Below are 72,089 nucleotides of genomic sequence, written 5' to 3'. Positions count from 1 at the left end.
CGCAATGGATACAAGTACATACTAAATTCTACACTGAGTTTGAACCGAAAATCCCTTAGCTTTGGTAACTAGTAACTGCCAGTTATAAGAACTGGTGGGCACGAGTAGTTGTATATGGATCCATAGGGCTTGACATCCCCGTCTGTTCCAGGTATAGAAACCCTAGCCTGAACTATAAAACGGACGTATGCTATTTGAGTTTAGTACATATTGGTTTGCGTGTATTGTACATGTTGGTTGCATGTATGTTAAAACAGGGGTACTTATTATAACGTTAAAGTTTAGTTACCAGGGTGCTCTGTTACGTAGAATCATTTGATAAATGTTTCTGGAAGAAACAACTGAAATCTTGTGATCCACCTTTACATACGATTTATGTGCAACATTAAAACTATGAACTCACCAACCTTTGTGTTGACACTTTTAAGCATGTTTATTCTCAGGTTTCTAGAAGTCTTCCGCTGTTCGCTTATACGTTATACAAGCTATGTGCATGGAGTCATACATGCTTTATTCAAGAAAACTTTGCATTCACAAAATCATCACCGTGTATCTTATTTTGACTGCATTGTCAACGGATGTAGTATTGTAAACTATTATATACGATAATTGTCTATACGTAGAAATCATCAGACGTCGAAAACCTTGGATTTATATATTCATTTATGGTGTGCCTTTTTAAAAGAATGCAATGTTTACAAAACGTATCATATAGAGGTCAAAATCTCACTATGAAATCAATGAATGATGTATTCGTCCAAAGTGGATTTGGAGCGATCGTCACAGTTGGTATCAGAGCATTGGTCCTAGTGAACCAGGTCTTGCATAAGTGTGTCTAACTGATAGTTGTTAGGATGCATTAGTAAGTCTGGACTTCGACTGTGTTTGCATGTCAAAAGTTTTGCTTATCATTTCTTGTCGGAAATTATATGCTTATCATTCTTAAGTCTAGACACGTTTTCCTGCATTTATTGTATAAATAGTGTATAGACAAAAATTCATATCTTAGCGTATCTGTTACTGTAAACTTTTCCTGACACCTTCCGAAAATTTCTCCGTGATTTATGGAATTTGATATTATATATACATATGTAAATTATGTATTGAAGAATACCAAACTAAATTCTATAATCTAATTCATATCAAAAATTATCTCTCTAATTATACAAGATGGATCCCATATCTAGTTCAAATTCCTTAAACTCCGACAGCTATTCCGATATGGATATTCACCTGAATTCCGAAGACAGTGTTACCAGAATGGATCAACCAATCAGCCATCACCTATTCTGGATGAATTGAGGATGAGTTCATAGCCTGCTTAGTCATTGGAGACATGAAGAAGGTGATCCCTTCCATCCACCACATTGCCCTCTTGGCGAAGAACCTGAAGCACTTACGTGCAAACCTATTCGAGACACCATTTTCTCTCTCATTTCCAGAGTGTCTCGTCACGATTATATATTATCTAAAATTCTAGATCTTATTCGTCCACTCGTTCGAACCGACAATAACCCCGGTGTAATAGAAGAAGTCAACGAGCTTCGCGCTCGGGTAGTGGCTTTGGAGAATGTGGTGCAAAGGTTACAAGCACCAGCAGCAGCACCGACAGCAACAGTACCACCATCAGCAACACCAACCGTACCATCACCACCACCAACAACAACATCCACATCCCACACCTCAATATCACAATCTGTACCTCGAACATCACCGTCATACGCACCATAGATACCAAGGAATACCAACAACAACAAACGATGAAGTATTGATTCATAACTTCATCGAAGAAATATTTTGCAGAGAATATGTAGTTTCTAAAAGTTTTAGAGATTATATATTCTAGTCCTAGTCGAAAACCATATGAGATTAATATTATGTTAACTCATTAAATCCATGATTACATCTAAGGAAAATATATATGTAGGTATATTTTCATAAAGATTGTAATCAAGAAAATTCTTTTGTACAAACTGTTAATGGTGAGAATATTTTAACGGGTAGGTAATACCCGAGAGATATATAAATTCACAATTAATATGTTACATTCTTCGATTCTGATTCAACAAATCATCAACTATACTCACTACTTTCACAACAATATATATTCTTTTATAAAAATCAAAGCAACCATCCTCATCCAAATTTAATTACATATTTTGATTTTGAGAAATCAAAATCCAAGTCAAGATTTAACAAAAGACATCATTCTTAGATTCCTACATCTTTCGAAGCTATACTTTGACTTCAAAACTGTGCTAGAACATCATAGAACCCAGAAAAGTATTTGTATCATTCAAATTCCTAGAACATCATATGAATATTAATGATTACCCCTTCATCATTGTTACCGGGGAACCTTTCATATTTCACCACATTAGCAGTAAACTTATCAACAACTGCATTGATCATTAAGCCTCTCCGAAAAATCACGATAATTATTCATTGAAACTCTATCAAGTACCCATATACAACTTGTAACAACAATTGTCATACCAACTACTGGGAATTAGCAAATCAGTATTTTGAATTTCGTAGCAATTTTTCGCCAACAGTTATATATATATACATATAACGTTTACCTTCAAGACTTACAGACTTCGAATGTGAAGTTTCTGAAAAACACCCTAAACTACGAACTAGTTCTCGAAATCTTGAAAAATACTGATGAAGCAGCAAAAAATGTAAACGACTTTAACAGTCGAAAGTTTGATGATAAAGAGTAATGTGTTGAAAAAGCACAGAAAAAGAGAAAATTTGGTACTGGAAAACGAATTGAGCAAACCATGAAGGAGGCTGTGGACAAATCACAAAGACTAAACTTGCCTTCAAAGAATCTAAATGATTCAGTGTCTGCTGAAGTCATTAACGAATACCTTGCTCCTGACTCTAAACCTTTATGAACAAGTCTTCTTCATCATCCTTCAATAATAGAAATTCTAAGATATCATCGTATCTTTCATTATAAATATCTTCGATATTCCTGAAGATATTTTCACAACTATTCTTATCTGAAATCATTTATCTCTTTGCGCTATCTGTATTACATCATGAAAGAAACTATTTTAGTTTCAAAAATCTGAAAAATTCAAAACAATGGATGTTTGAAGTAATGTTGGGAATTGAAGCATGAGTTAGTATAATATAATGACACTTGATCAACGTGATTATATTACAGTAAGTCATGCTGAGTTTCTAATGGAACGTGATAAAGGTTCACAGATCCCACCCTTATCATGAACCATGTTACATAACTCTTTCATTCTATATAATCTCTAAATATATCAAGAAAATATATTTCTTGATGATTCGGTCTTTTTCGGATATTCTAGTAATTTGACAAATCAAGATCGTGCCATTACAATTCCCTTCTTAGAACATTAACTATGTTCATTTTAAAATCCATACCTACGAATTCTGGACCATTATTCGCTTGACTTGAAGGCGGGAAGAGAGAACGAAAGCATGAAGCTTCGAAATATAACGGAGAATATAAAGCCCGATAAAAACACATAAATTACAAACCATGAATATCAATAAGTATTGCAACGTAAAGACACGGGAGAACTAAAAACACTATAAAGCCAAGAGTATAGTAAAAGTGAATAGATTCCTCCGGCGGCAGATGAAAAAGAAGAATGATAGATATGAAAGTTAGGAGTATATCAAGAATCAGAACTGGATGAAGCATTTACACAATCTATTAAGAAGTATTAAATAAGGAAGAAGATTATAGGAGTGGTGAAAATAAATGAAACGGAAGAGGTCAATTTATAGTAAAATATCATACATAGCAATCGAGGCAGATTACGCATTTAATCAAAGAAAATCTTAATTTTTGCAAATTTCGAAGAATCAAATCTTATTTAGATTATGAAGATTTTCTATTATTTAAATTCTGAAAATCAATCGTTACTACGTCAAGAGATAAGACGCATCTCTATTCTTCATTTCACTCTTTTACGATAACTTCCCTCATACGCTTCGAGTAATTCGATTGTTTTATCCATATTATTCAACGGTGATAGAAATTCTATTTATCAACTCATATTCGTCATAAAAACATTTTTATTGTTAACCATGATGACCTCACTTAAATTTCGGGACAAAATTTCTTTAACGGGGAGGTACTGTGATGACCCGAAAAATTTCGACTTATTTAAACCAAATCTCTATATGATTTAATATTTTCGACATGATAAGCAATGAATTTTGACAAGTTTTAAAACTTTTGAAAATGATTTTTTATATAACGGTTGACCACCCTGTTTGTCCAACGATTCACGAACGTCATAACATGTATTATATACATATTTTAATAGATATAAGAGTTTTTGATATATACGAAATCACACGAATAATATTTATATACGAAATGATGAAAAATTTACTATTAAACGATGCTATTTCAAATTAAAAATTTTACGTATTAAGTCATTTTATTTTTATGATATAATTTTTGTATTTTTTTTTAGAAACGAAGTTAAATTAATAATGTAAAATTTGTAAAGCACAACGTACAACGTGTAGCTTAAATAGTTGAATTTAAATTAATTCATTTAGTATTTACATGAAAACGAAATAATAGAAATTATTAATTATAAGTTACATAGAATACCCCTGAAGTATTTAATAAATACGACTTTTTAAAATTTTAAATTCGATTTACGTATTATATTATTATGTCGACATACTACAAAACAAGACAATATGAGCTGGAAAATCATTCCATGCGATCGCATGGTAAATGGCTAGGGAAGCCATGCGATCGCATGGCACCCTTGGGCTGGCCAACATTATAAAGCTCGACGAATTTGGTTTACAGCACACACACTTATCTATATCCATCTCTACTCTCTCTATATTTATATATATTATAATTATATTATTATTATTTATTATTATTATTATTATTATTATTATTATTATTATTATTATTATTATTAAGATTAATATTATTATTATTAATCTTATTATTATTAGTAGTATATATACATAAAATACTACGACGAGGTCATGAGCGTGTCACTTTCAAAACGGGTTTTGAACGGGTTAAAGCTAATAAAATTATGGGTTATAGCTATGGAGGTTATGGGTATTGTTTGGGAGTATTGCTTCAAAGTCAAACCTAGTGTTTATCATCTCCGTTGCGTCTACGTACTTTCCTGCAATATTGAATCACAATATTGATACGTGAGCATTCATATCTTATCTTTTATATATTAATAGTGTATACATGACTAGTGCTCGAGTATATAGGATTATGCATGCTAGTACGATTAATTGTGTCATTAAATAGTTTATAATAGATCACGAATTTAATACATATATTACTGATATAAGGTATATGATATGCATGTTTTTGGAAAGCTGGCGAAAAATCAATAACTTTTCATTTAGAGATCGCGTAATTTCGATGAACGAATTAAAAGATATGGACAACTGAATTATGATTAACATTAATTGAAATTGCTTTTGAATCTGCAATTGATATTTAAACAACTTGTTTATAAGATTGATAATTTAGATTTTCAAATATTACTAATCGAGTAAATGAATTTCTATATAAGGCACGTCTCGATTTGTTGAACAATTGTCAAAATTTACTATTTTATCATATTTTAAAGCTTTATAAAACTATAGTCTAATTATTCAAGAATTGGAAAACCATGTGAAATGTTAAACTATTTTCGATTACCATGATCATTCAAACTATAGTATAGATTTTAAAAGATCATATTGGGTCAGGTTGACTTTTTGAAATGACTTTTGATAACTTTTGTATGTCAATCTCGAGTATTAGGATTGTGATACACTATGACCCAACCTAGCTTATTAGACATGTATTGATCAACATATGTTCTATAGGTTGAGATCTACGATTAATTTTGCATTCCGAGTTTCGGTCACTTTTTGGTAAATGACCTTATGTGCTGCTAAGGTGAGTTTCATTTGCTCCCTTTTTAATTGCTTTTGCAATCTATATTTTTAGGCTGAGAATACATGCACTTTATTTTAAACGCAATGGATACAAGTACATACTAAATTCTACACTGAGTTTGAACCAAAAATCCCTTAGCTTTGGTAACTAGTAACTGCCAGTTATAAGAACTGGTGGGCGCGAGTAGTTGTATATGGATCCATAGGGCTTGACATCCCCGTCTGTTCCAGGTATAGAAACCATAGCCTGAACTATAAAACAGACGTATGCTATTTGAGTTTAGTACATGTTGGTTTGCGTGTATTGTACATGTTGGTTGCATGTATATTAAAACAGGGGTACTTATTATAACGTTAAAGTTTAGTTACCAGGGTGCTCTGTTACGTAAAATCATTTGATAAACGTTTCTGGAAGAAACAACTGAAATCTTACGATTCACCTTTAAATACGATTTATGTGCAACATTAAAACTATGAACTCACCAACCTTTGTGTTGACACTTTTAAGCATGTTTATTCTCAGGTTTCTAAAGTCTTCCGCTGTTTGCTTATACGTTATACAAGCTATGTGCATGGAGTCATACATGTTTTATTCAAGAAAACTTTGCATTCACAAAATCATCACCGTGTATCTTATTTTGACTGCATTGTCAACGGATGTAGTATTGTAAACTATTATATACGGTAATTGTCTATACGTAGAAATCATCAGACGTCGAAAACCTTGGATTTATATATTCATTTATGGTGTGCCTTTTTAAAAGAATGCAATGTTTACAAAACGTATCATATAGAGGTCAAAACCTCACTATGAAATCAATGAATGATGTATTCGTCCAAAGTGGATTTGGAGCGATCATCACAGATGGTAATCATCCACAGGTAGAGAGAGGTTCAGATGAGGAAATGGAGGAAGCAGATGACATTAGGGATGTCATTAGGGAGGCTATGACTGACGTCTACCAGCGTATAGATGAGGTAGAAATGACAAACCAGGATAGACATAATCGGTACGAGCAGTGGCAAGCCGCGAATGTGTACGAGCATTCTAGGCAACGACAGCATGGTAGATGTCACTATCATCAGTATCAGATCATGAGCCAGCTATCACCTCAGGATAACTACGTACCGACCCGACCTGCTTACTATCCTCCACACCAGCCCGATATGCGACCACCATTTACTCTCTACGACCCTAATCAGGCCTATCAGTACACCTATAACCAACCATGGAACCCGCTCGACGGCATGAACTGGAACCCCTATCCAGATTGATATAGTTCCCGTTGGTGATTTCTATGATTTTTATCTTTTATTATTTTTATTTTATGTTTAAAACATATAATATTGTGATATTTTTAATGTAATATTTAATATTTTTATTATGTTGTACTAATATTTCATATTTGATTTGAAAGTGGGATGTCAAGTCCCATTTCAAATTACCATGCATGTTATTATTTGTATGTATGTATATTGTCAATTGTACACAACAGGGTAAAACAGCGCATTTTCAAAGACTGGCATTAAGTTCAGCAAAAGCTATTAATTTTGACGATAAAACGAAAAACAAATGTGATGTAACAACAAGACGGAATGAACAAATGATGTGCACCATTTATCATTCAGCAAACAAACGCCAATATGTTTGGAAACTTCGGTAAAATTTAATCATTTTTTTACGCTAATTACCCTCAATAATTTAAATTGTACTGATTTCTTGCAAATGAGGGCATTGCAAGATCTTAAGTGTGGGAAGAGGTTAAATTCTTTCAGATTTTTAAATTTTTTGACTTATACGCTTGGTTACCATTAAAAATACTAGTAACGCAGTAGTTGTATTAGAATCTAGTGCTCTCTGATAATAACGAACAGCCCTAGTCTTATATACTGACTACCCAATTCTAGTAAAAATTTTCAAAATTTTCAATTAAATGAACTCAAAATCATGTTTACACATATTTATGAGCGATAAAACTAGGTGTTAACACCGAAATTATTGTTACCTCGGAAAGGACATAAATTGAAAAACAACCCAAAATGTTAAAATTCATTTAAAATGGAATAGAGGACAATAAAAAGGCAAAGAAAGGAAATAAAAGCCAAGTGTGGGAAAAATTTACCAAGTTATTTAAAACATATATCACATATTTTTGTACAAATAATTGAAGATACTTTTGTTTCGGACAAAATTAACCGTTTTACCCGGTAAATTGTAATATATTTGAAAGAAAGATGGATCTACACGATGAATCAATTCCATCATTAAAAGGAAGTAAAGTCTTCCGAAAAATACACGCGCTTCTTGATTTAGGTCAGGAAGTTGTCGTACAGACCAGTTGTAGAGTCTACGAAAAACCTTGAAAAGTTTTCTCGAAAATCAGCTGGAAATCCACAGACCTCAGCATCAAATAGGGTCGCCAAGTGGTCAGACTTATCCTAACCATGAGAGGATCTGTCTCGTACAATGGGGGGCACCGTGCAAATTAGCTTATAAGACTAATGAATCAGATCCCCAGAAAGGATAATCTCCTTAAAGATCAAAAATTAGCTTTTAAGACTGATATTACTCAATCCTTGAGATTGACCTTAAAGATTGAGAATTACAAACTCATGAAATTCCATAATATCTAAACTCGAGCTTGAACGAGAAAATATTTTGATCAAATTACAAACCGATTTGTTTTATGAAAACCCATTTTTAATGCGTTCATTACCATTGAATGTAAAATCCTAGGAATTCACCTGGAATTCATTAGGTCACCTGAACCAAATCGGGTGTCAACCGTAAGAACGGTGGTTGCATAGCATGGTCGAAGACAGGACCTTGTGCCAGACCGAAAAAACTATAGGGTGATCTTTACTATTGCTCCTACTAAGGATAGTAATTGCATCCGACACGTTATAGACCATAATTAAAAGCATGTCATGGGACATTGCCTTAACAGTTGCTTGTTCAACGCTTTCCTTTACAACCGGACGGTAGTTTACCGAAAGGTAATATACGGAGCAAGTATACTGGACGTGTTGCTTTCCCAATACAAGGTTAGCAAGTGGGTGACACAAAATCGCAAGTTTTGAGCTAAAATTTTCAAATCTGAAACCCACCAAACCCACAAAAACAATTTGTAAACACCGGTGAAGGGTTATTCCGGAAAACTTATCTAGGGTAAAAGCTAGATTTAATTTTCAAAAGATCAAATGTTTTCATAAAGATCCAATTTCCTTAAGGATCTAAATTTTCATAGTCATGTGGGACTGTAAACCACATCGTTACTACCATTGTTCATACCGCCATATAGAAATCACTGATGTACAAAGTGTGAAGAATAAAGAATTGATTCTAGTATTTTTATTTCAAGACTATATTGCTTGAGGACAAGCAACGCTCAAGTGTGGGAATATTTGATAATGCTAAAAACGAACATATATTTCATAGCATTATCCCTCAAGAAAGACAAGCTTTTAGTTGCAATTGTTATATTTACAAGTGATATTCGTTTAAATAATAAAAGGTGAAGACAAAAGACAGATTCGATGATTTGAAGACGCAAATGACCAAAAAGCTAAAAAGAACAAAGTACAATCAAAGTGGTTCAAATTATTGATGAGAAACGTCTAAAAGTTACAAGAGTACGAGCCGCAAAACGCAAAGTACAAAATATTAAATAGTACGAAAGGACGTTCGAAAATTCGGAACCGGGACCAGAGTCAACTCTCAACGCTCGACGCAACGGACTAAAAATTACAAGTCAACTATGCACATGAATATAATATAATATATAATTAATTCTTAAAATTATATATATATTATATTATTTAATAAAACCGTCGGCAAACAAGAAAACAAATCTTTGTGAGCTGGAAAAGCAGGCCATGCGATCGCATGGCCTGGAAGTGAAAAATCCATACAAGGACTGGCCACATCTATAAATTTCAGCATTTTCGGTCGAATGTTTACACCTTTTTCTCTCTATCTCTCAACGTAATATATATATATATATATATATATATATATATATATATATATATATATATATATATATATATATATATTTATAATTATAATTTTAATTTTAATTTAAATTTAATAATAAGGGTATGTTAGCGAATGTTGTAAAGGCGTAAGTCAAAATTCTGTCTGTGTAACGCTACGCTATTATTAATCATTGTAAGTTATGTTCAACCTTTTTTAAATTAATGTCTCGTAGCTAAGTTATTATTATTCTTATTTAAGCCAAAGTAATCATGATGTTGGGCTAAATATTAAAATTGGATAATTGGGCTTTATACCATAATTGGGGTTTGGACAAAAGAACGACACTTGTGGAAATTAGACTATGGGCTATTAATGATCTTTATATTTGTTTAATTGAATGATAGTTCATTAATTTAATATAAAAATTACAATTGGACGTACCTATAAATAACCACATACACTCGATCGGACACGATGGGCGGGATATTTATAAGTACTAATAATCGTTCATTTAACCGGACACGGGAATAGATTAATAGTTAATGGACTTATTAAAATAGGGGTGAATTACATACAAGGAAAATTGGTGTAATTATAGTTTAAGTCTCCAATTAGTTGGAATATTTGACTTCGGATATAAGAATAATTTGACGAGGACACTCGCACTTTATATTTATGACTGATGGACATATTGAATAATCCAGGACAAAGGACAATTAACCCATGGTAATAAACTAAAATCAACACGTCAAACATCATGATTACAGAAGTTTAAATAAGCATAATTCCTTTATTTCATATTTCATCGCACTTTTATTTACCGTCATTTTATTTAATTGCACTTTTAATTATCGTACTTTTTAATTATCGCAATTTTATTTATTGTCATTTTATCGCATTTTAATTTATCGCACTTTATTTATCGTCATTTACTTTACGCTTTAAATTAAGTTATTTTTCTTTTACATTAGGTTTTAACTGCGACTAAAGTTTTAAAATCGACAAACCGGTCCTTAAACAGTAAAAACCCCCTTTTATAATAATAATAATACTACTTATATTTATATATATTTATACAAATATAGTTTTAAAAATATAACGTTAAACTTGGCTAGTTCCCTGTGGACGAACCGGACTTACTAAAAACTACACTACTGTACGATTAGGTACACTGCCTATAAGTGTTGTAGCAAGATTTAGGTATTTCCACTCTATAAATAAATAACTTGTGTAAAATTGTATCGTATTTAATAGTATTTCCTAGTAAAATATAAGCTATTTCATATACACCTCTACGCACATCAAACCGTAGCCAACCCGAGAACATATTTCCAACAGACTCCCACTTGCACTGACAATAATAATATTGGCCTGTCTTAAAAAACACACCATGTGTAACAACTAGTCCGCTATGTTACACTCCTATATTTTGATTTATATCAATCATCCTTTTGTTCAAGATATCTATATGAACGTGTGACATGGTTAAGTGTCAATCATCATCGTTCAAGATTATGTTTCCCGATGGAGATTTGTGGTGATCAAATAGACTGCAATTGCATTAATTCAGTCGTAGCATGGCCATGCATTTAATTTAGCTCAAATCAACGAGGGGCTCAGAGATATCGCTTAAACTCGCTTAAAGAAGAAGGAACAAATTGCTTCAACTGTATAGACATCCACCACATTTCATGATATACCCAATCTGCTCCCTTATGACCGGCATTTACGCACAGCGTTAGAAACATGTCAAAGTATAACATAGTTTGTGTCAGGATTTCTCATACATATCCACTCTAGGATAAATGATGTTGCCATCTTAGAGCTTACCTTTTGACTTAAAACCATGAAGTAATGTCTAAGTGTGGTCATTCCAGAATCTTGAATCAACGATCAAGTTCCTCATGAATGTAGTTTCATATAAGCCTATATTACTACACTTCATAGCAGCCTTAATTCAATTCTCTCTTCCTTAGAGAATGACCGACTGTGGAAGTTTATGAAATAATATTCATTGGAAGTTAAAACATGCAAAATGAAACATGGCAATATACAATGAAATGACTGCATCGTGCGTATAATATAATCTCAATATATTAATCATCAGATCAATTGCAATATATATTATTACCCAATGTTTAAAGTTTCAAACTTAACATAAAAAATACAATCAAACTTTATCATCAATGACATGAATGCCAATAGACATGCTATGAGCATCATGCTTAGTCTGTGGCAAAGGCTTGGTGAAAGGATCAGCCAAGTTCTTAGTCATGTCTACTCTACTTAATAATATGTCATTTTCTGCTACAAGTTGACGGATGTAACACATGACTGCTCCACCGTTCAACATAAATACAAATCTTGATTGTGAAGAGTAATCACCTCTATCTGATTGGAAACTAGCGTTAGAGTATCCTTTGACGCTCAGCTCGTCATTCCCACCATAGACCAAGAACATCTCTTTAGTCCTCCTAAGATACTTTAGAATGTTCTTGACTGTAATCCAATGTGCTTCACCAGGATTGGCCTGATAACGACTAGTCATGCTTAGTGCATACGACACGTCAGGCCTAGTGCATATCATCACATACATGATCGACCCTATAGCTAAAGCATATGGAGCCCGACTCATGGTAGCTGACTCCAAGTCAGAATTAGGACATTGAGACTTGCTCAATATCATTCCAGGGTTCATAGGAACGCACCCTTTCTTGGAGTTATGCATACCGAATTTCTTCAGTATCTTATCTATATATGTACTTTGGTTTAGCCCAATTAATCTCCTTGACCTATCTCGATAGATCTTTATTCCGAAAATATATGATGCATCTCCTATGTCTTTCATGGAGAAACATTTCCCTAGCCAAGCTTTGACATCTTTCAATGTCGGGATATCGTTTTCCATGAGTAATATGTCATCGACATATAGTACAAGGAAGACTAAAACACTCCCACTAGACCTAACATAGACACATGGCTCATCTTCGCCTCTAATAAAACTAAATTCTTTGATTTTCTCATTAAAGCAAAGATTCCAGCTACGAAAAGCTTGTTTAAGTCCATAAATGGACTTTTGAAGCTTGCACACACTATTAGGATACTTAGGATGTACATAACCCTCAGGTTATGTCATAAACACATCCTATGTTAGCTTACCATTAAGGAAAGTTGTTTTTACATCCATTTGCCATATCTCATAGTCATAAAATGCAGCTATGGCAAGAAGTATTCTAATGGATTTCAACATAGCTACTGGTGAAAAAGTTTCATCATAGTCTACACCATATTGTTGCGTGTGACCCTTAACCACCAGTCTGGCTTTGAATGTGGGTACATTTCCATCCATATCGGTCTTCTTCTTGAAGACCCACTTACACCCAATGGTTTTAGTACCTGGTATATGATTAATCAAGGTCCAGACTTGATTATCATGCATGGATTGGATCTCGTTGTCCATAGCCTCCTTCCATTTGACAGACTCGGGGCCTGTCATTGCTTCCTGATAGGTAATAGGTTCATCAGAATCTATATTTTCGTCATCACCGTCAAATATGTTTAAATTATATTTCTTTGGTGTTCGACGCACTCTATCAGATCTACGTATGGGTGGTGGCTGTAGGTCAGTTTCTCTTTCAACTGCAGGCTCGTTGACCTCCTGAGGAGAATCGGTTCTAATATCGATTTCCATGTCGGTTGATTCTTGAATTTCTTCAAGGTCAATTTTGCTCCCACTGGTTCCTTTTGATATGAGATCCTTTTCAAGGAAGACTCCCCTTCGAGACACAAAGACTTTATTCTCAGTAGGGTTGTAAAACAAATATCCAAAAGAATCAGTCGGGTAACCAACAAATAAACACTTTTCGGATCTGGGCTCAAGTTTATCTTGAGCTTCACGACGAACGTAAGCCTCACAACCCCAGATTCTTAGATATGAGAGAGACACAGTTTTACCATGCCATATCTCATAAGGTGTTTTAGAAACTTTCTTGGTTGGGATGAGGTTAAGGATCCTTGCGGCAGTTTGTAGGGCATAGCCCCAAAACTGATTGGAAGCTTTGTGCGGCTCATCATGGATCGAACCATATCAAGTAATGTTCGATTCCTCCTTTCAGCCACACCATTATGTTGTGGTGTTCTAAGAGGAGCTAATTGTGAGATTATCCCACAACCCCGTAGATGATCACGAAATTCATCATTAAGATATTCACCACCTCTATCAGATTGGAGAATCTTAATTCTTTTGTTCAGTTGAGTTTCTACTTCATTTTGGTATGCCTTGAACACTCCCAAAGTTTCAGACTTTTGTTTAATTAAATAAACATAACCATATCTACTGAAGTCATCAGTAAATGTAATGAAGTATCATTCCTGGTGTCTAGTAGGCGATCTGAATGGACCACACACATCAGTGTGTACAAACTCCAACAGATCATTACCCCTTTCATATTTTCCTGTGAAAGGTGCTTTTGTTATTTTTCCTAACAAGCAAGATTCACATTCATCATATGATGTAACATCAAATGATTCTAAAATTCCATCTGACTGAAGTTTTGCTATGCGTTTCTTGTTTATATGGCCTAAACGACAATGCCATAGATACGTTTTATCCAAAAAGTCTTTGGATGAATCAACATTGTAGATTGAACTATCATTTAGCTTTGCTGTGATTTCTAAGATGCCTTTACAAGGACTAGCCTTGAAATAAAACATCCCATTTTTGTGAACAAGTATTGATCCATTATCAAAACTAAAATCAAAACCATCATTAAATAAAGCATTAAAAGATATAATGTTTCTTGCCATTTCGGCACTGTAGAAAACATTAAATAAAACAATACAAAGACCAGAATCAAAAGAAAGCTTGTATTCTCCAATCATGTTAACAGAGGCAACGTTCTTATTCCCCATGATTAGATTGAGCTCTTCGGTCTTCGGCTTCCTACTTCTTGTGAGTCCCTGCACATTTGTACAAATGTGAGTACCACATCCTGTGTCCAATACCCAGGAATTAGAAATAGTAGTAGTGTTTATTTCAATCATGAACAAACCTGAAGGTACGGAAACTCCCTTAGCCCGTAGTTCATTAAGTTCCTTCAAGTACTTGGTACAATTGCGCCTCCAATGTCCTTTTTCTCCACAATGAAAGCATATTGCTTCTTCAGGAGACTTGGTTTGCGGGATCTTTGAAGTAGAAGAGTTAGCAATGCCCTTAGATTTAGGTTTGAAGTTGGACGTACCAACCTTACCCTTGCCCTTATTCTTGCCTTTTGTTTTGTTTTTCTTCTTCTTGATCCCACCTTCACGAATGGCTAGAACAGTAGTTGCGGGTTTAGCTTTGGCCATGTTAGCCTCAGCGGTTTTCAACATGCCATGGAGCTCCATGATTGTTTTCTCCATATTGTTCATATTATAGTTCATAATGAATCCTTCATATGCACTAGTCAGCGAGTTCAGGATAAAATCCGTTGCAAGCTCCTGACTTATGAAAAAACCAAGGCGCTCTAGTCGGTCTATGTACCCTTTCATTTGTAGTACATGGACACTAACGCTACTTCCCGTTGTCATTTTACAAGATACGAGAGCTTTCACGGTGTCAAACCTTTCTTGCTTTGCTTGTTGTTGGAACATGTCCTTTAGTTGGTTAAGCATGTCGTACGACCCTAAGCTCTCCATGCCCTTTTGGAGCTCTGGAGACATGGTCGCCAATATCAATCATGCTACCTCATTAGACTCGGAACGGCGTTTTTCAAACTCGTCCCTAGCCGCTTGAGTAGCTCCCGATCCGGGTTTTTCCGGTAAGGGTTCCTCAATTGCCCTGATATTTCCTTCCATCCTAAGAGCAATTCTTAGGTTGCGAAGCCAGTCCATGTAGTTCAAGCCCGTAAGCTTGTCCTTTTCGAGGAGCCCTTTAAGGCAGAAATTAGTGATTGATGACGGAGTAGGATTTGTGTTTGTTGCAGACATCTATCATATTTTTAAAGTAAGTTGTATTAGTTAGTTTGATATGTTTAATCCTTGTTAATATAATTACCCAAGTGTGTTCAATATTCAAACAATTATAATTAACAAGGTTAAGATCCATATTTCACTTATGGTAACGACGGGTTTACCGCGGATCGCCAATCATAAGCTATTTAGGTAGGTAACTATATTACCAATTTCATCCATTATGAGATTCTTAGGTTCTGCGGGATTAGTGATAATCAATTATTTCACTTGGCATGTTTAATCCCTTCTACGCTAATCCTTCCTCGTGGCGGGTTTGCCGCGAACCACGATTTCAGATTGTAAACCGTCCGTGATAGATACACGTGAAATCCGGCCCAAGACTCTCGTGTATAGCGAAATTCACCTCACCCTTCCCAACACCCAACTAAAGTCCGGCCCAAGACTCTCGGATATCGCGAACTCTAACAGGTAGAAGGTTCGGATGTGTGTACTACTCATGGGTAGCGTAAAGTTTACATTTAAAACGGGGTTTTGTTTTCTTTTAGCAAAAGTAGTTTATTCCATTTTAAAACATTTGCTAATTATGTATTGCGTGTTGTGTTTCTTAAACTAATTTTACCAAACTATTTTAAGTGATTATTGTCTTTTGTTTCTATACTAATTTTCTAGCTAGCATGGCATAGACAAATAAGAACACAATAATAATAATCATGACACACAATTATCGGTAGTATGCCTCGAGTCCTATGCATTTTTCCGGTGAGCCAACACACGGAAAAACATGGTCAACTAGGGACATAACCTTGTGTGAGAATTGGCTCCCACTAAAACTGCCATCTCCATTATATGCTCGGATGGGCCGCCTTGTGAACATCGTCTTCTTGATTCCAATCTTGGTTGCATTATCTTACAAAATAACTATTATATTTTCTATACTATTACAAATACAATATAAATAGAAAGACGACATGCAAGTCGTTTAATAAATTATTACATTCATCCTGAATAAATAATAAACACGACATGCAAGCCGTTTAATAAATTATTACATTCATCCCGAATAAATAATAAATTAAATCATACAACCAAACATCCACACAAGGGTCTTATTGAGGCAAATACTACCGATTTCATACAACAGTCACATACATTACAAATGGAGTGCCAAACATCCATTTTATGAAACATGTTTCGATAAGGATTGATTTAAACAACACTTAATGGCACATAACAAATATCAATCCTTGTTTACATAACTTATGTATGTAAATCCACTTCATATTTTGTAAGTATGATTTTCATGTCAAAATCATCCAAACAAACATATTAAGTGAATTAAAACATGTTGGAGATTTATTCACTTTAACAAAGCATAAAGTCTAAAATTAACAATTTTAATTTTCTCATTTCATGTAAAACGTGAATATAATTTATGTACTTTATTTTCCTAAACTTTGAATCACTTTTAGTCAACATTCAAGTTACCTTATCAAATTTTCGGATTTTGGCAGATTCATACATGCAACTTCAGATGGTCATATCTTACTCATTTCTAGTCCGTTTTCGATGATTTTTTTTTTCAAATTTAAGTTCTTTCAGTTAGATTTCAAATGCAATTGGTCTCATACAATAATATTGAGTTTAAAGCCTCGAAACAGTCCATCAAAGATAGACTGTTCAAGCTGGAAAAAAACTTTAAAAAATGAGATTAACCATTTAACATTTTGCCAAAACCCAAGATTCAAATGTTATTTAGGAAACATAAATACACAAATCATGATAATAGTTTTGCATGTTTGTTATGCATAATCATCTCCAAGAATCATGCACAACACACTCATCAAAACCGATTATCATAGAGTACATTAGTTTGCTAAAACTTGTACAAGATGGCTCTGATACCACTGTTGGAGTATGATACAAATTCAAAGCGAGCGGAAGCATTTTTAAAACTTTACAAAATCATACTCTTCCACGGATCATTGTACAAAACTTTAGCAAACAAAATAAATTAACGAAATCGAACAAGAGAAGATTAGAATACAACCTTTTGTAGCCTTTTGAAGATCGAATTTGAAAATCCAAAGAAGAGTTCCTCTAAACGGTAGACACCCAAAGTTTCAACCTTGATTCGATCTATACCTTCTACTTAACGGATATTTTCTTCTTCGTTATTTCCACCAAAAACCGAACCCAATTATAGATTCCAAGTATTTTTGGTTTCTTGAAAATAAGAAAGAAAAATAGCATTTTGTATGTGTGTTTTTGTATCTTTTGTTACTTATTTTCAATACCAAGACTTGGTATTATATATTACATAATTGATACAATTAATACATCTAGTACAAATGTAATAAATAAAGATTTGGAAAGATTTGCAAAATCAAATCTTTATATAAAATAAGATTTACAAAATCAAATCATATTTTATAAATCAAATCAAATCTTATATCTTATATAAAATATGATTTGCAAAATCTAATCAAATCTCTACATATTTAGATTTGTAAGTATATGTATACACATAAAAAAAAACTTACTTAATTTATTAAACCATTAAGTAATGATTAATAAATTAATTTCCGATTAGAAGGTATATCAAACAATTTTACGATTGGTCTTTTTGTGTGACCGAATAGGATAAATGGACTTTTATTATTTAATGTCATGTGCACATCTTCGGAATATATGTACCACAGTCAAACCACGGTCGAACCGTAGCCAACCCGAGAACATATTTCCAACAATTTTCACTTCCCGTAATCTACCTAACATTTCTATTTTTTTTTTCTTCTTATAAACGTGATATATTTGATAGTCTGCTATAAATAATAAATAGCAACAATAATACAAATACAATACATACAAAATACAATTCATTGGGCTATCGAGTTAACCAATAAAGCATATCACTCTGTTTCAATTTCTGACTATGTCAAATTGTTCAAAAAGAGAGTATGTCTACAAGTGAGAATTTTTTTTTTTTTTTTTTTTTTTTTTTTTGTGTAATTTGTGTGTAAATTTCCGTATAAAAAACAAACTTACAATCCATCATGTGCTTATCATAAAATAGAAGGGAGATGATATTTTCATCTTTACTTATTTTCACCATAATTTGGTGCTTTTTTCTCAAAATATCCCTTAATAAATTAAAATAAATAGTTTCAAAATTTTTATCTAAACCTATCATTAAGGGTGTTATAGTAATTTAAGGTGGAAGAAGTAAATTCAATGGTGAAAATATTAATTTCCTAAATAGAAAAATCAATCCCATCAATCAGTATCAATTCGGATGTGAATATTATGTGTCTCCTTATATTTGTTCCACGATCGTAACCACCATTTGTTTATTATCTTTTCTTTCTATCCAAACCACGTATAATTTTTTAATTTATTACTTATTTCTTCTTCTTGTTGTCGATTTCATAAATTTATCAACAAATCAAAATCCAATATTTTTCAACGCCATCATCCACCTTTTTACTTTTTTTTTTTTCTGTTATAAACCTTGACTTTGAATTTGAATAACCACTTTATACTCGCTGTAATTTATTGAAAAGATTGTCGTAAGATTGTAAAGTTCAGAACTTTAAATCGAATACTCATCTGGGTACGAATTTTTTTTCTTTCTAAATTTCTTTTTAATTATATAATATTTGGCTGTTTGAAGTGTTGTTTAATAGAAAATATTAATTAATTAATGGGTATATATTGTTTCTTTAATCTTTTGTATGTCAAGTAGGTGGCTGTATCTTTTTGGAGTTTTGTTATAAGTTGAGTGTAATTATAATTTTAGTTATGAATTAACAAAAAAAAAATAAGGAATCGTGAATTTTATGATCATACATACACTGAAGAAAAAAAAGAAATGAATACGTAGAGATAAGTTATTCTTACTCGGTGTTTACAATTTATTTCCTTGGTAACTTCAAGAACCCTTGATTTAAGGTACCCTTTTTTATAGTTTATGATAAACTTGAATAATTAGGTTTACTGATCCTAAACGTTCTTGGTTGTGTGTTAAGTCTGCTGATTTAACGATGATAATTAAATTTCTTGGTTATGCAACTACGGAAAATGAACGCGTTGGTGGTTTAGTCCCCCTCGGTGATCCAAAACTGATAGTCAAAAAAAAAAAAAAAAAATTTAAATTTCTTAACCAGAGATATATTAGCATACTTCATGATCCATGTATGAAACTCAATATACAATACATAATCTTGTGTGTTTTTGTATGACAATTTGACTCTTCAGCTCAATGATGTCGCGTGGTACTCGAGCTATGGTGTTCGTATTGGCTATGGTGTTATTAACAGTACGTGGTCAACATTCTGAAGCTCGCGTAACAATCGAAAACGGGGTAAAATCGATGGTGTATTTATCACCCAAAATAATGCAACATCCGGGTTCTGTTTCAAACAAATTCTATTATGATATCGAGTTCCCAAAAGGTCATATTGCTATAAAAAGTTTCAATGCTGAAGTTGTTGATGAAACAGGGTCCCCTGTTTCTCTTCAAGAAACTTATCTTCATCATTGGGTTGCAGTTAGATACTACCAACGTAAAGGCGTTAAAAACATTAAGTATAACGGTAATTTAGGGTTTCACCAATCGGAATACATTATTGCTGGGAATGATGGTGTATGCAATCATGGTCTTTCTCAGTTTTTCGGATTAGGATCTGAAACACGAAAAACGTCCACATATGTTCCCGACCCGTATGGAATCGAAGTTGGTAATCCACTTGAAGTTCCTGTTGGGTATGAAGAGAAATGGTTGTTTAATATTCACGCGATTGATACTCGGGGTGCAGTAGATGTTATGGGATGTACAGAATGCAGGTATTATGTAATATGATATTAGATTTTGTTACAAATTTATTACGCCGTCCAGAATAACTGTCTTATTTGACTTTTAAAAGACTTTTTCTCACATCTTTGACCTTAGATATTTTTGTGTGTTTTATATAATATGTATGGTTGGCTTAGGTTTTAAAAATGTTTTAATTGATACAGTTTTCATCAAATATTGTATAATACAAACAAAATAAATTTAAAGTGAAAGTTGAAAAAGAAAGACTTCAAAAGTCAAATTGGGACAGTTATTTTGGGATGAAGTACATGGTTTTTTATGTTAGCAGTTTGGAAATGCAGATGTAAGCTATATAATGTGACGTATGATGAATATGGTCGCCCCTTGAACCCAAATTACAAAGGAGGGTTATTCTGTTGCTACGATGGAACGCAATGCAAAGTGACAAATGAACTAGAAAGTGTTACAAGGAACCTTTACTTGAAGTACACAGTTAAATGGGTTGATTGGAGTGAATCCATTGTACCTGTTAAAGTCTTCATATTTGACGTCACCGATACTTGGCAAAAGACTGGAATCCATGATTGTCTGGTAAACTAACTTGACACTCACTTTTATATATGATAATCCAACAGGTATTCAGTGAAAACTTTTGTCGCGTATTTTGTAAATGTGAAACTTTCCGTTATCTTTTGCCAGTCTTGACTGTATTTTGACATAAATATAATCGAATTTCAATACCTTGTTAGTCATCTTTTGACATATACTCTAAATTCAACACCTTTTAGTAAAAAGTTGAGACTTTTTGTTATCTTGGTAAATAATTTAACACTTTAAAATAAAGTTTCAAGCTTTTGTGATTTTGATTGATGATTTGAAGTGTTACTGTACAGATCGAGTATAAGGTTGAACAATCTACCACTACGAATGACTATACAAGCACCAGAAGGTCAAGTGTAAGTTTCCCAAGTGCAGGTGATGTCGTTTATGGTGCAGCACATCTGCACAGCGGTGGAATCGGGTCTGCACTATACGGGGAGGTAATAATTTTATTTTTGAAAATCGGCTTTTTTATTTCTTTCAATTATTACAGATTTGGAATTGTGTCTATAGTATATTTGCAATGTATTGAAAGCACATACTATACACTTGATTCAGGATGGGCGGATTATTTGCTCTTCTAAACCTATTTACGGAGAAGGAAACAGTGCAGGAGATGAAGCTGGTTACATTGTAGGAATGACCACATGTTATCCTGAACCAGGTTCTGTAAAAATAACCGAAGGTGAAATTTTAACGTTGGAGTCTAATTACAGCAGCGAAAAGAGTCATACAGGAGTCATGGGGCTCTTCTATATTCTTGTTGCAGACTCATCTTTAACCATGAACCATCATGTTCAAGTAATATTTCAATACTTATACGTATTCTGTTTTGCCATGAAATTTAATTGGTTTTAGGATTATGCTAACGCTTAAAACACTTGTATATAGCAGTTGGTTATTGAGTTTATAGTGGCGGTTACCTAATAGTACAAGTGTTTTAAGCATGTTAACGACAGCATAGGGCTGTCGTTATGGTTTCTTTGTGTTAAAGAGAGTAATTATATAGGTGTCTAGCATGATTATAAGCTGTCAATTCAGTTATTAGATAAGTAGTTTTTGTAACTTGAAAAAGAATTATTGCAATATCATTTGAAGGATAAAAAGTATAAAACTTTAGCTTTAACAAACATTGCACAAATAGAAAATTTAGACTTTTACTTTATGCAGTTGTTATATAATAGATTAGAATAGAATCTTATGCTCCCTTTGTCCAGAAATAACAGAAACATCATTTGACTTTTGAGGTCAAATTCACAACTTCTCAAAGGCAAATTTAACATAGATTTACCTACAAGTGAAATACCAATAATCCTAATATTCAGTATCTTTATAACATTTATGTAATACTTATTAAAAAGAATCTTAAAGATTGCTTATCATCGTTGAAGCTAAAGGCTAGTTCATTTGACCATGGTGGTCAAACTGTAGCTTTGTATGCACCACTTTTTTCGTTTTTGTTTTATTTGGCAACATGTTCTTTTGTTTTTGGGTTGAGTCTGATTTGCGCGCGATATATTTTATTATAACATTCCCGGATATGGTTTTGCAGATTCGTGAAGAAACTATAGTACCAGTCTTCGTTTGGGGTTTAGCTGCGTTTGGACTTGCAATTTTAGCTGCAGTCGTAGTTGCTTATCGAAGTAGAAAGCGAAACGAGGATGGATACATGTCTATTGCAACTTAATCAACTTCATTCTCTGATTGAAAATGGTTCTTGACACAAAATTTGTGAAACTGCAAGTTTTATGATCCTGAATAGATAAAAAGTTGTGAAAATAAGGGTACGAATATATTACTACAGAATAAGGGTGCATTTGATTACCTATTAATTGAATGGTTCAGCACCATGCGTTTGTTTCTGACCTCTGAATGACATATGGTGTTAAAAATTGTTCAACATTCAGTGTTGAACCATTCAGAGTTGAAATACTCTCTTAACCATTAAACACATAAATTATATGTAATATCCTTTATATATTATGTCAAGAACACTAAGCACTTAAATTATATGTAATATCCTTATCCTTTATATATAATGTCAAGAACACTTACTGAACAAGTATAATGTATTTTCATTTAAAAAGTTAATAAACCTCTTTGTCATATAGTACTCCGTATAACATTTGTTAGCATACCCCCTTTAGCCCAGCATATTAGGCCACTGAGTTAGTTAGTACTCATATCTGATATGTACCGGTAATAGAGGAAGTAGCCCATGAACTTCTAATTAGACATTAGTTTCTTTAATTTTCAACGTGAGACTTTGATTTGCACCCAAGAGATAGAGTGTATTCATTTAAATTATAACAGATTATTGTTTTCATATGAATTTATTACTGCTAATTGTTGGTGATTTTAGTGTCATTCAACGTACATTTTAGTTAGTTGCGATTTACTTGAATGTAGGTGTTAGTTTGCTATACTTAACAACGGGTTCGGAGAGTGTGGAGTACACGTCCATAAGAGTTGGCTACTAACTGCCGCGCAAAATGCGGGGCTCAAGGGGGCGGCGCCCCCTTGCGGGGTCCAAGCGCCCCTGGCTGGGGCCCCGCTCAACCGAAATTGCATTATTCGTTGTCAATGGATAGGTGCATTCCAATAGTTATACCTTATCGGTATAACAGTTTTTCCGCCTAAAATGAAGGGATACACCCTTTCATTTGTCTAATTGTTTTACATAACAGTTTTTGGACGTTTTTATCATTCATTCTGCATTCAACAACAAAAAGAAAAAACACACATACTCTCTAACAATTTGATCAGTGATTTCGTTGCCAAAAACACTGATTGCGTTCTTATCTTATCACTGTAAAGATTTTGTGCAACCGAGGCAATCATAGGGTCGAAATATTTTATAGAGAAAGTGAACACACGATTCAAGAACGAATCCAGGCAGTCTATTCATAACCGTTTTCTAACACTAATGATTAACCAACTCATTCCCTATACATAAACTGCAATATCTAGTTGCTGATTGATTGACAACCTTTAAACCTTATGGTCATCTGATATTGAATAGAAGTTTGATTGAATTCTTTTGGGTACTCTTGGTTATAGATCTGTAGTAAAACAGTTTTTCCTTTCCAAACTGGTGTAGATGTTGTCAAGAACTGTAGACGAATTGATAAGGATCTTAGAATCGTTTGTGACTCAATCTAATGGTGGAAAACACTAGAACAAGGTTCAATCGAATAACGGGTCATTTTGGGGTCTAATGAATCAAACCTAGGCAGTTAACTAGATTAGATTGACTCCTAAATGTGTTATTTGGTGGATACTGGGAACGACTAGAACCAAAGAATACGGATTAGGGTAAATGGAATGTGTAACGTCACAATGGAGGCATAAAATCCGTATGTATACTATTACCAGACACAATCGATCGACTGTCTATGACAGTTAGTCGAGTGTGTGTATTCAGTCGGTCGACTGTGTGGACTCAGTCGGTCGACTGCATGGATAGATTAACTATTGTTATAAAACGTTAACGCGCGCGCACACACATAAGTTCAATAGTCACAATTACAATATTATCGTTATTACATGACTGAATTTAAACATAAAAGTACTTTGAACTAGGGATCACAAATATACACCAACAAGAAGAAAGTTAATACATCATTTATTGTTTATTATTGTTGACATAATAGACTACAAAACCAGAAAAATTGTAACAGATGGAGCTCAGAGAGCTCCCAATGGAGACATGTCTCCACCTTAGTCCTCAGCGCCACATCAGCACTTTCTTCCCACTTCCTTCCCAGGACTAAACTCAGGACTAAACACTCCCAATCATGACACTCCTTCCTTCCCCTTTTTATTTAATTTTTTAATTTTTTTCGAAAATAAAATAATTTTAATTATTCATTTATAAATTATAAATATTTATTAACATATTTCATTGATAATTAACTTTAACTATAATTATTAAATTAAATCTAATCTAACTTAAACTTAAAATATAATATAATTTTATTAAAAATAATGTGGCCCTGGCCCAAATTCCAATTTAATAAACCCTAAAAAAAAAAAATTACATCTGACATCATCTTCTTTTCCACACTTTATCTTCTTCTCCACTCTCAAACTTGAAAACTCCATGTGCTGGCAAAAAAAAAAAAAAAAAAAAAGAATTAATACAAAGAAATGTGAAATACAATCAAAATATCCGTCCACAAATATGTCAAAAAAGCACGAGTGGGAGAACGATGAGCCGGACGAATTGCTGGGCGGCCCTCTGGGCGAATTACTGCCATCGGCGCCCAGGTGGGCGGCGGCCTGGGCGCTTGGGTGGATGGGAACAATGGGAGCGACCTCAAAACCACTCCTTATCTATTTTCTTCATAGTTCCGTAAATTATTTATATACCACATCATCACAATTCACATCATACATTCAAAATCAAGCAACTCACTTTCAGGGTCCAATGTCCATTCATTAGATACGTTCACAATATAAAAAACAGTGTGATCACATAATATTACGTGTTATCGTCTCTTTCTCTCCAAGCCACACATACAATTTCTCTTGTTCACGTTGTCGATTTCTTATCACCCAACAAATCAACACCGAACGTTCTATGTGTGGCATACGCTCTGCAATCATAGGGGTGTTTTTTCTTTGTAAAATCTTCTCTTTTTGGAGTTTCTTATGTAAGTACCTAACTTGATGTGCCACTTTACTATTACTATATATATATAAAGTATGTAACTTTATGTATATACGTGTATGTTTATAGGTTGTTTTCATTATTCAACAACAGTAATTCAAATTTGCCACGCTGACATTCGACTTTGAAAAAGATAAATCATCTTGAAAACTACTCACAACTAATTCTGTAAGAAGATTTTAATGATTGTAAAAATCATTAAAATATGTCGTGTTTTCCCATTTATCTTTCTAGAGTATTAGATTTGTATACTCAAATGATCTGGAGATACCCTAGTGATTGGGCCCGATTCCTTCACATAAAGTCTCAGGTTCAAACCTCACTAGTAACATAAAAAAGTCGGAAACGGTCATTGGATAACTAAGTTAGGCCCCGTACATCTTAGTAAAAAAATACGCCCTTCCTCGAGTAGCCTGAACAAAGACAACCTCATCCGTTTAGATTTATATACTCAAACATCAACATTTGAATAGTTACAAAAGGAGTAAACATCTAAACTAATCGTTGTCTTTAATAGAGGGAACGAGCTATCTTTTTCAAATGTGTATTTATTAAATGTTTGCGTGGTATTACAAAATTAATAATAAGACAAATCAATCAATTGTGATGAGTAAAATGTAATCTAGAATACACAGTCATTACTCAATTTTTTTTTTCTCTAAATCATTACTTATGAACTCACTCCTTAACCTCTGTATTTAAATAAGCGTGTCAGCAGGTCCCTAAGTCAAGAGATTTGCATCAAATACTTTTCCGGGTACAATTTTCTTTTTAAAATTTTATACACTTTTGTTGGAGGCAACCAATTTTTACTAATGTTATTAGTATAGTTAGACCGCCTTTAAATCATTTACATTTTAATGTTAACCGTAGATGATGACCTAATGGTTGACGTCTTGATATCTTGGTGGGAAAGGGCCTGAAACGGTTATGGGTATTCCGGTTAGAGTAAAAACACTTCCCTTCCCTGATAGCTTGAACAGAGAAAACATTCTTCATTTACCTGTTTAGATAGTTGTTTTTTATGTGTTTATATAATATGAAGGGGAACATAAACTTCATAATAAAAGATTGTTTCTAAGTTGTTTTATATAGGTTTTGATATGAAATTTTTAGGAAATTATAGAATAATTTAGTACCTATGGTATTGGTCTAACTGTGAAGCTCTATATGCACTATAAGTTTATTGGTAACTATGTTATAACAGAATGAACAAACTTATTTATATATATATTTTTTTTCAGATTAATTGGTTGCAAGGGTCGAAAATGTATCTTGGTAGCCAACGTTCTGTGATCATATTAGCTATCGTGTTACTGGCAATATATGCTCAAAATTCTAAAGCTCGTGTAATACATGAAAACGGGGTAAAATCGATGGTGTATTTATCACCTAAGATAACTCATCATCCTGGTTCCGTTACAAATAAAAATTACTATGATATTGAGTTTCCAAAAGGTCATATTGCTATAAAAAGTTTCAATGCAGAAGTTGTTGATGAAGCAGGGGACCCTGTTTCTCTTCAAGAAACTTATCTCCATCATTGGGTTGCAATGAGATACTATCGACGAAAAGGCGTTAAAAATGTAAAATTCAATGGTAATCATGGGTTTAACCAACCTGATCTCATAAAAGCTGGAAATGCTGGAATATGCAATCAAGGTCTTTCCCAATTTTTTGGATTGGGTTCTGAAACACGTAAAACGTCTACATATGTTCCTGATCCTTATGGAATCGAAGTTGGTAATCCGCGTGAAGTTCCTGCTGGATATGAAGAGATATGGATGCTTAATATCCACGCTATTGACACTCGTGGTGCAGTAGATGTAATGGGATGTACCGAGTGCAGGTATCGTGAAACTTAAAACATTTTGTGGGCATTAATTTTTAACCAAACCGAACCGCTAATATATGGGCCGGTCATCGGTCCAAGTTTTTATGACAATTTGGGACTCGAGAGGAACTAAACCGAACTAGTTTGGTCCGGTTATATACCATGCACAACCAGTGGCGGAAATAGAGTAGGCCCGAGGGCGTCTGTCCCTAGTGGATCTGAAAATTTTAAGCTTAAATTTTGAATTTTTTTATTTTGCCGCCAACCACAATGTCCATGACCCAAAAGACCCCATCTTTTGTTTATTGTTGGACTCTTTACTTTGAAGAAACAATGTTGTATTTTGCACCTAACCCAAAAGCCAATGACACAAAAAAGTTGTATTTTGCCTCTAACCCAAAAACCCATGACCCAAAAAGTTGATTTTTGCCCTCATCCCAAATACCATGACCCAAAAGGTTGTATTTTCATGGAAGTGGAAGAAAAAAATTTATAGTGGATGTCGAATGTGAACACTTTTAAAAAATATTTCACACATGATAAAAGAATTTCTGGTTCCGCCACTGTGCACAACCCCATTAGTTACAACTTCAAACATCATCTTTTTTATTTTATCGCTTGGAAATGCAGATGTAACTTATATAATGTGACGAATGATGAATATGGTCGGCCGTTGGACCCTAATTATATCGGAGGGTTATACTGTTGCTATGACGGAACACAATGCAAAGTGAAGAACGAGTTAAAAAGCGTCGAGAGAAATCTGTACATGAGGTACACAGTTAAGTGGGTTGATTGGAGTGACTCCATATTACCTGTTAAAGTCTATATATTTGATGTCACTGATACTTGGGAACATACAGGAATTCATGATTGCTATGTAAGTTAACTTTATAATAATTGAGTTAATACACCTTTTTAGTAAACTTATGTTGAAGCCTTCTGTAATATTGATAGATATAGATATTTTAATTTAACTGTAATGATGATACAGATCGAGTTTGACGTTGAACAATCTACTACTGGAGTTGCCACCAATGATTTCATCAGCATCTCAAGGTCAACTGTAAGTTTCCCTATTGCCGGTGACGTCATTTATGGCGTTGCGCATCAGCACAGTGGTGGAATAAGTTCTGCTCTATATGGAGAGGTAATAACATCTTGCAAGTCATGTTTTTTTTCTTTTGCTATTCATTAAGAGAATAATATATTGGGATTGCGTTTTTAGGACACATAAGTCTGACGTTTCTAAACCTTTTTTTTCAAAGCTGAATTTTCTCTCTAGTGAAGGTTTGGAAACAGCCAGTGAATATTTCCAGTGGGCTGCGTATAGTAGAGTATACGGTTGGATTACTCGTCCTCCTTGATAACCCGAACAAGAAAAACCTTACAGTTTTTTTTTTTTTTATTTAATTTATCTTTAGCAAAATGTAGATATTTATGTTCTCGTCATTTTTTTTTTTAAATTTATATGCATATTGCAAATGCAGTAACTATATAATCTATCCAGACTGAAATGCCAAACGCCCTTTAAATATATTTCTGCCTGAAGGGCTTTATATTTGTGACACATATTGAAGTAAAGACTACTTACTATATTCAGGATGGACGGATTATTTGCTCGTCTAAATCAATATATGGGAAAGGAAACAGTGTAGGAGATGAAGCTGGTTACATTGTAGGAATGACCACGTGTTATCCCGAACCAGGTTCTGTAAAGATTGCTAAAGGTGAAATATTAACGTTGGAGTCTAATTACAGCAGTGAAAAGAGTCACACAGGAGTCATGGGACTCTTCTATATTCTTGTAGCCGAGTCTTCTTTGAAGGTGAACGGTCCGGATCAAGTAAGATATTTGCAACATTTATTTTTTTTATTGTCGCTTTTCCGAGTTGCTTTTATAGATAGTGTTGTAAACATTGCAATGCTTAACTTGCAACATAGCTTTGGTCTACTTTTACTTATTTGAAAGTGGGATCCAATTTATTATCTTTGAAACCAAATAGTCATTGGCCTAGCGGTATCGTGGTGGCTCTTTCAACCAACTCTTATTGTGAACATATTCGTGGATTACTGTAAATATTCGAGTTGTGTTTTTGAGTTTGCCTTTCTAAAAAAGATAGACAAATTTTTTGAGGTCAAACTTAGCAGCTAAAGTATGAATTCCCCTGTTTAAACATGGATTTACTACACATGTATAACCAACATTTTTTTAATATGTTATACTCATGACATTTATTTATATGTAAAATTACAGAAAGTACCAAAAACCTTACAAGAATGATTATCATCCTAAAAGATTAAATCTTGTTCAATTAACCTATGAAAGTTGTTCATTTGACCTGTGAAAATTGTTCATTGTATGCAACACATAAATTATTCCATTTCTGCGTAGAATTTGGTTCGTAGTCAAATATACTTGTTTTATCTTTCTTGATTATGGTTTTCAGGTATATGAAGAATCAATTGTAGAGGTCTTGTTTTCAGGTGTAGCAGTGTTTGGATTAGCAATTTCTGCTGCTATTGTTGTTGTTTATCAAAGAAGAAAACAAAGTGAAGATGGATACGAGTCTATTGCAACCTGAGCAGATTTATTTTTAGATAATCAGAATGCTACGTGACACGAATCCTGTTCGTTGGTATTATAAGCTTTATTATAAGGATATGTTACTATATTAAGCTTGGGCCTAATTAGCTTTACAGTAAGGATATGTTACTACATAAAGCTTGGGTCTAATCTGTCACACTATTGATGTAGATTATGTGAAGCATTATGCTTTTGTAATATAGGTTTAAACCAAAGATTTTCATACGTATTAAAAAAATCAAAGAAATGAATTTGAATTATTATTATTGATATACAAAGATAAATGAGTGTAAATCAATAGGAACCTTAATTACAAATGCACACATAACAACTGATAAGCGGGTAAATGGGTAAACTGATAAGCTTTTACATGTTTAGGCTACACCATGAGGGGAATAATTTCACTCATATTTCTGGGGCTTAATTGAGTTATTTCGTGGCCGTTTCTGATAATTTACCTGATCACCCCATAATACGTTAATGAGATATGACTGAGATTACTATAGTAAACAATTAAGTACAAGATAGATCGATGTAGCAAGATATGAATGAAATCTCAAAACAAGAACATTCTATTAGTTGAGTTACATGATGATAAATGCATCAACAACCATATACACCCAAAGAACAACATAACAACATACCAAGTTACATGATGATCATAAACGATCTAAAGTTCACGACATTAACTCAAATGATCATGACATTAACTCAAACTTGACTGATAAAAAACGAACTTAAACAAACACAAATTACAAGCATAAACACAAAAACAATTTTCTGGAAGAAAGGCATCACCTTCCCTTTGCCTGAATGACTTGCCTCTTAATGTTATCATCCCTTTTAGCTAATCCATTTAACCATAAGAAGATCAAATGAAATAGGGTGTTGTTCTTCACATTATGCACTCGATCAACGAGCCATATCGTCGTTGTCATCATCATCATCACCATCATCATCATCATCGTCATCACATTTGCCGTCTTTGATCATTTTCTTCTTCTTTCGCCACATCTTTTGCTGATAGTTGATGGGGTTCTCTTATCTCTCTATTGAGGTGAATATATAAGCAACATGAAGGTCGTAGTTAGCCATTTATCGAAAAGTAGAAAGAGACGTTGATAATGGAATTTTCCTAATGGTCCCCCTCATTGTCATTATTCTTAAATTTAGCCTTAAAATCCTGCACTAACAAGATTAATAATTAATTCTTGCAAACGTGACTACCATTGATAATAAAGTTGTCATACTCTTATCCTTTACTCTCTTTTTGGGTCTCTAAAAAGCTAAAAACTTTGTAGAGAAGTCTAGAATATGGTTATAGAGTAAATCTAGCATGAAGCTACCAACTGTAAAGAATACATTTGAGATCATTGATGAGTTGTTGTCTTAAAGAAGAAAGTAAAAGGATTAACAAATATTAAAAGCAGATTAAAGTGGTTTCATATTAGCAACAATCTAAATGGGGAATAATACAAATTGATTTAGATGTGTATGTTAAAATAAGAAATTGATAGTTTGTATTGATAAGATGATTATTTGATACAAGCTAGAATTGATTTCTAGTTCCATACTACTAAGTGTTATATACACAAAACACATAACGGCTACATCCTAAAGTGGGTAGGCTCCAAGTGGTAGAAACCAATTATGCTCTTGGGACCCCCAATATGCAAGCTTTTGAGCTGTTATTCTTGGCATTTATTTGACCCTTGTGACTTTAAACTGGGAAATGATGAAGCTAGAATCTGATCCCAATAAGTCAAATAATCAAATATGGTTATTTGACTTTGTTGCCTCTTTTGATGATGATGCACTTTAACACTCCCCCTCAAGTTGAACAGTGGAGTTTTCAATATTCAACTTGCTAAGAACTTCACTGAATAATCTCCCATTGACGGATTTGGTGAGGATATCAGCTAATTGGTCTTCTGATATGATGGATGGGAGAGAAATAATTTCACCATCTAATTTTTCACGGATAAAATGTCCATCTATTTCCACATGTTTGGTACGGTCATGCTGAACAGGGTTTTCTGAGATGGCAATCGCTGCTTCATTGTCACAGAAGATTTGAATAGCTTCTTGAGGTGGAAAACCGATCTCTATTAGCAACTTCTTGATCCATAAGGCTTCGACTACTCCTTTTGCTATTCCTCTAAATTCTGATTCGGCACTTGAAAGTGAGACAACCTTTTGTTTCTTACTCCTCCATGCCACTAGATTACCCCCAACAAGTGTGAAGAATCCGGATGTTGATCTTCTATCCCATTTTTCTCCTGCCCAACTTGCATCTGTATATATTTGAGTCTTTAGGTGTCCATGTCCTTTAAAAACAACTCCATGATCTGATGTCTTCTTCAAGTATCTGATGATTCTCATGACAGCTTCCATATGGTGAACTTGTGGTTGATGCATAAACTGACTCACAACTCCAACTGCATGTGCTATATCAGGCCAAGTGTGAGCAAGATAGATGAGTTTTCCCACCATCCTTTGGTATTGCCCTTTGTCAGCAAGATCAGCTTCATCTTCCATATACAGCTTCTGATTTGGAATCATTGGAGTATCAGCTGGTTTGCAATCAATCATACTTGTTTCTGCAAGAAAATCAAGAACATACTTCTTTTGACAGATAAATATTCCCTGTTGGGATCGTAATACCTTAATCCCCAAAAAATACTTAAGTCTGCCCAAATCTTTCATTTCAAATTCTTTAAATAAGTTCAATTTTAATTTAGAAATTTCCTCTTTATCATTTCCTGTTATTATCATATCATCAACATAAATGATTAAGCATGTAATTAAATTTCCTTTTCGTTTAAAAAAGAGAGTATGATCCGAGTTGCTTTGTTTAAAATCATATTTTTTCATGAATAGAGTAAATCTCCCAAACCAAGCCCGTGGTGATTGTTTTAGCCCATATAAAGCCTTTTTAAGTCGACAAACTTCCCTGTTTTTAAAGTTGGCGGAGAATCCAGGTGGTGCTTCCATATAGACTTCCTCTTTTAATTCGCCATGGAGAAAAGCATTCTTTACATCAAATTGATGAAGTGGCCAATCTTCATTTGCAGCGATAGAGAAGAGAACTCTAATGGTATCAATCTTTGCAACTGGTGAGAAGGTTTCGGAGTAATCAATCCCGTATGTCTGAGTGTACCCTTTTGCAACCAGTCGAGCTTTATATCTTTCAATTGTTCCGTCTGGTTTGCGCTTTATTGTGAACACCCATTGACATCCTACAAGTTTCTTCTCTTGAGGGATAACACATTTTTCCCATGTGTCATTTTTCTTAAGTGCTTCTATTTCTTCTCCCATAGCCTTTCTCCAATTTTCGAATTTCATTGCTTGGTCAATGGTAGTTGGAATTTCTTCAGAATATAATGCATCTTTGAATCTTTGTGCTTCTCTTGACAAGTTTCCTTGTGCAATATTAGCAATAGGATACCTCAACCTTTGGGCTTCTCTATTTGGAGAGTATCTTTTGGGTGGTACACCCCTTGTGATGACCCGGAAATTTCCGACCAAATTTAAACTTGATCTATATGTAATTTCGATACGATAAGCAAAGTCTGTAATGTTGAGTCTCAAAACTTTTGAACTGTTTACATAGTTTCATTTAACCATTCGACCAGTCCCGAAGATTCACGAACAATTGTTTGTAAATAAATATGTATATACAAATATAAATATAATGTAAACACTACGAATTAAATATATAAGATAAGATACAAAATAATTAAGCGTTAATTTGAAATGAAGCTGTATATAAATATATATGATTCCTATAAATAATTATTACGATATGTATATTAGAAAATAATATATATATATATATATATATATATATATATATATATATATAATATGTATTATACATATATCATATAATTATTAAATATTACATAATTAGTAATATGTAATATTAATGTATTAAAATTACAAGATAAACTATAGTTGTTATATTAATGTTATTACTTTTATTATTATTATTTAATATTAATATCAGTATTATTATATAGTAGTAAAATTTATGATTTTAGTTATTATTAATATTCTTATTATTGTTATTCTTATAATTACCATTATCATAAAAATCATTATTAATAATATAAAGATTTTTATGAACATAATACAATTTATCAGTATTATCATTAGTAATTGATAATGCTAAAAACGAACATATATTTCATAGCATTATTCCTCAAGAAAGACAAGCTTTTAGTTGCAATTGTTCTATTTACAAGTGATATTCGTTTAAATAATAAAAGGTGAAGACAAAAGACAGATTCGACGAATTGAAGACGCAAACGACCAAAAAGCTCAAAAATACAAAAGACAATCAAAGAGGTTCCAATTATTGATAAGAAACGTCTCGAAATTACAAGAGTACAAGATTCAAAATGCAAAGTACAAGATATTAAATTGTACGCAAGGGCATTCGAAAATCCGGAACCGGGACCAGAGTCAACTCTCAACGCTCGACGCAACGGACTAAAAATTACAAGTTAACTATAATATAATATATAATTAATTATATAAATTATATATATATTATATTTATATAATAAACCGTCGGTAAACAAAGAGCCAAAATGGAGTGAGCTGTATTTACAAACTCCGCGACTCGCGGAGTTTGAAGGCAAAAAGGGCCGCGAGTCGCGGAGCCCCAAATTCTGAAACTCCCTATAAAAGCAAACGAATTCTGATCGCAAAAACCAACATATATATCCATCCTCTCTATATCTATACGTAAATATTTATATTTATATTTTAATTTTAATTTTAATTTTAATTTTAATCCTAATAATAAGGGTATGTTAGCGAATATTGTAAGGGTGTAAGTCGAAATTCTGTCCGTGTAACGCTACGCTATTTTTAATCATTGTAAGTTATGTTCAACCTTTTTAATTTAATGTCTCGTAGCTAAGTTATTATTATGCTTATTTAAAACGAAGTAATCATGATGTTGGGCTAATTACTAAAATTGGGTAATTGGGCTTTGTACCATAATTGGAGTTTGGACAAAGGAACGACACTTGTGAAAATTAGACTATGGGCTATTAATGGGCTTTATATTTGTTTAACTAAATGATAGTTTGTTAATGTTAATATAAAGATTTACAATTGGGCGTCCCTATAAATTACCATATACACTCGATCGGACACGATGGACGGGGTATTTATATGTACGAATAATCGTTCATTTAACTGGACACGGGAATGGATTAATAGCCACTAGAATAATTAAAACAGGGGTGAAATTATGTACAAGGACACTTGGTATAATTGATAACAAAATATTAAAACCTTGGGTTACACTCAGTCGACATCCTGGTGTAATTATTAAACAAAGTATTAAAATCTTGTTACAGTTTAAGTCCCCAATTAGTTGGAATATTTAACTTCGGGTATAAGGATAATTTGACGAGGACACTCGCACTTTATATTTATGACTGATGGACTGTTATGGACAAAAACCAGACGGACATATTAAATAATCCAGGACAAAGGACAATTAACCCATGGGCATAAAACTAAAATCAACACGTCAAACATCATGATTACGGAAGTTTAAATAAGCATAATTCTTTTATTTCATATTTAATTTCCTTTATTTTATATTTAATTGCACTTCTAATTATCGCATTTTTATTGTTATTGTATTTAATTGCACTTTTAATTATCGTACTTTTTAATTATCGCAAGTTTATTTTATCGCATTTTTATTAATCGCAATTTCATTATCGTTATTTACTTTACGCTTTAAATTAAGTCTTGTATTTATTATTTTACATTTGGTTTTAACTGCGACTAAAGTTTTAAAATCGACAAACCGGTCATTAAACGGTAAAAACCCCCCTTTATAATAATAATATTACTTATATATATATTTGTATTTTTATAAAAGTAAACTAATATAGCGTTAAGCTTTGTTTAAAGATTTTCCCTGTGGAACGAACCGGACTTACTAAAAACTACACTACTGTACGATTAGGTACACTGCCTATAAGTGTTGTAGCAAGGTTTAAGTATATCCATTCTCTAAATAAATAAATATCTTGTGTAAAATTGTATCGTATTTAATAGTATTTTCTGCTAAAATATAATAGCTATTTTATATACACCTCGCATAACTATCAAGTATTTTTGGCGCCGCTGCCGGGGAACAATCTAGCTTAAAAGCCGGAAGCAACGCTAATATAAAAAAAAAATAATTTAGTTTACTTTTATTAAAATTCGTTTTTATAAAAATACGTTTTAAATATTCGAAAATATAAAAAGAAAACAAAAATATAAGTATTTTTAAGATTTTGTTAAATATTTAAGTTTTATAAAGTTTCTTTATTTTTATATAAGTTTTATTTAAGTATTTTGTTTTTATTTAAAACATAAAACAAAAAAAAAAACACGTCGAATTAAAAACTGTACCTGAGTTGAATTCTAGAACCCCGCGACTCGCGGAGTTTGCTGCCTCGACTACCGCAACTCGCGGAGCCACTCTGACACCGACAGAAACCCTAATCTGCATTTAATTAGGAGTAATTAATTATTATTATTATTTTAACCCTAATTAGTTTAATTATTATTATAATTTAGTTTAAGTTTTAATTTAATTAGTATAATTAATTATAATTAGTTTTAATATATAAAAATTAATGCTTTTATAAAATAATATAAAAATAATATTTTTATAAAAATTTGTAACTTTTTACAACTTTTTGTATATTTTTATATTTTGTCCCTTTTTAATCGTTTTAGCGTAATATTTGTATTTTTAGCTCATATTTAGTTTTAAACTTAGTTTTTGCCATAGTTATTTTTACTTCTAGATTTTTAGGCTTTGCCGTAGAATTCCTTAAGTGCTTTTTCTTTAGACTAAGATTTAGGTGCTTTAGAATTTTGCGACGCCTTTTTAAGTTTTAGTTTCTTTTTAAGTTATTTCCATTTGGGATTTAGTTTTTCCTGTAAGCTTTAATATTTTTAGACGACTTTTTCCTATGTATCAATTATCATTCCAATTAGTAATCTCAATTTGAGATTATAATTTTAAGTTAGTTGTAGTAATAAGGTTAGGTTAGTCAAGTGTTTTTAAGTTTTATAAGTTTCTTTTATTTTTCCGTCACCTTTTATTTTTCAACCATTTTTCTTTTTCGACCTTTTTCGACGAACTCTTTTTCTTTCTTATTTCTCGCTATTCTAGTTTTAGGATATAGATTTTTATTCTACTTCTTATCTAATTTTCTTAAAATTACGAAAATTTATTTTAAGTGGTTAAATTGATAGACATCAAAATTTTCTGGTTCGTAGTAATAGTTGGATTTGTACGTGGACCGGGTTATTGGAGCCAAACAGTCCTCAATTATATTGAGACCAAACGAATCCTGCCCTTCTGCTGCATCTTTTGGCTATTCGAAACGTGGGCAAAATCAGAAAAGTCTATTGATTGGATAACTTATTATAATTTTTCTTTCCTTTTAAAAACTAATAGGATATTCAGTGAATGCACCGAGCAAGACGTTCACCGCCTTTTGTACGTTCACCACCTGTAACTAGATCAAGACATTTAGCAAATATTACCGCCGTTGATTTTTCTTTAGAATCGTCATCCAGTCGACCAAGTACTCCAGTTCAAATTTCCGGTAATCCATTTTTTGAACCCGACCTCACAATTGAGAATCCGGAGAATATTCAGGGACGATTCATAGATCCTGAACCACTAAACTTTCCTCCGGAACCACCAATCATTCAAACAGAGATTGTTGAGGAACGAACCATTAAATCAGAATCCTCTAGTGATTCCGATTCAACAAATTCAATTATGGAGAATCTGGAACCATTAAGTATGGAAGACCGAATGAGAGCTAAACGCACTGGCCAAGGTCACGCAATTACTCATCCAGACATTAATGCGCCAGATTATGAAATCAAAGGACAAATTCTACACATGGTGACTAATCAATGCCAATTTAGTGGTGCGCCGAAGGAAGATCCAAATGAACATCTTCGTACCTTTAATAGGATCTGCACACTATTTAAAATCCGAGAAGTGAGGATGAACAGATATATCTCATGTTATTTCCCTGGACTTTAAAGGGAGAAGCCAAAGATTGGTTGGAATCGTTACCTGAAGGGGCGATTGATACATGGGACGTTTTAGTTGAAAAATTTCTTAAACAATTCTTTCCAGCATCTAAAGCCGTAAGACTTCAAGGAGAAATTGTTACGTTCACACAGAAACCAAATGAAACTCTATATGAGGCGTGGACAAGATTTGGAAAGTTGTTGAGAGGATGTCCGCAACATGGTTTAGACACCTGTCAAATAGTACAAATATTCTACCAAGGATGCGACATCACTACAAGGAAAGACATAGATATAGCAGCTGGTGGTTCTATTATGAAGAAAACCGAAACTGATGCTTACAAAATTATTGATAACACTGCTTCCCACTCACATGAGTGGCACCAAGAAAAAGATATCGTTAGATCATCTAAAGCAGCTAGAGCCGATTCTAGCCATGACTTAGATTCCATTTCCGCAAAGATAGATGCTGTCGAGAGACGAATGGAAAAGATGACTAAAGATATTCACTCAATACGAATTAGTTGTGAGCAGTGTGGAGGACCACATTTGACAAAAGATTGTCTCAGTATTGAATTAACAATGGAACAAAGAGAGAATATTTCATACATAAACCAAAGACCTGGAAATAATTATCAGAATAATTATCAACCGCTAAGACCAATTTACAATCAAAACCAGAACTATAACCGAAATATTCCATACAACAACCAACAAGGTCCTAGCAATCAACAAGTATCCAATAATAATTACAATCAGCAAAGACCTAATTTTCAAAACAAACCACCACAACAAACCGATGATAAAAAGCCGAATTTAGAAGATATGATGACGAAGCTAGTTGAAACTCAAACGCAGTTTTTCACATCTCATAAACAAACTAATGAACAAAATGCTCAAGCATTTAGAAATCAACAAGCTTCTATTCAAAATCTGGAACAAGAAGTAAGTAACCTAGCAAGGTTAATAGGTGAAAGAAAACCGGGAAGTCTACCTAGTGATACAAATGCTAACCCCCGGAATGAAACAGCTAAAGCCATTACCACAAGAAGTGGTACAACACTTAAACCACCTGAAATACCTGTAACTTCTGATGAAGCTATTCCTACTCCACAAGAACCCCAACCTAATCAAGATAAGGAAAAAGAACCGGTAGTTGAAAAGGTTAATGAAGATAACACAGTTAAGGCTAAACCTTATGTTAAACCATACCAACCACCACTTCCTTACCCGAGTAAAATGAAGAAAGAGAAACTTGAAGCCGAGCAATCCAAATTCTTGGATATGTTTAAACAGATAAATGTAAATCTTCCTTTCATTGATGTGATTTCAGGAATGCCTAGATATGCTAAATTCTTGAAAGATCTAATCTCAAATAGAAAGAAAATGGAAGAACTCTCGGCTGTTACCATGAATGCTAATTGTTCAGCAGTGCTGTTGAATAAGATACCAGAAAAATTATCTGATCCAGGAAGTTTCACAATTCCATGTTTTTTGGGTAGTCTTAGTTCAATAGAAGCATTGGCAGACTTAGGTGCTAGTATAAATCTAATGCCGTATTCACTATACGCTAAACTAGACCTTGGAGAATTTAAACCAACCAGAATAAGCATACAACTAGCCGATAGATCAATAAAATATCCTAGAGGGATAATGGAGAACATGCTAGTTAAAGTTGGTACTTTAGTATTTCCAGTAGATTTTGTTGTTCTGGACATGGAAGAAGATTCTCAAGTTCCTCTCATATTAGGAAGACCATTCTTAAACACGGCTAAAGCAATGATAGACGTGTTCAGTAAGAAATTGACCCTAAGTATAGAGGATGAGAGTGTTACCTTTTCAGTTGATAGAGCAATGCAACAACCACAATCTGCAGATGATACATGTTATTATATTCAAACTATAGATGCACATGCAGAATTATTAGAAGAATTTCCAGAATTACAAGGAACAGGAGAATGTTCTTTAGGAGAAGGTAATGAACCAATTGATGAAGCTGAAATGTTAGCTACACTTATAGCTAATGGATATGAACCAGCAACAGAAGAAATTCAAATGCTAAAAGAAGAAGACAGATATCGATACAAATCATCGATAGAAGAACCTCCGAAATTAGAGTTAAAGCCACTTCCAAACCATTTGGAATACGCTTATTTACATGGTGAATCTGAATTACCTGTAATAATATCGTCTTCTCTTACTGAAAATGAGAAATCACAACTCATTTCTGTGTTGAAAGCTCATAAACCAGCCATTGCATGGAAGATTCATGATATTAAAGGAATAAGTCCTTCGTATTGCACACATAAAATCCTTATGGAAGAAGGTCATAAAACGTATGTGCAATGCCAACGAAGACTAAATCCTAATATGCAAGATGTAGTTAAGAAAGAGATTATTAAACTGCTAGATGCATGTTTAATTTATCCAATCTCTGATAGTCCATGGGTAAGCCCAGTTCAATGCGTGCCTAAGAAGGGTGGCATGACTGTCATTACAAATGAAAAAAATGAGCTTATTCCTACTAGAACTGTAACAGGATGGCGTGTGTGTATTGATTATAGAAAATTAAATGACGCCACCAGAAAAGATCACTTTCCCTTACCTTTCATTGATCAAATGTTGGAAAGATTAGCCTGAAATAGTTACTATTGTTTTCTAGATGGATTTTCCGGATATTTTCAAATTCCAATAGCACCCGAAGATCAAGAGAAAACCACATTCACGTGCCCTTATGGTACTTTTGCTTACAAACGCATGCCATTTGGACTTTGCAATGCCCCTGCAACCTTTCAAAGGTGTATGATGGCGATTTTTCACGACATGATAGAAGAATCCGTGGAAGTTTTCATGGATGACTTTTCAGTCTTCGGTGATACATTTGAAACATGTCTAGCTAATCTTGAACGAATGCTCATTAGATGCGAACAATCAAATCTAGTACTTAATTGGGAGAAATGCCATTTTACGGTTAAAGAAGGCATCGTTCTTGGTCATAAAATTTCAAAAGAAGGAATTGAAGTGGATAGAGCTAAAGTAGATGTAATTGCTAAACTTCCACATCCCACCAATGTTAGAGGAGTTAGGAGTTTTCTAGGGCATGCCGGTTTTTACCGACGTTTCATAAAAGATTTTTCTAAAATTGCCACTCCTATGAATAAACTCCTAGAAAAGGATGCTCCATTCATCTTTTCAGATGAGTGTATCAAATCTTTTAATATTCTTAAAGAGAAACTAACTAATGCGCCGATCATGATAACACCAAATTGGAATCTACCATTTGAACTAATGTGCGATGCAAGTGATTTTGCAATGGGAGCCGTTTTAGGACAAAGGATTGAAAAACGATTTCAACCTATATATTATGCTAGTAAGACGTTACAAGGAGCACAAACGAACTATACAACTACTGAAAAAGAACTCCTTGCTATTGTCTTTGCTTTTGACAAATTTCGATCATATCTCGTTCTAGCAAAAACGGTGGTCTATACCGACCATTCTGCTCTTAGATACCTATTTTCAAAACAAGATGCTAAACCAAGATTAATCTGTTGGATCTTACTCTTACAAGAGTTTGATATTGAAATCCGAGATAAAAGAGGAGTAGAAAATCTCGCCGCTGATCATCTTTCTCGTCTTGAAAATCCCGAATTAGAAGTTCTAAATGAATCGGCCATACAAGACAACTTTCCTGATGAATATCTATTGAAGATAGATTATAAAGAAATTCCATGGTTTGCAGACTATGCAAACTACTTAGTTTGTGGATTCCTTGAAAAAGGATTATCGTACCAAAGACGAAAGAAATTCTTCAGTGATATAAAACACTATTTTTGGGAAGATCCACATCTGTTTAAAAGTTGTCCCGATGGAATAATACGCCGATGTGTATTTGGAGATGAAGCTAGTAAAATATTAAACCATTGTCACACAGGACCAACAGGAGGGCATTATGGGCCTCAACTAACAGCAAGAAAAGTTTATGATGCTGGATTCTATTGGCCTACAATTTACAAAGACTCACACCTTCTTTGCAAATCCTGTGATGCTTGTCAAAGGGCCGGAAAAATAAGTCAACGTGATGAAATGCCACAAAATGTCATTCAAGTATGTGAAGTATTTGACATTTGGGGTATTGACTTTATGGGTCCATTTCCAAAATCTCATAATAATCTATATATACTCGTAGCCATTGATTATGTATCTAAATGGGCGGAAGCACAAGCTCTCCCAACTAACGATGCACGAGTTGTAGTCAACTTTTTAAAACGTCTTTTTGCAAGGTTTGGAACACCGAAAGCTTTAATAAGTGATCGGGGTACTCATTTCTGTAATAATCAACTTGAGAAAGTTCTTAAAAGATATGGAGTAACTCATAAAATCTCCACCGCATATCATCCACAAACAAGTGGACAAGTTGAAAATACCAACCGAGCTTTAAAACGTATTCTAGAGAAAACCGTAGGATCAAATCCGAAGGAATGGTGGATTAAATTGGAGGATGCACTCTGGGCTTTTAGAACAGCCTACAAAACTCCAATTAGAACCACACCTTTTAGACTTGTTTATGGAAAAGCATGTCATCTTCCAGTAGAAATTGAACACAAAGCATTTTGGGCTTTGAAGACATGTAATCTTGATTTACATGAAGCCGGACGTCTACGATTAAGTCAACTAAACGAATTAGAAGAATTAAGACATGAAGCATACGAAAATTCGTTAATCTATAAAGAAAGAACGAAGAAATGGCATGATAAAAGAATCAGAAGTTCAAAAGAATTTAAAGAAGGGGACAGAGTTCTTCTTTTCAATTCACGATTCAAGCTATTTTCTGGAAAATTGAAATCAAGATGGTCTGGACCATTAATAGTTAAAAGAGTTTTTCCATACGGAACGATAGAATTAATAAATTCAAATGGGATTGAATTTAAAGTTAATGGTTACAGAGTTAAACACTACATAGATAGTCCGATGGAAGTCGACAACGAAGTTAATCACAATTTCGACACCACAGCTAACTAAGTGTGGGGAGAATCAAGTCTTTAAAGGATAATATGTATTTCTGTTAGAGTTAGATTGTCTGTTTTCGTGTAGTTCTCGAAAATGGAACCCGAATGGTCTTTCCCTAGCAGACCCTAAAGAACTAGTCTTCTCCCCCCATTCTGAATTTTTATTTTTTTTAGGAAATGAAGACTGCCTGTGAACTAAACCATGGTCTAATGCTACACGCTTTGATCAATAAACGTAATAATGACACACTTCCGAGTGAAATAGTATCAGTAATCAGTGAAAGATTGGACGGAGTTAGAAAAGGATCCAGATGCGAAGATAATAAGTTACAATTTGGTAAAGGAAAATCAAAATCCGCAGCGAAAAGAAGAGCACGACACCTAGAAAGATGTCACAAATGCGGAAAATGGTCACATGGAGGTAAATGTTCAAATAATCAAACCTATTCAAATACCGAATTTGTTACTTTATGCAGAGACGGACCGTTCGTATGTTTAGAAGAAAAAACACTGAATGCTCGAGGTTACGCCTATGTAGCCATGGAAAACCAATTAAACCGACTATCTTATGAATGGGATAGATCATATAACTAAGAAATCTATTTCACAGGTAAGTCTGTACAGTCTTTATTTTTATTTTTATTTTTAACCTTTTGATAATAAACGCTAATTTGTTCGCTATAAAGTATTAAATTGGTATTGAATAAAATTAGGTTTGGCGACCGAAATTATTGATATCATTCAAAAATTTATTACATCACTGCGAAATTTAACGTTTATTCTTAAGGTATAAATATCTTTAATCAATCAACCCAAAATATTTCAAAAATTCGTCATGAGTTAAATTAGGTCTTGGAACCGAAATTACTTTACCGAAAAGAGGGGCGCATATTTTTGATAATATTTGATTGATTAAAGTGGGATAAAAAGCCAAAAAGATTTTTAATTTTATTTTTACCATGTTTTTAAAATTAATATATAAATCTTAAATTAATATTGTAAACTTTGTAAAAACAATATATTTAAAATTGTAAATATTTGAAAAATTTATATAAGTTTGGTGTGAATTTATAATATGAATTTTTAAATTAAGTTTGGTGTGAATCTTTAATTTTTAAAAATATGAATTTTTAATTTTATGCATTTCAAATTTTAAAGTTTGGTGTGAATTTTTAATATTAATTTTGAATTTTATATTTAAATTGTGTGAATTTAAAAACAAAAATTTACTTTATCTCATTAAGTTAAAAATATGATTTTTAAAATTCGTCGTAAGTTGAAGACTAGGTCTTTGAACCGAAATTGCTTTACCCAAGGGAGGGACGAGAACTTTTATTATCATTATTTTTAATCTTATTGAATTAAATAAAGTATGCCAAAAACATTAAAAAACCAAAAATCTTAGCTTTTAAAACAATAGCTACAAAAAGACAAATTTTAAAATTTTGTCGAGGGACGGACTAGGACATCGATCCGAAACGACCTCGTCCTAAATAACAAGGGAAACAAAATTTTAAAATTAATTACTTAATTGTTTTAATTAGTATAAGATATAAAAAAAAAAAATTAACAAACTCCGCGACTCGCGGAGTTTGAAGGTTTAAACCCCGCGACTCGTGGGAGGACCAAAATACAGAAAAAAAAAATAAAAGCTGAACGAACAGCTCAGTCCACACACCACAAAACCAAATACTGCGAAAATAAAACCCGAAAATACACGAGAAAACACCCCCAAAATCACAATTTTAAACCGTTAATCATCAAATCTTTTACTAAAATCATGTTGAGAAGGATGCTATCAAGGAATTACTCAAGAAAAACGGTAAATTTCTACACCTAAACACCATTTAATCCGAAAATTAGTGTTCTTGAGCAATTTTTTCCTCAATTTGATTTTGATGCTTTTTAGTGTAATTATGCTTAAATTGTTTATGTATTATGCTTGTATAACCTAGATTGATGCTATTTAACATGATTAGAAGCCTTAAACTTCAAATTTTGAGTAATCTAGGGTTTGTGCTCTTGAGCAATTTGGGGCTTTTTGATATAAACAGGTTATGGCCGATTTTTGTCATGAATTGTTGCTAAATTAAGTAGTGTAACATGTTTAGGTAGTTAAATGATCCAAACTTTGAGCCTAAACATGATTTTGAGAATTAAAGTGGATTTTTTCAAGTCTAAAATTTATGAACTTGATTTTTGAGAGATAATGCCATTTGAAACTTGTTTAATTGCTAGTAATGATTATTTTGACATGTTATTTGAGTTGAATGCTTATGAACTTGGCGAACATTTTCGTATATGCTTATTTGAAAAAGTGTAGATTTGATAAAAATGTGAAAATGAGCTTAAGTTTGATATAAATTGATCATGTCATTGTAATTATTTTGATTGATGATTTTGCTGACACTAATGCATATTTGGATGCACAAAAATTGTGTTTGATGTGTTTTGCAGACTGAAAGGGGTGAATCTTCATCCCAAGCTCGCAATGCTCCTGCTGAGAATGCGGAACAACAGGAGGTGGATAACTACTACAAACAAGATATACCTCATCCAGTCATGACATTTTCTGATATGCACTTGGAAGATTTGCATCCGAACCTGAGATTTGACAGACTTTGGATAGATTATCCAAAATACCAAAGGGGTTTGCATACTCTTCATTCTAAAGTTGTTGAGGTACCTAGGGTCATAGAATGGGGACCATTAGAAGCTGTAGAATTGGCCGGGCCAATTAGGGAATTACTTGCACAGAGGTATGGTAATTCTACTTTTAACGACTGGGTACGTTTATTCACCATGCGTAGACCTGTATATAAAGTATGGTGTGAAGAATTATTGTGTAGTATAGAATTAAATGATCGGGTAGCTAGTTTAACCGATCGATCTTTTATTAGATTTTTGTTAGGAGGTTCGATGCACCACATGTCTTTACTAGACATGGCTCAGGCTTTACGTATATATACGCCTGAGGAGTTAGCATCTGCCGATTGTAGAGGGTTGATACTAAATGGTAGAAAGATAGATGAAAATTTTGATACACATGGTGTATGGAGTCAAATGACAAGCCATCACCGATTCAAAAGGGGGAAATTACTCTTATTTGGATATAGATAGAGCTGAATTAAGAGTGATTCATAGGTTTTTAGCTAATTCGATTACACAAAGAGGTAAGAACAAGGAAAAGGTAAATGAACAGGATTTATTTTACCATATGTGTATTCGAGACCCACAAAGCGCTGTAAGTATACCTTATTGTGTGGGTTATTATTTATCAGCTATGGTTAGGGGGATGAGACCGCATAGCATAATAGGAGGTGGTATTTTTATTACTTTGATTGATGAATATCTCGGTGTGGATATAAGTCGGGGGGGATTATTAGTAGAAGAACCAGAACCCCGCGATACAATAGGTTTAAATGTATACCATGGTGCGAAAGTTTTGAAGAGGCGAAATAACGCCGCAGTACAATACCATGGTAGACATCCACAGGTTGAGAGAAACCAACAGTAAGGTAATGTAGGAGGGGGAAATGAAATGCAAGAAATGCAAAGGTTTATAGCTTCACAGGAGTACGAAAATGCTAGACAGAGAGCATTTAAAGATTGGCAAGTTCATCAAAACCAAATCATAGCTCATTGCCAACATATAGGTATAAACTATATTCCTACTCCAAAACCCATATTCCCTCCCTGGTCTATAGAGATGCAACCACCGTATCCTACGTATAACCCAGCCGAAGCATTTTATAGCACCTATGGTTATGCATGGAACCCCTATTGGTATCAGTATCATCCCTAGTCTACTTAGTTTTATTTATTTTGTAATTTGTAATGTGGATACGTTTAATACTTATGTTAATATTGTAATAGTTTTTATAATTTTCTAACTTTTATTCTTAGATTTTAATAATTTTTGAATGTGGGGTAATATACCAAACTTCAAAAATATGTATATATGTTTGCAGTTTATCTTATGTACACAACAGGGTAAAACAATGCATTTTCAAAGACTGGCATTAAGTTCAGCAAAAGCAACTAATTTTGACGACAAGATGCAAAATATATGTGAAATAACAACAAGACGGAATGAACAAATGATGTGCACCATTTATCATTCAGCAAACAAACGCCAATATATTTGGAAACTTTGGTAAAATTTAATCATTTTCACACAAATCACCCTCAATAATTTAAATTGTTACTGATTTCTTGCAAATGAGGGCATTGCAAGATCTTAAGTGTGGGAAGGGGTTAAATTCTTTCGGATTTTAAAATTTTTATCTTAAACACTGGGTTACCATTAAAAATACTAGTAAAGCAGTAGTTGTATTAGAATCTAGTGCTCTCTGATAATAAAGAACAGCCCTAGTCTTATATACTGACTACCCAATTCTAGTAAAAATTTTCAAAATTTTCAATTAAATGAACTCAAAATCATGTTTATACATATTTATGAACGATAAAACTAGGTTTTAACACCGAAATTATTGTAACCTCGGAAAGGACATAAATTGAGAAACAAACCAAAATGTTAAAATTCATTTAAAATGGAATAGAGGACAATAAAAAGGAAAATAAAAGCCAAGTGTAGGAAAATTCTCCAAGTTATTCAAAACATATATCACATATTTTTGTACAAATAACTGAAAATACTTTTGCTTTGGACTAAACTAAAATGTTTTACCTGATTTACTGTAAGAAAGATGGATCTACACGATGAATCAATTCCATCATTAAAAGGAAGTAAAGTCTTCCGAAAAAGACACGCGCTTCTTGATTTAGGTCAAGAAGTTGTCGTCCAGACCAGCTGTAGGTTGACGAAAAATCTAGAAAAGTCATCACTAAAATCAGCAGGAAATCCACGGACCTCAGCATTAAACAGGGTCGCCAAGTGGTCAGATTTATCCTAACCATGAGAAGGATTTATCTCGTAAAATGGGGGCACCATGCAAATTAGCTGGATAAGACTAATGAATCAGATCTCCAGAAAGGATAATCTCCTTAAAAGATCAAAAATCAGCTTTTAAGCCTGATATTACTCAATCCTTGAGATTGACCTTAAAGATTGAAAATTACAAACTCATGGAATTCAATGATATCTAAACTCGAGCTTGAACGAGAAAATATTTTGATCAAAATTACAAACCGATTTGTTTTCTGAAAGCCCTATTTTCAATGCGTTCATTACCATTGAACGTAAAATCCTAGGAATTCACCTGGAATTAATTAGGTCACCTGAACTAAATCGGGTGTCAACCGTAAGAACGGTGGTTGCATAGTGGTCAAAGACAGGACCTTGTGCCAGACCGAAAAATCATAAGGGTGAGCTTTACTATTGCTCCTACCAAGGATAGTAATTGCGTCCGACACGTTATAGACCATAATTAAAAGCATGTCAGGGGACATTGCCTTAACAGTTGCTTGTTCAACACTTTCCTTTACAACCGGATGGTAGTTTACCGAAAGGTAATATACGGGACAAGTAAACTGGACGTGTTGCTTTCCAAATACAAGGTTAGCAAGTGGGTGACACAAAACCGCAAGTTTTGAGCTAAAATTTTCAAATCTGAAACCCACCAAACCCACAAAAATATTTTGCAAACACCGGTAAAGGGTTATTCCGGAAAATTTATCTAGGGTAAAAACTAGATTTAATTTTCAAAAGATCAAATGTTTTCATAAAGATCCAATTTCCTTAATGGATCTAAATTTTTATAGTCATGTGGGACTGTAAACCATATCGTTACTACCATTGTTTATACCACCGTATAGAAATCACTGATGTACAAAGTGTGAAGAATAAAGAAGTGATTCTAGTATTTCAAGACGATATTGCTTGAGGACAAGCAACGCTTAAGTGTGGGAATATTTGATAATGCTAAAAACGAACATATATTTCATAGCATTATTCCTCAAGAAAGACAAGCTTTTAGTTGCAATTGTTCTATTTACAAGTGATATTCGTTTAAATAATAAAAGGTGAAGACAAAAGACAGATTCGACGAATTGAAGACGCAAACGACCAAAAAGCTCAAAAGTACAAAAGACAATCAAAGAGGTTCCAATTATTAATAAGAAACGTCTCGAAATTACAAGAGTACAAGATTCAAAATGCAAAGTACAAGATATTAAATTGTACGCAAGGACATTCGAAAATCCGGAACCGGGACCAGAGTTAACTCTCAACGCTCGACGCAACGGACTAAAAATTACAAGTTAACTATGTATATAAATATAATATAATATATAATTAATTATATAAATTATATATATATATATATTATATTTATATAATAAACCGTCGGTAAACAAAGAGCCAAAATGGAGTGAGCTGTATTTACAAACTCCGCGACTCGCGGAGTTTGAAGGCAAAAAGGGCCGCGAGTCGCGGAGCCCCAAATTCTGAAACTCCCTATAAAAGCAAACGAATTCTGATCGCAAAAACCAACATATATATCCATCCTCTCTATATCTATACGTAAATATTTATATTTATATTTTAATTTTAATTTTAATTTTAATTTTAATCCTAATAATAAGGGTATGTTAGCGAATATTGTAAGGGTGTAAGTCGAAATTCTGTCCGTGTAACGCTACGCTATTTTTAATCATTGTAAGTTATGTTCAACCTTTTTAATTTAATGTCTCGTAGCTAAGTTATTATTATGCTTATTTAAAACGAAGTAATCATGATGTTGGGCTAATTACTAAAATTGGGTAATTGGGCTTTGTACCATAATTGGGGTTTGGACAAAGGAACGACACTTGTGGAAATTAGACTATGGGCTATTAATGGGCTTTATATTTGTTTAACTAAATGATAGTTTGTTAATGTTAATATAAAGATTTACAATTGGGCGTCCCTATAAATTACCATATACACTCGATCGGACACGATGGGCGGGGTATTTATATGTACGAATAATCGTTCATTTAACCGGACACGGGAATGGATTAATAGCCACTAGAATAATTAAAACAGGGGTGAAATTATGTACAAGGACACTTGGTATAATTGATAACAAAATATTAAAACCTTGGGTTACACTCAGTCGACATCCTGGTGTAATTATTAAACAAAGTATTAAAATCTTGTTACAGTTTAAGTCCCCAATTAGTTGGAATATTTAACTTCGGGTATAAGGATAATTTGACGAGGACACTCGCACTTTATATTTATGACTGATGGACTGTTATGGACAAAAACCAGACGGACATATTAAATAATCCAGGACAAAGGACAATTAACCCATGGGCATAAAACTAAAATCAACACGTCAAACATCATGATTACGGAAGTTTAAATAAGCATAATTCTTTTATTTCATATTTAATTTCCTTTATTTTATATTTAATTGCACTTCTAATTATCGCATTTTTATTGTTATTGTATTTAATTGCACTTTTAATTATCGTACTTTTTAATTATCGCAAGTTTATTTTATCGCATTTTTATTAATCGCAATTTCATTATCGTTATTTACTTTACGCTTTAAATTAAGTCTTGTATTTATTATTTTACATTTGGTTTTAACTGCGACTAAAGTTTTAAAATCGACAAACTGGTCATTAAAACGGTAAAAACCCCCCTTTATAATAATAATATTACTTATATATATATTTGTATTTTTATAAAAGTAAACTAATATAGCGTTAAGCTTTGTTTAAAGATTTTCCCTGTGGAACGAACCGGACTTACTAAAAACTACACTACTGTACGATTAGGTACACTGCCTATAAGTGTTGTAGCAAGGTTTAAGTATATCCATTCTCTAAATAAATAAATATCTTGTGTAAAATTGTATCGTATTTAATAGTATTTTCTGCTAAAATATAATAGCTATTTTATATACACCTCGCATAACTATCAGTAATATCATTTTTAAGAATTATTATTATCATTGTTAATGATCATTACTAATATTATTATAGATATCATTAATAGTATTAGTATTATCCTTATTACAAAAATTATTAAAAGTATTATAATTAGTATTATTATTGTTAATGCAAATCACTAGTATTATTATTAATATTATTATTATGATTATTAATTGTATTATTAATAATATACCTATATTTATTTATTAGTAATATTAGTATAAACATAAATAAAAACAGAATCCTATCTATATCTGGGTTACCTGTCTCCTTTGTCCCTTTTCGTTTTTTTCAACTCTGCTCGTGATATTATGTCCTTCCATCGATTTCTATCGATCCCCAATCCATACTAGAAGACAACTGCAAATCCAATTCGATAGCTACATAAATTATCCAACTGCAAGTTATATACAGGTCTGTCATTTCGAATAATACAACAGAAAAATAAGAAAAACAGCGTTATATTTTTTTATTATTCTGTTCGTGTGGGTTTTATCCAATTTGACTAATTTATAACAATTTCAAAAATCTATTAATGCAGATATGTTATTAATCTTTTACTTAAACTATATGCTGATTTTCAAACTTCAATTCTTTATATCAAGTTATAATTTTAGAAGTCAAACTTTCAAAACCAAAAGTCAACAGAAATGTTCTTCGTGAAATTTGAATCGATGTTAATGTTTCAAGTTCAATTGAGGATTCCAGTACATTACATGGATGATTTAAAAGCTTTTTCATTTAGACATCAAGGCCTCAAAACGTACAAATCATGAAATCATTATTATTATTTTTCTACAAACCGTCGATACAACAGGCAGTTTTTGTTTTTTTTTTCGTTTTTCAGTTAAGTCAAACTATCACAAGAACGTTTCTGATACAAGTCTAATATCAAACAAATAATTTTAGTTACTAGGTAGATTTGAGTCATGGTTCGTTTGAGTTAACAAGAAAAAGAAAGAAGATGATGAATTAAAGAAGTAACAGACGGGTTATAATAATATTTTCGTGGCTTCTAATCAGAAAAGAGAATACGGAGTATTGTTTAAGGTGTCATGTTGGGTATTGTGAGGTCTCGGGTTCGAACCCGGCTTGATGCAGTTTTATTTTTATGGACTTTTCAAAGGTAGTTCTTTTTATAAAAATTATAATTATTATTAGTATTGTTATTATTATAAATGTTATAATTATTATTATTAGTATTATTATTATTATTATTATTATTAAGATTATAATTATTATTATTATTATTATTATAAATAAGTATTAGTAAGTAAATTCTATGAACATGGTTTTTAATAGAAAATAAGTATATAACTTGTTATATATAGATATTAGTAATAAATACAATATATATTGGTTATAATTTTCTGAATATATATATACATATAAGCATATATTTTTAAATGACATATTAGCAAGCATATAAATATTTATTAATAATATAATACATTACGTTTTCATATAACTATATAATTTGTAATTACTTAAAATATTAACATATTTAAAATTTTGAATAATTAAACATATCGATATAATTATGTGTTAAAAATATTTTTACAGGTACTTACTATATTCGTATTAATAAATGTATAATGATAACTCAAGTATAAATATTCGTTATTAAAATTATTAATATAATGATATAATAAATATTATATAACCAAAACTTTTAATATGTAAATACTATGATATTAATATATAAACATATAAATTATTACTATAACATTTATATCACTAGTAATATATAAATATGCTCGATTACGATTATGTGTATTAATATATATACACAAATGATATAGGTTCGTGAATCCAAGGCCAACCCTGCATTATTCAATGTCGTAATATGTATTTTTACTACAAAATACATTAGGTGAGTTTCATTTGCTCCCTTTTTAAATGCTTTTGTAATATATATTTTTGGGACTGAGAATACATGCGCTGTTTTTATAAATGTTTTACGAAATAGACACAAGTTATCAAAAACTACATTATATGGTTGGATTTTAACGCCTTGAATCGAGTAAAATTTTTTTTTTTTTTTTTTTTTTTTTTTTTTTTTTTTTTTGAAAAGTTAAGTCACTGGCCGGACAAGGCAATTGCCGCGGCGCGGCCTGCCTTGTCGCGGCGCGACATAACACTTAACTTTTTAACCTTGTTAACTCCATTTCTGTTTTGAACATTAGTTGTTTGCCGCGGCGCGGAGCCCTTTGCCGCGGCGCGACATAACACTTGTCCGGGTGCCAGACCTGCAACAATTAACTTAAACCAATTTTGCACTTTTCATCATTTTCAAACACTTTCAAAACAGCGTAATTCATACACAACCATAAAAATTCCGTTTCTAATATCTTAAACCATCCATAAACAACATTTAGTCAATAAAATATGTTTCCATGAATCAAAACCAACATTTGGTCCCAAATTCAACAATGACAACTTGACACTTCAAAATACTTGGCGTTTGGTAAGCGGTAACTATAGAGCGTGATTACAAAAAGGGACTTGCAATACCACTTACACAATGCCAATGCTCTTCAAGCTCTTCACACGGGTTCCTTACCTTCTCGATGGACTTTAGCACCTAAAACATAAAACATCATGGGGGTAAGCTTTTACACTTAGTGAGTTATAGGAAGGCAACAAAACATAAAACATAAATCATTTGGGCATAATCAAACACTTATCCTTCAACCCTTAGGTTGCTTGCATACTTTCGGATCCGATTATTCATACCATAGACATGACTTACTAGGCCGAACCTAGTAATCAAGTCTAAGCTAACCATAGACATACTAAATATGCCTAAGCTATCATCATCTCATACATAGACACCCAAAGTGTCTAAGCTAACATGAACCATAGGCAAGATTACTAGCAATGTAATAACCTTGCCTAAGCTAAACATCAACCATAGATACAACTATTGAGCTAACCCCATAGTTCTATCTAAGCTACATAACTAGTGCACTTAGTCGTTACTCTCTTGCACGGATGCAATCCGAGAACACTAAGCCACTCTTGACCCACCCATATTACCCCCTATAAACTCACCTTGCTTAATTGAATTTCCTTGGTCACTTGTAACCTCTTTTCCTTGATTAGCACCTATACATGAGCTAATCCCATTAATCACATAACTAAATCAAAATCACAACTTTCTTGAATCATTACATCATTCATACTTACACATACACTTTACCCCCTAATCACAACATTCATACATTCTAGCTTTGATCACATCTTTTCTAAAACAAGATTATTACCCATCAAAATTCATCACTTTAATCAAGTACAATTACTAGTTCTTCACTTTTAGCAATATATGCAACTTTTCCTTTAATCCTTTCATTATTTAACAAATGTGCATACAATCCAAATTTCATTACTAACACCATTACATTATCAAACTATCAATTTCTATAACTTACAACTATAACAATAGTTCATATATGAACATCCTTCATCATAATTTCTAGCTAGAACACATAATCACCTCATTGAGACATTTTAACAAACACTTGGTGTGCATGACTAGAAATTTAACTAAAACATCATCAATCTTACCATATTCATGCCATAAATCTATAATGCAAGTTCATACATGTAATTACTTCTAAAATCATCAACAATTCCATTCCAACTCATTCAAATGTGCACAATTCAATAAATAGCAACTTTCTTAAGCATAATCTCATCATTAACACACAATACAAGCAATACATCAACATAAAATTCATACCTTGACTTTTAGAGTTTAAGAACCCTAATTGTGCACCAAGAGAGTGAAAATGGAAGATTGAAGCTTGTTAGAGTGATTAAGGTGTGTTAGATTTCACAAATCTTCAATTGCATGCTCTTAATTTCACAAAATGATGGATTTCTCCTTCTCCTCTACCCAAGTCGACACACACACACTCACCAGGAGGTTCTGTATAATTTTTTTGCAATTTTAACTAATTTCCAGCAATTTAACTTCTTTTATTAAATAACTTTGGCCTATTGACACTTTCTACCCTCCCCACCACAACTATAGTTAGGGAAGTCCTTAATCTTAACTTTGCACCATTAGTCCTTCTTAACTTAACCAATAAACTTAACCTTCATCCATTTAACATAAAATAACCTTTACAATTTAATTTCTTGGCAACAAAATTTACATAAAACAATACCTTAAATATTTGGGATGTTACAACTCTCCCCCTCTTGGATCGTTCGCGTCCTCGCGAACCATTCTTGATGCAACGACGGATAATACTTCATGAGCCATTCTTCGGGTTCCCATGTACATTCGGAACCTTTTCTAAATTGCCATAACACCTTCAACAATATAACCGACTTATTTCTCAAGTGCTTAACCTTTTGATCCAAAATCTTTATCGGCTTCTCCGCATATCTTAACTTATTATCGACCTCAATTTCATTCAAAGGAACATAGGTTGAATCATCCGCCAAACACTTTCTCAATTGTGACACGTGAAACGTGTCATGTATATTACTTAATTCATCGGGTAAAGCCAAACGGTAGGCTACCTTCCCCACTTTCGCCACTATCTCAAATGGTCCCACGAACCTTGGACCCAATTTTCCCCTCTTTCTAAAACGGATGATGCCTTTCCATGGAGAAACTTTTAGCATCACTTTATCACCTACTTGAAATTCTATCGGCTTTCTCCTCTTATCAACATATGACTTTTGTCTATCTTGTGCCGCCTTCATTCTTTCACGAATTTGATCAATCATCTCGGTGGTTTGTTGTACTATTTCCGTGCTTCCTAATTCTCGTTGACCTACTTCGCCCCAACATATCGGGGTTCTACACCTCCTTCCATACAACATTTCATATGGTGCCATCCCAATCGTAGAGTGATAACTATTGTTGTATGAAAATTCAACTAACGGTAAATGAGTATCCCAACTTCCACCAAAATCAATGACACATGCTCTTAACATATCCTCAAGAGTTTGTATAGTCCGTTCACTTTGACCATCCGTTTGTGGGTGAAACGCGGTACTTATATGTAACTTAGTACCCATTTCCTCTTGAAACTTTCTCCAATATCTAGATGTAAATCGAGTGTCTCGATCCGAAACTATGGAAACCGGCACTCCATGCCTTGCAACAACTTCTTTCATATATAACTTAGACATTGCTTCCGATGACGAAGCTTCTCTTATTGCCAAAAATAATGCACTCTTAGTCAATCTATCAACAATAACCCAAATTGCATCGTGTTGTCTAGGGGTCTTAGGCAACTTAGTCACCAAATCCATCGTAATATGCTCCCATTTCCAAACCGGTACCTCTAAAGGTTGCATCTTACCGTAAGGCATTTGATGATCGGCTTTCACTTGAAGACAAGTAAGACACTTGTGCACATACTTAACTATATCCCTCTTCATTCCCGGCCACCAATAGTCTTTCCTTAAATCTCTATACATTTTTGTAGCACCGGGGTGAATTGAATACTTAGACTTGTGAGCTAAGTCAAGGAGCTCACTTCTAACATTACTTTGCAAAGGTACCCAAATTCTCCCATATCTAAGTCTTAAACCACGAGAATCTACCACAAAATCGTCAACTTGCCCCTTGATCCTTTCTTTTCTCACGTTTTCGGGCGATAATGCTTCACCTTGTGCAACACGAATATCATCAAATATTTGAGGTGCTATTACCATAGTCAAACTTGTTATCTTAATCGGTTGATGACTCGACTTTCTACTAAGAGCATCCGCCACCACGTTCGCTTTTCCGGGGTGATATAAAATCTCACAATCATAATCTTTCACCAAATCGAGACCTCTTCTTTGCCTATCATTCAAATCCCTTTGATCAAATAAATACTTTAAGTTCTTATGATCGGTATAAATGGAAAACTTAACACCGTAAAGATAATGACGCCAAATCTTTAAAGCAAAAACTACGGCCGTCAATTCTAAATCATGTGTAGGATAGCGTTTCTCGTGTTCCTTCAATTGTCGGGAAGCATAAGCTATGACCTTTCCATTTTGCATCAATACACACCCTAGGCCTTTCTTAGAAGCATCACAATAAACCGTCATGTTTTCATTCCCTTCCGGTAAAACCAATATAGGAGCTTGAACAAGTTTCTCTTTAAGGAGTTGAAACGCTTGTTCTTGCTTTTCTTCCCATTTCCATGGCACACTTTTACGAGTCAACTTGGTGAGTGGGGTGGCTATTCTAGAGAAATCTTGTATAAACCGTCGGTAATACCCCGCTAAACCTAGAAAACTCCTAACTTCGGTAGGATTCGTAGGTGGTTCCCATCTCATAATTGCCTCTATCTTTACCGGATCAACACAAATACCCTTCCTATTAATGACATGACCCAAAAATTGAACTTCACGAAGCCAAAACTCGCACTTAGAGAACTTAGCAAACAATCTTTCTCTTCTTAGAGTCTCTAATACTTGTCTCAAATGTACCGCATGCTCCTCTTCACTCTTAGAATATACCAAAATATCATCAATAAATACAATCACAAACCTATCAAGCATAGGCCGACAAACTCTATTCATCAAATCCATAAACGCGGCCGGTGCATTCGTTAACCCAAACGGCATAACCACAAACTCGTAATGACCATACCTTGTTCGAAAAGCTGTTTTAGGGACATCTTCTTCCCTCACTTTCAATTGATGGTAACCCGACCTTAAATCTATCTTTGAAAAGAAACTTGCACCTTGTAATTGATCAAACAAATCGTCTATCCTCGGCAACGGATACTTATTCTTAATAGTGACCTTGTTCAATTCTCTATAATCAATGCACATTCTCATAGTCCCATCTTTCTTTTTCACAAATAAAACCGGAGCTCCCCAAGGTGAACTACTAGGGCGTATAAAACCTTTATCTATCAAATCTTGCAATTGAGTCATCATTTCTCTCATTTCCGACGGGGCTAATCGATATGGAGCTTTGGCAATTGGCATGGCCCCGGGTATCAAATCTATTCTAAACTCTACCTCACGCTCGGGAGGTACACCGGGCAATTCACTTGGAAACACGTCCGGAAACTCGTTAACAATTGGTACATCATCTAATTCAACAACCTTTTTCGAATTATCAACAACATGTGCCAAAAACGCACAACACCCATGAGATAAAAATCTTTTAGCTTTAGCATACGTGCATATAGGTATAGCACGCCTAGCTCGTTCCCCATAAATCCATATAACCTTTCCACTAGGTGATTGAACTAACACAATTTTCTTACGACATAAAATTATCCCTTCATTGTCCTCTAGCCAATCCATACCCACAATTACTTGAAATTCCCCCATATGCATGGGTATTAAATCAATGACAAACTTTTCATCATCCAAAATAATTTCACACCCTTTAATGATACTATACACCATCACAGTCTTATTATCCGCTATTTCAACCTCTAGTGGGTGTTCTAACATACTAGGGGTCATATTAAAATGCTTACAAAAAGAATATGATACAAACGACCGCGTAGCACCGGAATCAAACAAAACATGCGCAGGTAAAGAGTTTACAATAAAGGTACCTGACACCACATTTTGGGACTCCTTCGCTTCGAGTGCGGTAATCTGATGAGCTCGGGCCCTTGGTCGGCTATCACTAGTCTTCGGTTCCGTCTTAACCTCTTTCTTAACACTACCACTAGCCAAATCCTTCTTGTATTCCGGACATTCGGCTTGAAAATGACCCTTCTCAAAACAATAATAACATTGCTTACCTTTCTTAGGACATTCAGCGGCCCTATGTCCCGGCTTACCGCAAGAGTAACAATCGGTGGTACCCGCTTTACATTCGCCCGTATGATTCTTACCACACCTAGTACACAACTTGGCTTCTTTCCCACCACTTTTACCCGACACAAAACCCCCTTTTGACTTGTGCGGGGATTCGGAACCAAACTTGCCCTTTTTCGGACTAACATTTTGCATCGCCTTAGAGTCTTGATCTAACTTTCGTTTAAACGCCGCCTTCTTCCTAAGTTCATGTTCTCTAACAAGGGCTCGATTCATCATCTCGGCTAAAGTCTTATAAGTACTCTTATCGATAAACTCACTTATTTCGGGATTCAACTTTTCATGATAATGATCCATCATCAACTTGGGACTTGACACAAAGTCCGGACAAAAACGAGACTTGTCATTAAACTCGGCATTAAACTCGGTCACCGACTTACTTCCATGCTCTATATTCATAAACTCGGATTTCAACCTACTAACCTCGGCGGGTGGAGCAAATTGAGTCATAAACATTTCACGGAACTTGTCCCATGAGAAACTTGTAGCCACGTCTCGCCCATGAGATTTAACTATGAAATTCCACCACTCATAACCACTACCCTTCATTTGATGAGCCGCATAAATTACCTTTAATTGCTCGGGGCATCCGCACAACATGAAAGTTTCCTCGATTTCATCAATCCATCTTTGACTAACAATAGGGTCAACCTTTCCATGAAACTCGGGAGGATGGCAATTTGCAAAGTTTTTATATTCAAAACGATCATCCTTTCTTTTCGGGGCTTCTACCTCTTCTTGCCTTACCCCACTTCCCCCTTCACCTCTTAAGGTAGGGTTATTAGCAACCAAAGTCTTTAACTTTTCATCTAGTTGATCATTGATCAACGTCTTGATCTTTTCTAGCAAGGTTGGGGTATAACGTATCAAGGCTTGCCCTATTTGCCCCGAAATGTCATTTGGCATGTTAACTTCTTCCGATTCATTGTGAGAGTCTTCTATAGACTCCGTGGATGGGGTACGGACGTACTCATCATCCTCATCTTGACCTCGGTTTGGTGATACAATAGCCATACTGAAAATCACAATTAATCCATTAGTTCAAATACCGGTAACACCATTATTCAACAAACCAAACCATTCGAAAGAATTCCTAACTCGATTCACCATGACTATAGTAGACGTTCATGTGTACTAAAATGAAGTAATAACAATGGCCTGTTGTTATTACACCATTTCATTACACATTAAGTCCACTATGACATCATGGCTAACGGGTATCAAACTCCTTTCATAGATCAATCATTATACTACGGGTCTCGTCAATGACTCTACCCTATGGAGCATGGCACAACTATACGACTTTAACACTTATGCAAGTCCTAAACCGCTTATCCTTCACAACAATGGTTTAAGCCTAGATAATCCCTATCGTGGGTTATCCAAGTCCCTTAAACCACAGCTCTGATACCAACTTTTAACGCCTTGAATCGAGTAAAATTTTTTTTTTTTTTTTTTTTTTTTTTTTTTTTTTTTTTTTTTTTTTTTGAAAAGTTAAGTCACTGGCCGGACAAGGCAATTGCCGCGGCGCGGCCTGCCTTGTCGCGGCGCGACATAACACTTAACTTTTTAACCTTGTTAACTCCATTTCTGTTTTGAACATTAGTTGTTTGCCGCGGCGCGGAGCCCTTTGCCGCGGCGCGACATAACACTTGTCCGGGTGCCAGACCTGCAACAATTAACTTAAACCAATTTTGCACTTTTCATCATTTTCAAACACTTTCAAAACAGCGTAATTCATACACAACCATAAAAATTCCGTTTCTAATATCTTAAACCATCCATAAACAACATTTAGTCAATAAAATATGTTTCCATGAATCAAAACCAACATTTGGTCCCAAATTCAACAATGACAACTTGACACTTCAAAATACTTGGCGTTTGGTAAGCGGTAACTATAGAGCGTGATTACAAAAAGGGACTTGCAATACCACTTACACAATGCCAATGCTCTTCAAGCTCTTCACACGGGTTCCTTACCTTCTCGATGGACTTTAGCACCTAAAACATAAAACATCATGGGGGTAAGCTTTTACACTTAGTGAGTTATAGGAAGGCAACAAAACATAAAACATAAATCATTTGGGCATAATCAAACACTTATCCTTCAACCCTTAGGTTGCTTGCATACTTTCGGATCCGATTATTCATACCATAGACATGACTTACTAGGCCGAACCTAGTAATCAAGTCTAAGCTAACCATAGACATACTAAATATGCCTAAGCTATCATCATCTCATACATAGACACCCAAAGTGTCTAAGCTAACATGAACCATAGGCAAGATTACTAGCAATGTAATAACCTTGCCTAAGCTAAACATCAACCATAGATACAACTATTGAGCTAACCCCATAGTTCTATCTAAGCTACATAACTAGTGCACTTAGTCGTTACTCTCTTGCACGGATGCAATCCGAGAACACTAAGCCACTCTTGACCCACCCATATTACCCCCTATAAACTCACCTTGCTTAATTGAATTTCCTTGGTCACTTGTAACCTCTTTTCCTTGATTAGCACCTATACATGAGCTAATCCCATTAATCACATAACTAAATCAAAATCACAACTTTCTTGAATCATTACATCATTCATACTTACACATACACTTTACCCCCTAATCACAACATTCATACATTCTAGCTTTGATCACATCTTTTCTAAAACAAGATTATTACCCATCAAAATTCATCACTTTAATCAAGTACAATTACTAGTTCTTCACTTTTAGCAATATATGCAACTTTTTCTTTAATCCTTTCATTATTTAACAAATGTGCATACAATCCAAATTTCATTACTAACACCATTACATTATCAAACTATCAATTTCTATAACTTACAACTATAACAATAGTTCATATATGAACATCCTTCATCATAATTTCTAGCTAGAACACATAATCACCTCATTGAGACATTTTAACAAACACTTGGTGTGCATGACTAGAAATTTAACTAAAACATCATCAATCTTACCATATTCATGCCATAAATCTATAATGCAAGTTCATACATGTAATTACTTCTAAAATCATCAACAATTCCATTCCAACTCATTCAAATGTGCACAATTCAATAAATAGCAACTTTCTTAAGCATAATCTCATCATTAACACACAATACAAGCAATACATCAACATAAAATTCATACCTTGACTTTTAGAGTTTAAGAACCCTAATTGTGCACCAAGAGAGTGAAAATGGAAGATTGAAGCTTGTTAGAGTGATTAAGGTGTGTTAGATTTCACAAATCTTCAATTGCATGCTCTTAATTTCACAAAATGATGGATTTCTCCTTCTCCTCTACCCAAGTCGACACACACACACTCACCAGGAGGTTCTGTATAATTTTTTTGCAATTTTAACTAATTTCCAGCAATTTAACTTCTTTTATTAAATAACTTTGGCCTATTGACACTTTCTACCCTCCCCACCACAACTATAGTTAGGGAAGTCCTTAATCTTAACTTTGCACCATTAGTCCTTCTTAACTTAACCAATAAACTTAACCTTCATCCATTTAACATAAAATAACCTTTACAATTTAATTTCTTGGCAACAAAATTTACATAAAACAATACCTTAAATATTTGGGATGTTACATGGATTATTAAACCGAATATCGCCCTTCAAGTCTGGTAACCTAAGAATTTAGGGAAATGGCCCCTGATTGACGCGAATCCTAAAGATAGATCTATGGACCTTGACAAGTCCCATTCTGGGTACGAATGCTTTAGTACTTCGAGATTATTATACAGGCGAGAGGTTCTGTTTTGGGGATATTCTATGCATTAAGTTAACGTCAGTTACCAGGTGTTCAATCCATATGAATGATATTTTTTCTCTATGCATGGGACGTATGTTTATGAGGAATGGAAATATGAAATCTTGTGGTCTATTAAAATTATGAAATGATTATTTATGATAAACTAATGAACTCACCAACCTTTTGGATGACACTTTAAAGCATGTTTATTCTCAGGTACGAAAGAAATCTTCCACTGTGCATTTGCTCATTTTAGAGATATTACTTGGAGTCATTCATGACATATTTCAAAAGACGTTGCATTCGAGTCGTTGAGTTCATCAAGATTATTAGTAAGTCAATTATAGTTGGATATATTATGAAATGGTATGCATGTCATCAACTTTCGATGTAATGAAAGTTTGTCTTTTAAAAACGAATGCAATGTTTGTAAAATGTATCATATAGAGGTCAAGTACCTCGCGATGTAACCAACTATTGTGAATCGTTTGTAATCGATATAGACTTCGTCCGGATGGATTAGGACAGGTATCTACAGTTGGTATCAGAGTGGTGGTCTTAGCGAACTAGGTCTGCATTAGTGTGTATAACTGATAAGTCGTTAGGATGCATTAGTGAGTCTGGACTTCGACCGTGTCTGCATGTCAAAAGCTTTGCTTATCATTAATGTCGAAAATTATTTGCTTATCATCCTTAAAGTCTAGACACGTCTTACTGCCTCTATTGCATAGACAGTGTATAGATAAATTCATATCTTAGCGTATCTGTTATTGTTACCTTTGCCTGACAGCTTTCGTAGATTCCTCCGTAACTTATGGGATTAAAGTATTATATATGCATATGTAAACTATGTATTGCAGGGTACTAATATACATCCTATAATCTATTCCTTATCGAAAATCCTTCATCTGATCGTACGAGATGAACCCCTCAACCAGTTCGAGTCCCTCAGATTCCGATAGCTATTCCGATAGTTATTCCGACAGCTATTCCGACATGGAGGTTCACCTAAGCTTCGGAAGCAGCGTCACCAGAATGAATCAGCCAATCAGCCATCCCTAATTCATCGGATGGGTTTGTAGTCGACTTAATCAATGGAGACGCGAAGAAGGCGATCCCTTCCACCAACCGAATTCACCTCTTGACAATAAACCTGAAACGTTTACCCGCGAACTTGTTCGAGACACCATTTTCTTTCTCATTTCTAGAGTATCTCGTCACGATCATATACTATCTCAGATTCTAAATCTCATTCATCCGCTCATTCCGACCGACAATCATCCCGGAATAATGGAAGAATGTAACAACCCAAACCACACCCGACAAAACCCCGTTAATTTGCAACAATTTTTTTTTTTGCTGTTTGCCATACCCGCGCGGTGCGCGCTGGGGACTGCGTGGCGCGCAAAAGCCGGCTGTCCCCGGTTACTTTAAATGCGAAAAAGATCGGGTGGTTCCCGGTATTTTTAGCCAAAACGCTTTTAGTCACGCGTTCATATAAGTAAAAGTAGTACGTTTCAAACATAAAAATGAAGTTTCACAAGTGGGGCCCACACGACCCAAAATACCAAGTTAATACAAATTACAAGAGTTTCGACCACAAAAGTTTAAGTTCCAAACTACACTACGAGCATGGCGTTTGGGATTAAACTACCCATCTATCGGTCAAACTCCAAAACTCAACGCGTCCCAAAAGCATCCCTAGTCAATGACGGGATCTCTAAACCAAAGCAATGCCCTTACCTTTATCCACACCGGAACCTATAAAATGGTAAACAACGAGAGGGTAAGCAAAGCTTAGTGAATGCAATAATTATACATACATATATATAACCTATCTATCCGCATTCACAATACCAAATACCTCATACGAACTTGTAACACAATTAGTATATCAACATACTCGTAAATACTAACAAGTCGTACACCATCCCAAAACCACATTAGCATGTACTCATCACAATATATATATAACATGCTATACAATCACAACACAATATGGTTAACCATAACGCTATGGTGCTACCGGCACGTGGTTCACACCATACGCATTTGAGTCTCACTCATTTATAGTGCTACCGGCACATGGTTCACACTTCGACGCTACCGGCACGTGGTTCACGCCTCATTTTATAGTGCTACCGGCACGTGGTTCACACTCGATGCTACCGGCACGTGGTTCACATCATTATCATCATAGTGCTACCGGCACGTGGTTCACACTCAAAATCCACATCACACACATGTTATGGTACTACCGGCACGTGGTTCATACCATAACATTTACAAATAAATACGCCATATACATGAACGCATAATTATTCCACTCACCTTACGCCTTTGGTGATTATTAGACCAAGCTTGAACTCCAAGGTAACGTACCTATTTCACAAGCATATAATAAATCAATCAACTTGATCCAAACCCACATTACACACCATTCCTAGGTCATCTCGACCCATTTGGACACTTAACCCTAAATTGGGTCATCTTCACCAAAAACCCTAACCCTTGGCACTCAAGGCCTTCATACACATTAAATCACTAGGTTTTAACACTAATCACTAACCTTAACCAACCTTGGTCTATTTTGACCCATTTGACCCAATTAAAAGTCAATACACCCATTTGGGTCATCTACACCCAAATAACACCCATTTACACATCATTAAAGTGTTCTAACAATTTATTAGCCAATTAGGGTTCATTAACAACAATTATCACTTTTAAAACCCTAGCTAACCCATTATTGAGTCTACATGACCCAATTTACTCAAGAACACCCAATTTACCTACAAATGGGTCTTAGTGTTCATCTTCAACACAAACCCTAACCCATACACAAAATCAAAGTAAGAAATTAAAGTTAGGACATACCACAACTATCAAAACGTAGCAAATGACGAGATGAACAACTTTAAAGCTTGCGATAAAACCCGAGAGCAACTTCTTCTCCTTCAAAGTGAGCTTTCTCACTCTACAATCACTCTCTCTTTAAAATTGAATTGGAGGGATAAGGTTGGTGGATTTTGGAGTAAATGACACTCCAATATCAGATCCCAAGCATTAAATCCGGCCTTAATGTGTTTTTACCAAAATGCCCTCATTTATAATTAAATAAAACAAAAGGAGCTGTCTGTGCATACTTACGCGGCGCGCCCCCAGGCCGCGCGGCGCGCACCTGGGCAAATTCTGATTCCTTGCTCTTTTTTAAATATAAAACGTACCCCGTCACTTTGTTAACATATATACACTATTTACAATAAATACACGGGTCTTACAACTCTCCCCCACTTATTCGGATTGCGTCCTCGCAATCCAAGCCGCATGACAAGCGGGAAGATAAACCAACACAAACTCTTCGGGTTCCCATGTAAACTCAGAACCCTTATTCCGTCACCATTGAACCTTATAGGTCCTAACCTCTTTATGCCTCAACCTTGTGACCTTCTCATCGAGTATAGCAATCGGCTCTTCCACATACTCCAACTTATTGTTTAGCTCAATTTCGTCTAATGGCATCCATGAAGAATCATCCGCAAGACATTTACAAAGATGGGAAACATGAAACGTGTTATGGATCCCCGCAAGCTCTTCGGGTAATTCCAATCGATATGCAACTTCACCAACACGAGCTAAAACCTTGAACGGCCCAATAAACCGAGGAGCCAACTTTCCTCGTTTTCGAAATCGAATAATACCCTTCCATGGCGAAACCTTAAGCATTACCATGTCGCCTTCTTGAAATTCGATCGTTCGTCTACGTTTGTCGGCATACGACTTTTGTCTATCTTGAGCCTTTTTCAAATGTTCCCGAATAATATCAATCTTGTTATTCGTCTCCAAAACCAAATCGGTACTCCCGATTTCCCTTTGACCCACTTCTCCCCAACAAACGGGAGTTCGACACCTACGCCCATAAAGCATCTCATATGGTGGCATCCCAATACTAGTATGATAACTATTATTGTACGAGAATTCCACCAAAGGCAAGTGCTCATCCCAACTACCACCGAAGTCAATAATGCACGCCCGTAGCATATCTTCCAAAGTTTGGTTCGTACGTTCGGTTTGACCGTCCGTTTGAGGATGGTACGCCGTGCTCAACTTTAATTGTGTACCCATATCTTCATGAAACTTCTCCCAAAACCGAGATGTAAAACGGGTATCTCGATCCGAAATAATAGATATAGGAACGCCATGTCGCTAGACCACTTCCTTGATAAACAACTTAGCCAAGGCCTCCGACGATATTGCTTCTTTAATGGGAAGAAACAAAGCACTTTTCGTCAACCGGTCCATAATCACCCAAATCGTATCATATTGAGTTCTCGCCGTCTTAGGTAATTTTGTTATGAAATCCATGGTAATGTGCTCCCATTTCTATTTCGGGATTTCTAACGGTTGCAACTTACCATACGGCTTTTGGTGCTCGGCCTTTACTTGCAAACAAGTAACACATTGTTCAACATATTTTACAACATCGCGCTTTATGCCCGGCCACCAATAATATTTCTTCAAGTCATGATACATTTTCGTCGCGCCCGGATGAATGGAATATCTTGACTTATGTGCTTCATCAAGTAGCACCCGTCGATAATCACCCATCTTAGGCACCCACACCCTTCCTTGGAAAGACAATAAACCCCGCGGGCCCATGGTAATGAACTCCGATTGGCCCACAATTCATTCCGCATGTTTATTGTGAACATAAGCCTCGATTTGAATCTCACCAAGCTTCTCAAGAAAATCATTTGTAATAATCAAACGTAACGATGCTACACGTATCGCCGGATGTTGAGTCTTTCGACTTAACGCGTCCGTAACCACATTAGCCTTACCCGGATGATAAAGTATCTCACAATCATAGTCTTTCACCACATCCATCCATCTACGTTGACGATAATTCAAATCTCTTTGAGTGAAAAGATGTTTCAAATTCTTATGATCCGAATATATCGTACACTTGACACCATACAAGTAATGGCGCCAAATTTTCAACGCATGCACGACCGCCGCCATCTCGAGATCATGAGTCGGGTATCTCGTTTCGTGTTCCTTTAATTGACGAGAGGCATAAGCGATGACTTTACCCCTTTGCATAAGAACACACCCGAGCCCATTTAAGGAAGCATCACAATAAACCACCATATCTTCAACACCTTCCGGCAACACTAACACCGGAGCTTGACACAACTTCTCTTTCAATAATTGAAAAGCAATTTCTTGCTCGTTCTCCCAATTAAACTTAGCACTCTTTCTTGTCAATTTCGTTAACGGAGATGCAATCTTAGAAAAGTCTTGGATAAACCGACGATAATAACCGGCCAATCCGAGAAAACTTTGGATTTCCGTAGGCGTAGTCGGTCGTCCCCAACTTTTCACCGTCTCGATCTTCCACGGATCTACTTGGATACCGCTTTCGTTCACAATATGACCAAGGAATTGAACCTCCCTTAGCCAAAATTCACATTTAGAGAACTTTGCATACAACTTCTCTTTTCTTAGCGTCTTCAAAACTTCACGCAAGTGACGTTCATGTTCGTGCATAATTTTTGAGTAGACTAGTATGTCGTCAATGAACACAATAACCGACTTGTCCAACATAGGTTGGCACGCTCGGTTCATAAGATCCATGAATGCCGCCGGTGCATTCGTAAGACCAAAAGGCATCACCACAAACTCAAAATGCCCATAACGCGTTCGGAAATCCGTTTTCTCAATGTCTTCCTCACGGACCCGCATTTGATGATAGCCGGACCGTAGGTCGATCTTAGAGAAATATGTTGCACCTTGAAGTTGATCAAACAAATTGTCAATCCTAGGTAACGGATAACGATTCTTGATCGTCACTTTATTCAACTCACGGTAATCGATGCACATGCGCATACTACCATCTTTCTTCTTCACAAATAAAACCGGAGTGCCCCATGGCGAAGCACTCGGTCGAATAAAACCTTTCTCAAGCAACTCTTGAATTTGATTCAACAACTCTTGCATTTCCGTTGGTGCTAAACGATAAGGAGTTTTAGCAATGGGGGTAGCCCCCGGAACCAACTCAATGCGAAACTCAACTTGTCTTTCCGCCGGAACACCCGGTAACTCATCCGAAAAAACATCTTCAAACTCATTAACCACCGGAATTTCACGAATAGGTGGTGGCTCATTACGAGTATCGACAACATGAGCAAGGAAAGCCACACCACCGGTAACAACGTGACGACATGCCCGTGCAAAAGTGCATATCGGCACCGGTCTCCTTCGCTTATCACCATGAATAATCATCTCTCCCCCACTTGGGGTCTTCACACGAATAAACTTATCGTGGCATGCGATATCGGCTCTATAACGATCAAGCCAATCCATACCAACGACAACATCAAAATCACCCAAGGTCATCGGGATAAGATCAATTTCAAAACTTTCGGCACCAAACACAACATTACAACTTTTACACACATCAACCACTAGCGCCGTCTTGCCATCCGCTATTTTAAATTCTACCGGACGACTCAACTTTACTAGCGGTTTATTTAACTTAGGCACAAATCTTGGAGATACGAAAGACAAATTAGCACCACTATCAAAAAGTATCCGAGCCGGATTAGAATTAACCATGAAAGTACCTGAAACGACTTCATTGGATTGTTTAGCCTCTTCATTGGTCATCAAATAATTACGACCCCTAGCCATACCCGCCGCCTTCTCGATCCGCTTAACATTATCATTATTCAAGTCGGGACACTCCGTCTTCTTGTGTCCTTCCTTACCACAATTATAGCAAGTAAATTTGTTCGGGCCATTGGTACAATCACGGGCCATGTGTCCCCTTTGTTTACAATTGAAACACGTGGGCCCGAAATTCCCGGAAGTACTCTTCTTTACACTATTCACGCTTTCGGTGCCTTTCTTTGACTTCTTGTTTGAAAAATTCGAATGACTTGAACCTTCAAACTTTCTCTTTCTCAACACAAGTGCTTAAAAACCCTTCGCCATATTAAACAATTCATCGAAGCTCTTCACCACATTCACACTAATCTTTTCTTGATAACTATCATTCAAAGTTCGATAGAAATCTTCCTTCAACATCTTGTCATTCCCGACATACTCCGGGCAAAATTGAGTCTTGGACAAAAACACGGATTTGAGAGTGTTCAAGTCCATCGACCCTTGCCTCAAGGTACGTAGCTCGTCCTTAAGCCTTGTAAGATCGGTCGAAGTTCGGTACTCATCGAAGAACTCCGCTTTAAATTCATCCCAAGTGAAGTCCATTGATGATGTAGCGTGAGGGTACGAAATAGTATTATTTTTAATACAAAATACTACAAAATATGACACAAGTTTTATTAATTTACGGATGGGATATACCTAAACCTTGCTACAACACTATAGGCAGTGTACCTAATCGTAGAGTAGTGTAGTTTTTAGTAAGTCCGGTTCGTTCCACAGGGAGCTGGTGAAGTTAACGCTATATTATTAAGTTTATTTGTAAAAATATATATATAAATAAGTAGTAGTATTATTATAAAATGGGGGTTTTACCGTTTAATGACCGGTTTGTCGATTTTAAGCGTAAAAATAAATGACAAAAATTAAAGTGCGTAAAATAAATTGCGATAAATAAAATGACAGAAAATAAAATTGCGAGTAATAAAATGACAGTAAATAAAGATACGATGAGAAATATAATAAAAGAATTATGCTTATTTAAACTTCCGTAATCATGATGTTTGACGTGTTGATTTTAATTTATTACCATGGGTTAATTGTCCTTTGTCCTGGTTTATTTGATACATCTATCTGGTTTTTGTCCATAATAGTCCATCGGTCATAAATATAAAGTGCGAGTATCCTCGTCAAATTACCCTTATACCCGAAGTCAAATATTCCAACTGATTAAGGATTTAAACTGTGACGCAGTTATCACTTCTGTCAACAATTACACCAGTTATCACTGTATGTAATCCACCCCTGTTTTAATTAGTTTATGAATATTAATTCATCCACTTGATCAGAATGAATAATCAATTACCCAACCCAATTGATTAATTAAATGATTATAACAGATTCCATATGAACATCACTAAATAGGACAACCATAATCATTATTAATTATTAGGTTAATTAATTTGAAGATAGGTTCGACAGACTCCAATGAGTTGTCACTCAATTAGACAATACCCCCCATCTATTAATAGTCAATAGTTCAATTTCCACAAGTGTCGGTCTTTTGCCCAAACCTTAATTATGGTACAAAGCCCAATTACCCAATTTTAGTAATTAGCCCAACATCATGATTACTTCGTTTTAAATAAGCATAATAATAACTTAGCTACGAGACATTAATGTAAAAAGGTTGAACATAACTTACAATGATTAAAAATAGCGTAGCGTTACACGGACAGAATTTCGACTTACACACTCAAACGATCTCTATCATAAATCTTATTATTATCATAATTTAAAATTAAAATTAAGATTATTGTTATATCTGATTACATTAACATTATGATAGAGAATTATAGATATAAATTATAGATATTGATATTGATAGATAGAAAAATAAGAAAAAGATAGAAAAAATATCGAAAAGGGTATCATAAAATTGATCGTAAATCATAGTTTTATAGGTGAAATTAGAATTGAAATTTTCATTTACGACCCCTGAACTATGCTCAATTAACAACTTTTTATTATTTAATATTATTCTTATTATGAATTATTTAAATATTATATTTTATTCTTGTGCATAGTTGACTCGTAATTTTTACACCGTTGCGTCGAGCGCTGAAAGTTGGTTCATGCCTCGGTTCTGGATTTTCGAACGCCCTTTCGTACAATTTTATATCGTGTACTTTGCGTTTTGTAACTTGTACTCTTGTCATTTTTAGACGTTCTTCATCAATAATTTGAACCTTTTTGATTGTATCTTGTACTTTTGAGCTTTTTGGACCTTTGTGTCTTCAATTCGTCGTTTTCGCCTTTTGTCTTCGTACTTATTTAAAATAAACGAATATTACTTGAAAATGGAACAATTGCAACTAAAATCTTGTCTTTCTTGGGGGATTTTGCTATGAAATATATGTTCCTTTTTAGCCTTATCAATATCCCCACACTTGAGCGTTGCTTGTCCTCAAGCAATACAGTC

General features: G+C 34.2%; 2 protein-coding genes across 3 annotated transcripts; both read left to right on the top strand.

Moving 5' to 3' along the window:
• The first annotated feature begins 19,359 nt into the window (after window positions 1–19,359).
• On the top strand, window positions 19,360–23,331 carry LOC139866658 (uncharacterized). Its single transcript, XM_071854948.1, has 6 exons — window positions 19,360–19,481; window positions 20,126–20,713; window positions 21,026–21,275; window positions 21,578–21,724; window positions 21,843–22,085; window positions 22,837–23,331. Exons 2-6 carry the CDS (start codon window positions 20,130–20,132, stop codon window positions 22,969–22,971), a joined length of 1,359 nt encoding a protein of 452 aa, XP_071711049.1. The 5' UTR covers window positions 19,360–19,481; window positions 20,126–20,129; the 3' UTR covers window positions 22,972–23,331.
• Window positions 23,332–26,590: 3,259 nt separating this feature from the next.
• Window positions 26,591–30,639, top strand: LOC139866589 (uncharacterized). Of its 2 annotated transcripts, none has more exons than XM_071854869.1 (6): window positions 26,591–26,713; window positions 27,201–27,805; window positions 28,421–28,670; window positions 28,785–28,856; window positions 29,394–29,636; window positions 30,241–30,639. In XM_071854869.1, exons 2-6 carry the CDS (start codon window positions 27,225–27,227, stop codon window positions 30,373–30,375), a joined length of 1,281 nt encoding a protein of 426 aa, XP_071710970.1. In that variant the 5' UTR covers window positions 26,591–26,713; window positions 27,201–27,224; the 3' UTR covers window positions 30,376–30,639. The 2 variants fall into 2 exon arrangements, with proteins under 2 accessions (XP_071710970.1, XP_071710969.1); XM_071854868.1 differs by having other exon boundaries at window positions 28,785–28,940.
• The last annotated feature ends 41,450 nt before the right edge of the window (window positions 30,640–72,089 follow it).

The sequence above is a fragment of the Rutidosis leptorrhynchoides genome, chromosome 9 (genome assembly GCF_046630445.1).
Source record: "Rutidosis leptorrhynchoides isolate AG116_Rl617_1_P2 chromosome 9, CSIRO_AGI_Rlap_v1, whole genome shotgun sequence".
Taxonomy (NCBI): domain Eukaryota; kingdom Viridiplantae; phylum Streptophyta; class Magnoliopsida; order Asterales; family Asteraceae; genus Rutidosis; species Rutidosis leptorrhynchoides.
Note: the sequence above shows the minus strand (reverse complement) of the source record. Positions and strands in the feature narration are given on the sequence as shown.

Excerpts from the sequence above, each read along its gene's own strand:
- LOC139866658 (XM_071854948.1), top strand. The coding sequence starts at position 20,130 with ATGATGTCGCGTGGTACTCGAGCTATGGTGTTCGTATTGGCTATGGTG. Across the intron at positions 21,276-21,577 it reads CTGGAATCCATGATTGTCTG|ATCGAGTATAAGGTTGAACA; the intron begins GTAAACTAACTT and ends GTTACTGTACAG. Across the intron at positions 22,086-22,836 it reads CCATGAACCATCATGTTCAA|ATTCGTGAAGAAACTATAGT; the intron begins GTAATATTTCAA and ends ATGGTTTTGCAG.
- LOC139866589 (XM_071854868.1), top strand. The coding sequence starts at position 27,225 with ATGTATCTTGGTAGCCAACGTTCTGTGATCATATTAGCTATCGTGTTA. Across the intron at positions 28,671-28,784 it reads CAGGAATTCATGATTGCTAT|ATCGAGTTTGACGTTGAACA; the intron begins GTAAGTTAACTT and ends ATGATGATACAG. Across the intron at positions 28,941-29,393 it reads GTTCTGCTCTATATGGAGAG|GATGGACGGATTATTTGCTC; the intron begins GTAATAACATCT and ends TACTATATTCAG.